The 72089-nt window shown below is 42.4% G+C and overlaps 4 protein-coding genes and 1 long non-coding RNA gene across 7 annotated transcripts in view; 3 read left to right on the forward strand and 2 right to left on the reverse strand.

The window, feature by feature from the left end:
- The window catches only part of LOC134197055 (52 kDa repressor of the inhibitor of the protein kinase-like), a 1721-nt gene extending 188 nt beyond the window's left edge, over positions 1 to 1533 (reverse strand). The window contains exons 1-2 of the mRNA XM_062666297.1: positions 1026 to 1533; positions 1 to 984 (exon numbers count right to left, since the gene is read on the reverse strand). The exon at positions 1 to 984 is cut by the window's left edge and continues 188 nt beyond it. Of these exons, the coding sequence (XP_062522281.1) occupies positions 1 to 984; positions 1026 to 1533 (1492 nt within the window). The remainder of the gene's footprint in view (positions 985 to 1025) is intronic.
- A 22456-nt stretch (positions 1534 to 23989) lies between these two features.
- On the reverse strand, positions 23990 to 24672 carry LOC134197787 (uncharacterized). Its single transcript, XR_009972695.1, has 3 exons — positions 24544 to 24672; positions 24102 to 24476; positions 23990 to 24022 (listed from the first exon to the last, which is right to left on the reverse strand). It is a non-coding gene; the product is annotated as an uncharacterized LOC134197787 (long non-coding RNA).
- Positions 24673 to 35608: 10936 nt separating this feature from the next.
- Positions 35609 to 41105, forward strand: LOC134197215 (uncharacterized). 3 transcript variants are annotated; one of them, XM_062666495.1, is made up of 4 exons: positions 35609 to 35708; positions 35763 to 35863; positions 36232 to 37019; positions 40732 to 41105. In XM_062666495.1, the coding sequence occupies exons 2-4, from the start codon at positions 35773 to 35775 to the stop codon at positions 40774 to 40776; spliced, it is 924 nt and encodes a 307-aa protein (XP_062522479.1). In that variant the 5' UTR covers positions 35609 to 35708; positions 35763 to 35772; the 3' UTR covers positions 40777 to 41105. The 3 variants fall into 3 exon arrangements, with proteins under 3 accessions (XP_062522479.1, XP_062522480.1, XP_062522481.1); XM_062666496.1 differs by having other exon boundaries at positions 35617 to 35708; positions 35779 to 35863; XM_062666497.1 differs by lacking the exon at positions 35763 to 35863 and having other exon boundaries at positions 35623 to 35708.
- Positions 41106 to 50186: 9081 nt separating this feature from the next.
- On the forward strand, positions 50187 to 55329 carry LOC134197419 (uncharacterized). Its single transcript, XM_062666739.1, has 3 exons — positions 50187 to 53946; positions 54011 to 54286; positions 54800 to 55329. Exons 1-3 carry the CDS (start codon positions 51522 to 51524, stop codon positions 55204 to 55206), a joined length of 3108 nt encoding a protein of 1035 aa, XP_062522723.1. The 5' UTR covers positions 50187 to 51521; the 3' UTR covers positions 55207 to 55329.
- A 10818-nt stretch (positions 55330 to 66147) lies between these two features.
- On the forward strand, positions 66148 to 66852 carry LOC134197821 (uncharacterized). Its single transcript, XM_062667169.1, has one exon. The coding sequence runs from the start codon at positions 66199 to 66201 to the stop codon at positions 66622 to 66624; it is 426 nt and encodes a 141-aa protein (XP_062523153.1). The 5' UTR covers positions 66148 to 66198; the 3' UTR covers positions 66625 to 66852.
- Positions 66853 to 72089: the final 5237 nt, after the last annotated feature.

Below are 72089 nucleotides of genomic sequence, written 5' to 3' on the forward strand. Positions count from 1 at the left end.
TTAGTGCAGAGTTCGCTCTTTCAACTGTGGCTGTGGTGACGGGTATTATCAACAACAGGCGAAGAATGCAGACAATGTTGGGATATGCCACTTCATTCACAGAATCCAGCGTCTCTGTAACACCGGTTGGTAAGGTAGCAGCACCTGCATACTCCCACTTCCTCTTCCATCGGCGTATCTCGGCCTCGAAAGTTGAGTCATCAGGCAAATCTGGAGCATAAGCCTTCAGGATAGCTGCCTGGTGGTGAGGAGTGAGGCTCTGGCAGTGTTTTGGCAGGAGCAGCAGTCCTTGCACTGATGCATGGCTCATGTCAGTGAACCAACTGCCAAGTTCACTGATCATGCTGTCAATGAATGGAATGAAGACAGCTCTTCGCCAGTAGCTCTCTGGAGTTGATGCAGGATGATTGCTGCGTAGTGTCTGTCGTGCAGCTAAGCGAGGAACTTGTGGATGGTCTTGGTCTAAGACACGGGATGTAACTGCTGATGCAGAGGCGAAAATTGAAGAGAATTCTCTCTCACTGTTACTTCTGATCTCTTCTAACAGACCTAGAACTTGGTTGATTTCACCATATGCCTCCAGCACATCCAATTGCGATCCTTGCAGTAGAACACTCAGACACTTTGTGTAACCGAACAGATATGTGCAGCAGTGCAGAGCTACGATGAATGAATCTGACGTTATCGAGCGGAGGAGGCCATTTGCCTCAGTGACAGACTTCGCATCGTACTTAGAGGCAGCAGTTGGAGTGGCAATGATCTGGCCTGAAATAACTTGGAGGCAGTGGACTAAGGCAAAGTACATATCTCTGAAGTCTTTTAAGGCAGTATGCCGTTCTACCCAGCGAGTTTCACACAGTAGCTTTAGCTTCTGAGCTCTGATTGGCTTTTCACCGGCAGATGTCCGCTTGGTGTTTTCTTGTTCAACACTCTGCTCTATGTACGTTGCCGTTTTGGGGAGTACTTGAAGAAGAGCCCAACAGCCTTCAAGTCGGAAAGCATGCAGTGAACTTCAGACACATTACAAGACTTTGTCAACGCCAAGTTCAGTTTGTGACTGCAGCAGTGATAGTACTGTGCCCGGGGTACATGGTCTCGAAAATTCTTCTGGCAATCGTTAAGGTGGCCAGACATAGCACCAGCACCATCATAGGCCTGGGATCGACAACATGCTTCATCAAGACCAAGCTTCTTCAAGGCATTCCGTATCTCAGCACAGATGCTACTACCTGTCCCAGAGCTGCAAGCAATGAACTTAATCAACTTCTCTTCTGCCTTGTTGTCCTTCATGTATCTAAGAGACACTGCCAACTGCTCCCACCCACTTACATCTCTTACTTCATCTGCCAGCACAGCAAAAAAGGGACTACTTTTTACATTATCCACTATTTGCTGAATTATGTCATCTGCCATCAATTTCATGAGGTCATTCTGGGTAGTTTTCGACATGTAGGTGGCATTACGAGAACAACGCTCAAGGTGCTCCTTCAGGACAATATCGCCAGAATCGATAGCAAACTTCACAAACGCCATGAAGTTACCTTGAGGTGAATGATCATATGTAAGGTCATCACGGTGACCGCGCAGCGCTACACCTTCACGTGCAGCTAGTTCTAAACACCTCAGAACAGACAACAGTATACAACGATTGGCAGATACCCTTTCTGTAGCTGCTTGAGACTGCATCAGGTCTATTCTCTCAGCAGGGTGCTTGTCAGTACTAAGAAATGCCAGCAACTTGGCAGCAGCATTTCTGTGTTACTGGGTAGATTCATGCTCAGCAGCATCAGCAATAAGATTCTTCCAATCCCTGTGAAGACGGACAACAAAATTATCACCACGGCATGACCGCCGCCTTGCAGGAAGTCTCCGGGGACAAGCCTCACGACTACCGCGCAACCAGAGGACGAGGGCAGCGAGGCAAAAAAGGGAACGGGCTAGCCAGCGGACTTCGTAGGACTGTAGAGTGCTGGAAATGTGGGGTTGGTCAGTACCAATTGCATTGCCCTTCTTTTGAGGCTGTAGCAGATAGCAAACGTAGCAAATGGAATACATCACGACCACAGTATTCAGGTGTCCATGTTGACTGTGATAGACAACCGTCTACATTCCGACGACTCACGGAACTAGTGCCGCGAGGACTAACCTGGGGCGCGTGTCTCATTTACTTAGATGATATTATCATATTCTCTAGCGCCTTTGAGCAGCATCTCGTTCGACTCCAACTGGTTTTAGACCGTCTCAGACAAGCTGGCTTGAAGCTCTCTCCCATTAAATGCCATTTTGCGAAAACGCAAGTTAATTAACTTGGACATCAGGTTTCGAAGCGTAGTATTTCGACTGATCCGGCAAAAGTTCTCAAGTGGCCAACACCCAAGACCGTTAGAGGTTCAGACGTTTCTCGCAATGGCCAGTTATTACCGACGTTTTATCGACAATTTCGCTCATGTTGCTAGTCTACTCAACAAACTAACACGAAAAGAGGTGACTTTTTAGTGGACGCCAGAAGCAGGAACGGCATTTGCCCAGTTGAAACATCTTCTTTGTCAAGCTCCAGTTCTCGCCTATCCCAACTTTGCATTACCTTTTCGGCTGAAAACGGACGTTAGCGGTTTCGCAGTTCGTGCCATTTTATCTAAAGTCCAAAACGGAGCTAAACGCCCTCTTGCTTACGCTCGCCGTCAAGTAAATTCTGCAGAAACCAGCTATCCAGCCATTGAAAAAGAAGCCCTGGCAATCGTTTAGGGCATTGCTTATTTCCAGCCGTACCTCTATGGACGTTCATTTCTAGTTATCATGGACCATCAGTCATTGACGTTTCTGCGATCTCTCAAAGAACCAAAAGGACGTCTTGCCCAATGGGTGAATACATTGAGCCAATACGACTTCAAAGGCCACTACAAAAGCGGGGTGAAGCACACGAAGGCTGATGCCTAGTTACGACGGCCCCATTCTTGTGAGGATACGAAGCAGCCTGCAAGTCTTTGTCACCCTGATATTGTTGTATGACAAAACATCAGCATTTGCTCCTAGTTATACGAACGCGGAGTTAGCCAACCTCTAGCGCCTAGATCCGGTACTGCGACGGGTAATCGACAAGTTAGTGACCAGTAACGCCTGCCCACCTCCAAGCGGACTATGACGTTTCGGTGCCCTGCGACGACATCGACAAATATGGAGCCAACTAGTGATACAGCACGGCGTACTTTGCAGACTTTGTAGCCCGGGCCCGCTACAACTAAATTACTTCCAACGTCTGTCGTTCACGACGTGTTACAACAACTTTATGACGATTCCTTTGGTGGTCAATTGGGTATAAACAAAACAGCAGGTCGGATGACAGAAAGGTTTTATTGGCACAATTACTCGAAAGACGTTGTTGAATATACAAAAACTTGTGACAAATGACAACACTACGCATGCCCGACACCCTCTATTACATCATGCTCTACACTTATTACACTTGTATGAAAGAATGACTGTTACTTTTCGATCTCATCAGTCTCTGTCTCCTTCTAGTGAACACATGATCCGCTAGGTACACTCTACGAGACAATGCGCATGCGAACGTACGACGTCTTATTAATTACGAGGGGCTGTGCAAGAGACTACTCTCTGTTCGCGTTCACTGTGAATCTGGAACTATGTAATGAAGCACCTGTGCTGGTTTAGAAACACTTAACTAATTGCCTGTGACCTATGACATCAATAGCTTGTTTACTGTGACTCCGGATTTACTGTTACTGACACAGAGGTGTTTTACTGTGACTTAATTACAATACCTGCAAAACACGAGGAAAAAGAAGAAAATTTCTAGAAAAAAGACGGGATGCAGGAAAAAAGACATCATGGAGAGCTCTAATATCACAAATGAGATAGATGACGACTACGAAGTGACGGAAGTTGATAGTGATGTCGCATTGACCAGCCAAGCCCAGACGAACACGACCAAGCGTTGCTGAACGCATGAAGCTTTGCACTAGAGTAATTAATAGTAATGAAGTAATTGACATGACATCTGCTTACGTGACCACTTATCTGTAAATCATTTCGTAACCATAACGTTCTAATAGACTAATGGCCTTTGATATGCAAAAACCTTATCCTCCTGGGTGTGTCTTAGTTTCATGCTATGTTTAGCATCTACAAGAAATCCGGGCTCTTGCGCTTTCGAATGATGCCACGATCGTCGGTTACCGACGAAGGACACAGGAGTTATAACGATTTTTTTTAAATACACAGTGAACGCAAACAGAGAGTAATTATACTGCTGTGAGAAAGAGAACAAAATGAGTTGAAGTTTGTACGTTGAATTCATGCTGACACAAGAATTGACTTCACTGTACAGTATACTGTAATGCATACGACTGCATTCACTACACATGATGATCAAGCACCTAGGCTGTGTTGACACTAGTGTTCAGAACTGGGTTTGCTACTGCGCAGCATAACCATGCAACTACAGTAATCAGGTCAGTTTACGACAGGAATGTGGGTTAGAGCAGGGCTAACCTAGCCCTTCCGAAATGTAGCGTTAGCGCTGGGTTTAGCTGGGGTTAGCGTTTGTCAAAACATTCCAGTTTATTCATATTGCGTATCACAGCAATGAATCAAAGAAGATTGCTCTACTTTGTGTTGGTCTGGCAGTTATTTCTTGAGCAAATTGAATCCACAGCACGACTTGCGGAATTCTGTAGTGAAAGACGTTGTCGCATCCGTAGATGCAGGCAACTGTTGCTGTTCTATCACACGCATGTGGTCCCTACATCTAGAGAAGGCACTCGAAGACGGGAAGTGGTCGGCAGACGTTTCAATTCTTGCGCGGGAATTGAGTAGCGTAGCTTGAGCAAATGATACAATCAGTTGCAGTCTGCTAGAGTTCAAACACCCTAATTAGAGGCAACTGGACAAGCTCAACATGTGAGAACACACCTTGCGCATAATAGCACATCAGGGTGTTATGATTAATTAGCGAAAACCCGGGTTTGCTAACCCAAGTGTGAACACGGCCCTAGATGCAGTCTATGAATAGTCAAGAGTCTAGCTGACTTAACTATCCTAGCCATTTTCATTACTTTTAGTCCTGCACTAAAGTCTTCCTTACCTACTGCTTCTCAAATACGGCTCTCCTTTTCTTTTGTGAAGGTTCCAGATTGCTGAGATCTTGAAGCGCGGAGGCAGAAAATGGTGACCTCAATTTCGCTCTTCTAGAACACAGACCAAGTTCTTGAATAGATCTGGGTGTACGTTTCTTGAAGCAATCAGGCTAAAAATGGCTACCACAGACTCCTGTCCACTCAGTAGGACGCGTCGCACTCAGTTGTAGTCGCCTGGACGATACGAACGTCTCTGCAATTGTCCTACCTAGTTGCGATTATCACTCTTTTCATATCTTGGGGATCTTCGGAAATCGAAACACTATTGCGTATAACATGCGCGAATTGGGCATCCTGCAGCCACGCAACACCGAACCATTCTTTCGCCACAGATTCCTTTGTTTGCAATACACCCCAGCGTAGAGTCTCCCTCTGGACATCACACTACACCACCGCCGTTATAACGCTTTACCGGAAGTTGAAGAACCAGAAGCAACTTTGACCTGCTATATCTCAGCAAAGACTTAACTTAATTTTTAATTTTTGTGTTGCAGTTTCCCTTTAGTTTGGAACAGCTAGAAGGCATCTGATACTTGAGACAAAGACATCAAAACAGTTAATGAACAGCAAGAACACAAAGAAATCATCAACAGCAAGCCTACCAAGGAAGTCAAAGCACGAAGTGGCAGACTATAGCAAAGACACCTAGATAACTATCTGATTATGACACTACTATTCCTTTTTATATGCATGAAAAGTGGATAAAAGCTTATTAAATAGTCTAAAGACAAACACGTTGCAGCTAAGGGTAGTGTTGTGTAGGACAAATGTTTTGGGTTTTTTTAGAAAGGAAGGATGTGTAGGAATGTAGTAGATATTAATATATAATGTACCACACAACGTGCGTCCGGCAAGTTCACTTTCCAGGTCACTACAAAGTCAGTAGCTAGTGATGACTTTATTGCGCTAGCCTGGATCCGTATATTGACGGATGTGTTGACTTTCCAAGATGTAGCTTCGTTTAATAATAAGTTATTTAGTATGCTAAGTTACGTCGTGCAGTCACTTCGTGCACGCTACATTTTCACACGAGTTCTTAAACATCCGATTATTATACACTATCAAATTAATATTTGTTTTCCAGCTTAATAATGATTTAATCAATGACAAAGATTATGTTATGCTGTCTTGCCCTATTTATCCAATTTATAAATTCTATCAAGCTGCTTACTTCTATCAAGTTGATCATATTATAACATAATCATATACAAACAGTAGATCTATAAAGGGGTTAAAGCAATATGCTTTAATTAAAAACGTTCAAATGCAAACATTACTATTAAACTGTCAAAAGCTTTACAAGTTCATCTGCAACATGGTTTTGGTTAACTTCAGAGTGCCGAAGAAGTGTACAGAATGTACTAAAATATTTCGGATCCATTTGCAAAAGAACATTGATAAGGCATTCCACTTTCTTTTCACGAGTCATGGAATCTTTGGAAAGACGGTCAAAGTCTTGTCTATCTATTATACGGTACTGGTACAAAAGAGCAAGAAGAGGATAGTTGAAACTCATCATTTTGCATTGCTGAAAAAGGCTTCTTTCCAAAATACACCGAACGTGGATATCGTTGACTTCATCCTCATTTACGGATAAAACAGGATATTCCCTAGACGCAGTTCGAAATTCCTATAAAAGCAACACAGATAAAAGGTTTTTACAGTTTTAGTCTTACTGGGTGACTTATTATTTTACAATTAAATTAAATTATGCATAAATAGAAACTAATAATTAGTACACATATGTCAAAAATATTTAAACTGATAAAATTTTTATAAATTGGAATGTGAAGTATGCGATATAATTCACACGTTTGCTGGTTTCCCATATATGCATGTATGATTGTTGAAATTCTTTGAGAAGCCTGGAGAACAACGGTCCCTTATCATTGCTAAGAAAATTAAACTTAGAGTGCCGAACTCGACGGAAGTGGTCGAATGGGAGCAGAAAAACAAAAAGTCTATGAAGAATGTCGAGGATTACGCCACACGCCACAACGCTAAACAGTTGTCACAGCTAACTCCTGCATGAAACGAAGGTCTAGATAGTAGATACGGAGCAGTTTGGGATAGCCGACTCAGCGGCAAGGCCACGCTCATAGGTCATGGCATGAAGACCATTCGAAAGCCTATACTTACATATTTTTTGGTTACAAGAGCCACTAGGCCCCAGGTTAGCAGTCACTAGACACTTGCTACTATGTACCTCATGAACCAACAGTCACTATGTTACTATACACTTGCTACAAAGTACCTCTAGCTATAACCATCAGTCACTATGCACTTGCTGTACTCGTTTTGACAGAAACGACAATTCATAGAGAGAGGCAATTGCATGTGAGTTCCTTGCCTAAGGGAATTACGTCTGTGCCCATCTTGTACTTAAGTTAAACTTTTGATTCAAAGGTCCCGGATGTTTCTATTCTCCAAACGCATTCTCCAACCAATTGAGAAACAGACGCCACACTACATACATACATACATACATACATGATACACCCTGACAACCCCACACAAACAAACACACACACACACACACACACACACACACACACACACACGTCGGGACCGCAGGAGCTTCAACTTAGAGATCATGCCGTCACAGAGTCTCTAAACATTAAAACTCGTGGAGGAACCAACCTCAGACAAATGTGATGATAGCACCGTGCCAACTTCCGATGATGACAGTAGCCAAGAAAAGACAACGTTACAGCAACTGCGGAGCCAGCTAGACCACACACCTTCTGGCGCCTCAGAACATTATAGCAGCAGCTCTCAAAAAGTTTTTGAAAATCCTCTCATTAGCCATTCGCCAACAAAATCTAATATTTGATTTATTGTGAAGGAGATGTAGGATTAGTATCTAGGCTTAGCTGGTTTACGAGTCACGTGTTGTGGTGTGTTACCCGTATGTACTAGTATACGTGCAGAGTAAAGTTCAACTTTTGTCTGTTTTAACTTAGTCTCAGGCATTGCCTACTACTACAGTAGCCACAATCAGATATGTCTACTATGCCAGTGGCGGATTTACATGGGGGCATTTTGGGTGTGACGTCTAGATCCTATATTGGGATACAGAACTCAATCAAACTATTATCTATTCTCACTCTAGAATGTTATCTGTCTAAGTCCCGTATACTAATTATACTACAATCTCTTTTTGTCCTACGAAGCAACTAACTCCCGTGCTCTTTCATGCTCTATTCATCTACGACAAGTCACACTCTTTGAAATGTGTGGGACGTCGAGTGTGGCGCTGCGGTCGTGGGTCACGAAGCTTTTTCGTTGTTTGTGGATGCTCCGTTTGAACATGATCCCTCTTCTGATTTCCTCTAGTGAGCGACACATGTCTTCTCACAGTTATCAAGATCGCAAAACGACGACTACCTAGACCAGGCCTATATACCGTTTTACGTAATCTAAACTACTAGGAAGTTTGCATGTTTACTTCCATAACAGCTAGGGTTTCAACAAACACTTATTGTGTAGCTAGGACTCGGCGTTTCAGTAGATGGTCTGAAAACTCCGTTGGACGTGTTTCTCACGATCACGAGGCGCCTACGGATACCATACAACTAGTTTGTTGATGCACTTTGGGCGGGCGCGGCAGAAATTCCGAACATGAGGCGCTTGTACCTGTATAATCCTTGTGTGTAACAAAATTCGTAATTGGTCTCTAGTTTTCCTCCAATTCTACTTGGTGATATCCTTTCTCAGATCAAGACAACTGAATTAATTGCTGCTGCTTATTTCAACGAGTACCTTATCTAACGTTGGTATCGGATGTCTTTCTCGTATGATAGCTTCATTTGCTCTGCGCATGTCTACACAGATTCGGATTTGGTCGTTTATGTGTAGCTTTAATTGATAGCCTTTTAATCTGCCTAATCCTTCAAACAATCTGTACTCGGTTAGTACCCTCTTTTGATCCATAGCGTCGTATCTATCAACCCAGCCTAACTTGAGCAGTCGTAACTCTAGGAATGTCTTACGTCCTAGTAACGTTGGCCCAAAACATTTGACAATGATGAAGTGAGTCGACGTCTTCATGTCATCTGACTCAACTACTGTCAGAAATCCTCCTGCAATGGTCAATGGTTTACCCGCACCGCATGCGTAAAAAGTTCGTTTTACCTCACATGGTTTGTATTCCATCCCTCTTGCTTTCGTTTTCACGACTTAGTTCCAGGACATGATGTTACTGTATGTTCCACTGTCGATGACAACGTTTTCAGGGATACTTCCAATGGTGACTTGTGCAGGTGAATGTTCTTTGTCAACTATGAATACATACTCGGGCTCTGAATGCGGATCAGAACTTCTTCTGGCTCTCTGTCATCTGCTTTTGTGGAGTTGTCTGCTAATCAGACCTTGCCTATCTTCGGCCTCTTACCCTTTGACCTGCACATAAGTGCATAATGTCCTTGCGTTTCACACCGTTTTCAATCTGCTTTCTTTGCAGAACCTTTGATGTCTAACTGTACATCTCCTTTGAATCCACATATACTGCACTGGCTTGACTGTTTAGTCGGCAATTGTCCTTTGACTCTTTGAAAAGTTTTTTGTTTGTCTCTCGTTTCAACTTTCAGTGCTAATGACATCGCACCCTACCCCGTGGAACGTTCACCACTGCAATTCTTAATCCTGCAGACTCTACTGAGCACGTCAGAACAGGGGCTAGATCAAATTGCTGCCTTGCTCTAACATCTTAGATTGAACTTTGGACTTTCGCATTTCGAGATCACTTGATCTGTATAATACTGCCATCTGTATCCCAAAAATCGCATTTGGCTGCTTGATGTCTAAGGCGTCTGGAAAATGTATCGATTGGCTTATCTGGTATATGCCGAAATCGATATCGCTCGTAAAACTTGTTGATGAGTGGTTTATATAAGAACCGTCCAACGTTCTGACAGCCGATCAAACGAACTTCCCAGGCCTTTCAACGTTTCATAGCTGTCTTGAACGTGGAGAAAAGCACAGTGTAGTAAGAGTGCCTTCTTTCTCGCGTCATTAGTAGTATATAGACTGCTGGTTCTGGACCATCTTTGTAAGGCTTCTAGAAAGCCAATACTTCTTGCACGTCCCACTTCTACAAGAATTCTAAGAAGCTAATACTGCTTGCACAAATGGGCCCTCTTTTCCCCATATATTTAATTAGTCCACTCCCACCCGTAAGTCTAAAATATGTGTATATCTTGTCTATCTAGTATCTTTCCTCGTCGAGGGCGCGCACATCCACTTGGCTCCCGAGACGTGCAAGGTCGTGTTGAACACCCGATTAGACAAATTTTATTTATAGTATGTAGCACAGCGATGATACCTTTACGAATTCTTGTCACTGTTCAAGCGGTTCATTATCGTGATGAATCTCTTGCCGCTCTTCCTATACTTTTTCAACGACGGTTAGAAGTTTCTGGGTTTGAAATGCATCCCAATGGAAGAGCTCGTATCGTGAATCAACGTGTCCTCCATCCCAGTGCGATGATGATTAGAGCTGCTGATTGGGGTCGTAGTGTTACATTGCATTTGGCGAGGAAACTCAATGCCACCAACATTTATGAAGCTATGTGTTCGGCAGCCGAGAATGGTCATCTCGTGATCATGCGTCAATGCCGGAAATAGGGCGCCACTGAATACGAACAAGCCATGTGTTATGCTGCCAGGGGCGGTTACTTTAAAATAGTGTGCCAGTGCCAGGAATGGGGTTCCACCGACATTAGCGAGGTCATGTACATAGCGGCCATGAACGGTCACATCAAAATCGTGCGCCTGTGGCGCAAATGGGGTGCCACCGAATACGACGAGGCCATGTGTGGAGCGGCCCTGGGTGGTCACCTCGAAATCGGACGCCAGTGCCGAGAATAAAGTGCCAGCAAATACAACGAGGCCATGCATTGTGCGGCCAGGGGCGATCACCTCGAGATCATGCGCCAGTGCCGAGAATGCGATGCCATCTAATACAATTGGGTCTTGCTCTAAGTGGCGTGAGAGGTCACCTCGACATTGTGCGGCAGTGTCGGGAATGGAGTGCTATCAACATCAATGGGCCGTGCGCGCTGCGGCCTGGTGCGGTTACCTCGAGATCATGCGCCAGTGTCTAGAATGGGGTTCCACCGAAATTGACGAGGCCATGGCTATGGCTCTAATAGAGAATCACGATAAAATCGTGCAGTTGTGCCTCGAATAGGTCGACCTCCATTCCGATTCCAAATCCGATTCCGATTAAGCAACAGACTCGCTGCCACATACATCATCCCACAATACACAGTGGCCGTAATCATCAAGGCTTTATAGACAGGTTATTTTTTTAACATGTTTCGGTTCGTCGGCCTTCTCGTGAAAACTGAGCACAAATCAAGGTTCGTCGTACGACTCATCTTTGGTGACATCCTCGTCCAAGTATTTTGATGGTTTGTCTACGTCCACATTTTTTATGGGAAAGCTTAGCGCACGCAACCTCGAGTCGAAGGCTTCATCACCATTAATCTTTTCTTTGCGCAGATGCAAAAGGTATACTAGCTCTTTCATCCTCAGGGTCCGCAATGCATAGTCGAGTGCCGTCCCACAAATATGCACATGGTCTTATAGTTGTAAGGAATATGTGGGGTCTTATTGGGTAGATTGAAAACGCGCAATGCAATATCGAGCGCCGCTGCACTGATATGACTTTAGTCGTACAAGTGTAAGAGAAACTCAATTGCCTCCATGGTTATACACGGTTACATAAAAATATTGCGAATCATTAGAGAAATAAAAACCTATAGATATAGAATGTTGTGTACGTGTAAAGCGGATGATTGGTACGGCATCGACACTTGCCGGGAACATTGAAAGGTTATCCGATGTCCTCATGTATGACAATTATCCACTACGACGACGAGTGTTGGTATTGCACCCTCCACCCTCCTCCAAAACTGGAATGGACCGCTCCCATACCTAAAAATGTGAGTGTACTGCGAAATTTAAAAAGGTGTGGGTAGGAGAATACGAATGCGTGGATGTAACAGCATCCACGACGTAGAACACTCGAAAGCGGGATCAAATGCACACTAGCTCCAAGCTCTAAATAGAACATCAAAAACCTCCGTAAAACAATTTGAACGCTTTGATCTCAACGAGGGTGACAAGAGGACGGTCGTGATGAGAATTCGTCAGATAGAGACAATATGCTATAGATTCCACCAAAGGAAACTCATCAAATTTGTCTTTATTGTATCCAAGATATTTACGCGAATGGGTCTTCCAGAGCAAGCCCAACAATGTACCCTCACCGCCAAAAAAGACTCTCATCAAATACGGGCAACTATGGAACATTATCGAAGATCTTGTCAAGGGGTGGTAAGGTCGTCTAAAGAGACTTAACTGTTGAATGCATCGGGATATCCTTTCCATTTGACCAACGACCGGTGACCCTTTTCTTGTATCTCCTCGATGCGAAACACATCTTATAACGCTTTCTTGTTATGCTGGCTCGTAGAAGGAGCCCTCACTAATCTCTCAATTCCAGTCTTTGCTCTTGTAGGTCACTGGGTTAGTGTTAGGCATTTTGACGACGTCGGACACTTCTCGGTCCAATTGGATGCATATCCTTTTCAAAGATAGTCTTACTTTTAGTATTTGAACACGATCACCAACTTTGAATTTAAAGCGTTTTACGGATACGTATTTTCCATACAGATAATTCCAAATGAAGGATTTGTTTTTTTCTGGCTTTGGTGGGCGTCATCTCTATAGATCTGTGATGGGAGGTATTGTATTGCTTCAACAGGGTATCCAAAACATCGATATATCTATAGGTGTTGTTGGCTGAGAAGTACCATTCCACATCCTAGTTTTTAGGGTTTGATTAAATCTTTCTACCACCACCGCTTTGCCTTCGTTGTAGGTCGAAGACCCGTCAATATCGTTTTCCTTAACCAGAGATGCATGATCGCATTGTAAGAACTACCAACCACGATCTACCCAAAAGTTCTTAGGGCTCTTGTTGATAGTATCAAAAGCTTCTACCATGGGTTTTACCCGTTTTATCGTGTGGAATCGACCACGCGTACTTGCTAAGCACGTCGATGACGTTGAGAAGATACTTGACCCTGCAGTTGTATTTTAAGAAAGACTGCATATCAACCAAATCTGCAGACTACGTATCATCCACACCACCCACGATGACATTTCTAGTCGGAAATCAACGTTTGATGGGTTTATGGAGTTCTTCGACGAGTTGGTCTGTCCACACTCCTTTTTTACCTCTACCGGCAGTGCTTGGCAACCTCAAGCCTGCGCCAGCAGTGGAAGGCAACCATAACCCAGCGCCGCCCGGTGGTCTGGCACCTCCTCCAAATGCTTTACCCATAGCAGATAGGAAAGGACCCGCTAAATTGGTTATAAGAGGAGCCGATCCGCTAGACCACCGAGAAATGCTCCCGCAAGCGGACCAAAATCACCCTGCTTCGTGCGACGACGACGCTTACGCTACGTTATTGTGGTCTTTGACACGAGGATTGTTAGCTTTGGCGTATCGTCGAGAGACATCGATATACCACCTCGCATTCCTCTCTCGACGAATAGATGCATGTCGTAGTCGATGAAGACTTCGAGCTCTACTCCTGAGTGCTTCAACAACGCATCCCACAAAAGCCTTGGGCTTGTATAGCAGTGAGCTGGATCGAGTCGGTAGGTTTATATATTCTAAATTTCTCAAAAACGTCGGCCAATAGTAGTTCATCCGTACGCAAATACAAATCGTGATAGACACCCATGGTCTTACATCCAAAGGTCGACCATATATATATATATATATATATATATATATATATATACCTTTTGCGCGTGGTCGCAATCTTCATCGGTTATACCTTCATCGTTCAATTTGCTGTCGAAGGTATCTCAAGAAAGCAGTTTGGGTTCTTGGAACCGTGCCCAATCGTCATGTGTTCGTACGAATAGACGCCTTTTCTCAAGAGTAGGTTGCGTGTTTCGTCGTCGGGCACGTATTCTTTAGTTATGTGCAGAGTAGTGGGATCTTGTACTTTGACCAATCTGCCGAGTAAGGCCAACAGGAACTGAACACTATCGATGAAGCGTAGCTGTCCGAGACAGAATGAGATATTTCTCCCTGTTGTCGAGAATGCAGCTGACGCTGCTTTGCACTTTAGAGATGGCTTGCATCAATATATAACTGTCATATTCGCGAAGATTGTGGAAGACCACGGAGACGGTTGTAGACTGCGCCTTGGTATCGCCCTGTGATGTGACAGTGGTCTTGGACACAATCGCGATACGTAATTTCTTTTGAGGAGCGATTTCTTTCGTGAAGAACTGAACTTTTCTCATCTCTCTTTTTTCTTTCTACTTTCCTCTTCCTCTTGTTCTTTCTCGCCCCTCTTTCCCCTTGCGTTTTTCCAGGGATCCTATAATGCTGGATTTGAATTCTCCAAACTATGCTCTATTCGAACTCGTTGAGGGATTTTTTGATTGTTTGGAAGTGACATCTCTTGTATGAGGCTCCTACGTACTCACCTGTGTTTGGATCGTACCCGTCAATGGCATCTCGGATTCGGAAGAGGGGCACGACTAGAGGTTTATCACAGATGTGACAGTCTCTTGCAGTCTTATGATCTATCCAATCTTGTGTCGTTTAATATCTTGATAGGTTTGATATCCTTAATGGTATCTTTGGTTTTGACTTCTTGTCTTTGCAGACACCCTACTTCAAAACGTCATAAGTACAGTCGCAGTTCTGTCTAGCTATAGTCTCCAAATTATTCCCCAGAATTCACAGAATATCGAGAAGCTTCTATTAATTAATTAGGCGTGAAATTTGAACAACAATGCGTAAATTCGAAAACGTGAGACAGACCTGAAATGCGTGAGACTCACGCTCAGGCAATGGGTGAGACTTGGCAGTGCTGCCCCTAAACTGGTTTATAACCAGACCTGTCCGAATGTCGAGTCATGCGACGAGTGTGTGGCGTCATACAGTTGATGACATCATACTAACTTTTAGTTGCTTGCGCCCCCTTCAGCCAAACTCTGGACCTGCCATTGAATGTAGTTCGAATGAATGTAATTCGAAGTAAGCAAAGCTAGCTTTTGTCTAAATTCTTAATTTTCCGTAATCTAAGACTGCAGAAATAACCAGTTATACCGTATACAGAAGTGTAGATGAGGAGTACACAGTCACAACTGAAGACATTTGCTATTATTAAAACACTCCAAAAATCGATCAGATAAATGTTTAGACCCATCTAGAATAAGCCCCTAAAACGAAATTGATGACAAACGAAGGTCAAGAGATAATGTATAATCAGTAAGACAATGTCTGTAAAAGGCTATACATTATTTAGTAGTAAGCTTGAAAATACTGCAAAATTTGAACCTAAAGGGCCACTGCAGAGCAAAAATCGAAAATTATTTTAAAGCTAAAATAAAAGATCTACGTATGTGTAGTCTTGAAAGAATATAAAATTACAGTTTTAGCACGCGTTTTGAGAGAATGAGAGCAGTCCAAAGCTACTTCTGCAATACTATTTCCGGAATGGGGCGGTGTTAGCACACAGACGTAGTGGAGGCAGAGTACCGCTATCATACCTACTAATTAGTATGACGATTTGGTCAGAAACAGCACGTTGGAGCGACCTTGCTACGCGTAGGGATTGGGGAAGCGATTCAGAAAATTTGTCGCCGTCGGATTCTTCGTTGAGCAAAATGCTGGAGCACGCGGGAGAGAAATCTATCAGTCCGTCGACATTGTCATCTGAACGCAGCAGAAGACGTTGGATCTGTGGAACCACATATGTTTAAACCACTCGCTGACAGTGCATCTACTCATGAATTGCCATCATCTGCTGATGTTGACAAACGCAGTGAACGGCTCTCTGACATGTCGTTATGAGTCCTAGTGTGCAGAAGCGGAAGTTGCGGACAGCTGTACAAGAAGTGTCTCCGCTTTGTGAGATTGCTGTTACTAATTATGAGTACTGTGCAAGTGTGTGTGTGTGTGTGTGTGTGTGTGTGTGTGTGTGTGTGTGAGTGTGTGAACTTGGTTTCGAAGGCTGCTGTTTTCTGTTCATCGCGAAATGAACACGAAACAGATTGGGATACCAACCCAATTGACCCACGTCGTGCCATTAGCAGGGCCTTAACTCAGTATCCGGGGATTACCAACGGGGAGGTTGCTCGAGCTAGAGCAGTAGAATCTGAAGAGAAAGCAAACATATTACAACAACTAGGTTGTTGTGGGAGCGTAGTTAAAGAGCTCAGGCTACTTAAGAAATAGGCATCCAAGCCTTCATCATCAAACAGCCTAGCAAAAATAGATCCATTCTCTCAAGTGACATCGACAAGCTTCAACGTTGGTCAGAACACTTTGCAGAAGTGTCTAATTGTTGCTCATCAAGCTGCCAGTTGGATACTGATGCACTAACCGACATCATTGCAGCCACACCATCTTACAGAAAACTATTCCCAGATTATGAAAACTTGTCCCAGCCCATATCTGAAGACGAGATTCAGGTAGCTAACGCACAGCTCAGAGATGGTAAGGCTCCAGGAGATGACGGCATATCTGCTGAGTTGCTGAAGTTGGGAGGAGGCGAAACCATCTGCTGGCTCACTTCACTGTTCAACTTCATCTGGAGCAGCGAGAGTATCCCTCAGATTGGTTGAACCACCTCACTGGCTCTCTTCACAAGAAGGGAAGTCGTTCTGAATGCGACAACTATAGAGGCATTGCCCTCTTGAGCATCCCCAGCAAGATTTTTACTCGTGTTATATTGAAAAGGATCAAACCCAGAGCGGAGGCCCTCTTGCGTGAGAACCAGTGTGGTTTCCGCAAGGGCAGAAGATGCACCGACCAACTCTTTTCTCTCAGGGTGTTGATGGAAAAAGCCAGGGAGTTCCATCGTCCTTTATACATCTGTTTTTAGACCTCCGTAAGGCCTACGATTCAATCAATAGAACAGCTCTCTGATCTGTTCTTCAGTATTGTTACCACTTGCCATCTAAGCTGCTCAAAATGGTTGAAGCATTGCACAGTAACACTTCTGCCGCTGTAAGAAGCTATGGTAAAATCTCAGATCATTTCTCTGTATCTAGTGGTGTCAAACAGGGCTGTGTACTTGCTCCAACCTTATTCAACCTCTACTTTGACTCTGTGATTCAACTTGTCATTACTGATCACCAACCAGATGTAGATGTGTGCTTGTCATATCTTCTGGATGCTGACCTGGTAGGAAACAGGAAGAAGCTTACATCAGAGGTGTCAGCGTGAGACCTTGAATATGTTGATGATATGGCATTGATATCTGATTCGTATGAAACTCTATACTCCTTGCTGAAATCTCTGGATTCGTCTTGCCATCACATGGGGCTTACCATCAATTACAAGAAGACCAAGCTTCTAGCTGCCCTACCTGGAGCTGATTCTCCATCTCCCATTTCTTTGAATCCTGATTGTGATCCAATTGAGGTGGTACCATCCTTTCAGTACCTTGGAAGTTATTATTCTAATAATTGCTCCATGGATGTTGAGATATCAACAAGGATAACCAAAGCTCCTCAGTCATACGGGTCACTTAACCGCATCCTTTGGCACCAGAGGAAGATCAAGTCTATCTAGTACAAGCTGAACATCTTTGTCTCTGTAGTTCTTTCCACCCTTTTATATGGTTTGAAAACAGCAGTACTTCTGCAGCCGCAGATACATCGCTTACAGAGGTTTGTGATGAGAATCCTCCGCTCAATCCTTGGAGTCTCCCTATGGGACGGCAAGAGAGACACCTCCATCACAAAGATAGCCAACCTACCAAGAATCTCCATCAAGCTGACACAGAAGTCTTCGGTTATTGGGTCACATCTTGATCATGGATGAGTGTCGTCTACCAAGAAAGCTTCTGGTGTGTGCATCACCCCAAGGTAGACGTTGAGTTGGAGGTCAGAGAATGAGATGGAACGATTTGGTACTGAGAGATTTAAAGAATTGCAATCTTGATGGTGTTTGGAGGATACTAGAAGAAGATAGGAATGAGTGGAGGAATCAGATCTGGGCTGCCACACAGGAAGTAAAATTCAAAAAGGAAGAACAAGAGAAATACCGCAAGGATGAGCAGAAACGTCGCCGCGAAGCAAGGCAAACGACATCAGAGTTTGCTTTACACTGCAGCTTTGATGGTTGTGGATTTGCTGCTTCTAAATCATGCCGGCCTTGTAAACCACCAGAGACAGAAACATGGTCAGTCCCTGACTAGTAATGTCAGTACTGTCACCAAACATTCCGCCAACAAGGCTTCCACAACCACGAGCGTTTCTGCTGTCAGAGAACATCCACTCCTCCGATATAGCCTATGGTGACCTTGGTCTGCATCGTTTCTCATTGAAATGAACGCAGCGTGAAGTGTGTGTGTGTGTGTGTGTGTGTGTATGTGTGTGTGTGTGTGTATGTGTGTGTGTGTGTGTGTGTGTGTGTGTGTGTGTGTGTGTGTGTGTGTGTGTGTGTGTGTGTGTTGCAACGAAATCGCAGAAGTTCTCTCCAGAATGAGAGAATACAAAGTCAGTTTGAGGTGCATCGTAGATCACCCTGCTTTCATTACAACTGTCTTGACGTATCTGTACAGTACTGTACTGCAAACAGTGTACTATAAGCATCGCCAAGAACATGGAACTAGAGCGCTACCGCCCTCTGCATATGAGTAATACGTAACCCCATCATCATAATGAGTGGTGCAGTGTTCTTTCTGAAGACACCACAGTTTGTGAATATTCACGCCTCTCGCCTTCGACAGAAACAAGAGCTTCTTTCAACAACTGAAAGTGAAAAGATTACTTATTTGTTCGTTTTGATGATCAACAGGTAACTGCGCTTACTCTAGCTTTCTCTCTCTTCTCGAAACCGAGCCTTTTCTTCATCCGGGGCGGTTGCGGTGTGCAGATTCAACCTGCGGTACAAAAATGGTTGGGCCTGGGTACGTAACTACTACATCAGACTATAGGCGTATCTCTTGCTGCTGAGTCCAAAGCTTTGAAACAACTCAGGCTCTTTTTCAAAACAGTAATCTTCAAAGTGACAGCTGTAAACTCCATTGCGCTCTTCCCAGCCGTCTCCTAGTACGTAGTTGTTTATGGAACTTGCTTTTCCCACCTTTTACGAAGCTGTGGATTTTGGGAACCGAAATACACTAAATTCAGACTGACTAAAGTTGTTGCAGCCTGCTGCAACACAACGCTGCACCATACGCAAGTATCACAACAATGGATAGGGTGCCTTCAAAGCGCTAACCTGTCCCATTCCGGAAATGGAAAACGGAAGTAGCTTTCAACTGCTCTCATTCTCTCAATACATTCGCAAAAACCCAATTGTGTTTTTCTAAAGTTGTAGTATCGAGACTCGGTATTTGCACTCTACACTCTAACTCAACAAAGCCGCTAAAACCACTGGTCTCTTCTACTGCGCAGGCGTCCCAAGACACCTCTTCCCAAAACAACCCTAAATTATTACACCCCTTCCCCTAAATTTCCTAAGTTCCCACATTACTACCCTACAGATCCAGTCTTTCTGGAGGTCTCGAAATCCGTGCGGATCGCAGGAGGACAGGCGGAACGTCGGCAGCTCTCATTTCCAATTGCTGATCAGCCTCGGTCTCCGCTCGTTCTGTTTGCTGATGTTCGGTGACACACGGAGCGTTCGTTGCTGTTGAAAATCTTGTGCTCTCTTCTCCTTGCTGTTGATCTACCCCAATGTTGGGACTGTCTTCCATCATGGCTTGTCTCTCTGGACTTTTAGTCTTGGTCGTTCTCTGTCGAACGTGATCCATGTGTCGCTTGCCTAACCGTCCGTCCTCTAACCTCACTCTGAAAGATAAGGGTCCCGTCTGACTCTCAACCACGCCTGCTAACCAATCCTGGCCCCTGCCAAAGTTACGCACAAACACTGTTTGCCCCGTCTCCAGATTCCGGTACTGCAAGATTTGTCATGATCCTTCCTTTGTTGCTCTTGTGCTTCCTTACTCTTTCTTGACAGGTCCAGATGTAGTAAGTCCAGGCAGCTCCTTGATCTCCGTCCCATCAGAAGCACAGCTGGCGTCTTCCCTGTTGTCGCGTGTGGTGTAATTCTGTACCGAAAAAGAAATTCATCCAGCTTCGTTTCCAGTGTTCCCTGTTCGTTTTTCATTCGCTTCATGGCTGCCTTGAATGATTGAACCGCCCTCTCAGCCAGCCCATTAGAGTACGGGTGGTAGGGTGCAGTTGTAATATGCATAATTCTCTTGCTTTCATGAAGTTTCCAAATTCTTGACTAAGGCCGAGCCATTATCACTTACCATGATTTCAGGTAGTCCGTGGGTCGCAAAATTTACTGTAACACCCGAATGGTAGGTCCAGTTGCGGGGGAACTCAGTCGTTTTACTTCCAACTATTTAGAGTACGCATCTGACAGTATAACGAACCAACGCCCCAAGAATGGCCCAGCAAAGTCGATATGTAATCTTCACCACGCACGTTCTGGCTGTGCCCAAGGGTGAAGAGGCGCTTTTGGTGGTGATCGCTGATGCTCTTGGCATGTCCCGAAAGATTTTGCTATCTTCTCTATATCAGCATCCAATCCCGGCCACCAAGTGTAGCTTCTTGCTAGGATTTTCATTCTAGATACCCCCGGGTGAGCCACATGTAATCCTCCAACACCCTCGGCCACGCCTTCTGAGGTATAATGACTCGCGACACCCACAGTACACAACCACCCAAGATACTTAGCTCGTGCCGGCGATTCCAGTAATGTCGAAGCTCGGAGTCTCGGCCGTCCACTCAACACACGATGCCTGACAGTTGCCAGTTGTCCATCTCTGTCTGTAAACTGCCGAAGTTGTACAGTTGTTAGAAAGTCTGGCAGGGGTCATTTCCAAGATGTGCAGTGATAGCACCGATTCACTAGGATCCTCTGTCAATTCCGGTTTAACAGACAAAGGTAACCGACTGAGTGCATCAGCGTTGGCATTTGTCGTCCCTGGTCGATAACGTAGTTTATACTGATAGCCAGACAACATTATTACGCTGCATTCGACCTGATGACATCAACGGCACGCCCTCATTCTCTCCTAACAACGAGGCCAACGGCTTGTGATCGGTAAGGATTGTAAATGCTCTTCAATTCAAGTATTGCTGGAACTTCTTCACATCAAACAGCAATGCGAGTGCATCGTGGTCTATCTGCGCATATCTCCTTTCTGCATCAGCCAAGCGCCTAGATGCGAAAGCGATTGGTCACTCGGTACCGTCGCTTAGCCTGTGTGAAAGCACTGCTCCTACCCGTACGGTGAGGCATCACAGGCTCCGATGAATTCCTTCCTTGGGTCAAAATGTATCATCACTTGACTGGACTGGAGAGCCTCCTTGGCTTGTCTAAACGCTTTCTTATGCTCATCTTTCCACTGCCAACGTACGTTCTGGAGCAAAAGCTGATACAGTGGAGCCAGCCTTAAAGCCAGCTTCGGTAAAAACCGGCCATAGTAATTAATCATACCCAAGAAGTAATGTAATTTCGTAACATTTTTGAGTTCAGGTGCAGCTTGAATAGCCATCACTTCCTTCTTGTCTGGTGCTAGCCCCTGACTTTTGATAGTATGGCCTAAGTAACTGATTTCTATCTGCAAAAACCTGCATTTAGCCAGCTTTAGTCGCAATCCCGAGTTGGCTAGGTGTTGTAATACCATTTCTAGGTTCTGCCAGTATTCCTTCAGACAACGTCCTGTCACTAGAATATCGTCTAAATAGACCACTGTCATGGGAATATCCTGAAGGAGAGTGTCCATTACCCTTTGAAAAATGGCTGGACTCGAGGCCACCCCAAAAGGTAGGCGTTTGTACTTGAACAACTCCAAGTGAGTATTTATGACTACGTACTTCTGCGACGTCTCATCCAGCGCCACCTGCTGATAAGCTTTGCTCAGATCTAACTTGGTGAACAACTGACCTCCAGCTAAAGAGGCAAATATATCATTGATCTTTGGCAATGGGTATTTCTCTCAAGGAGCAGCCTGGTTAATCGTCAACCTAAAGTCACCGCATATCCTGATTGAACCATCCCTTTTTAGAACCGGTATTACTGGAGCAGCCCAATCGAACGGCTTCTATAATTTCGTCTCGTTCCAACCGTCTCAACTCTTGTTCGACTAGCTCTTTGTACGCATATGGTACAGGTCTAGGCTTGAAAAACCGAGGTGCGGTATCTGGTCTCACTGCTATCGATGCTGTTGCTCCCTCCAGTAGTCCCATTTTCTCCTTGAATACTTGCTGGTATTTGGTGATGAGCTCCTTATGTTGAATCCTTCCTTCCTTGTGTGATGTTCTGCCAGTGATATGGAGATGGAATATCTCTTCCAATTTCAGTTTTAGGTTCTGCGTCCAGTTTCTACCAAAACATTTCGACCCTTGCCTTGACAATAATCAATGGCATGGAAGCCACTTGCTGTCCATATCTCACTTTCACATCTGTTTCACCAACCAAAGTTAATGATTCCCCTAAATATGTCCGTAATTGTACTTGTGGCCTACGCAAACCGGGGCCTTCCGTTTAGTCCATAATGCCTTGAAAGTGGCTTCATTCACCAGAGTTACCGCTGTCCCAGTGTCTATCTCCATCTCCACCTTCTGCTGATTAATCACAACTTCTACCTTGAGTGGCTTCACTTCATTGCCACGCCCCACTACGTGTACAGCCTTCATTGCCATCTCTAACATTTCTTCTGATCCCTGGAAATCCTCTTCTTGGCTTATTTGGTAGGCTGCCTTTGAATCTCCTTGTTGATTTGACTGACTTCGGCAAGCTCTCGCAATATGGCCCCGCTTCTTGCACTTCCTACACTCTGCTGTCTGGAAACGACATGGCTTGGGAAGATTCCAACACAAACAACGAGAACACTTACTTCTTTCTGGTGTATGGTCCATCCTACTTGATGCTGATGTACTGCCACTGGTGCTTGAGTTGCTGTTGATGTAAGACCACCTTGTTGCATTTCTAGAGGATTTTCGCAGCTGTTTCCATCGCTCGGGCAATCCGTAGTGCGTCCTCAAATGTCAAGTTGACTTCTTGCAAGAGTCTCCGCTGAATATTTTCTTCATTTATCTCGCACACCAGTCTGTCTCTTAGCATGTCTGAGAAAGTATTCCCAAAGCACAGTCTCTCGATAATCGACGCAATTCCGTCACGAAATCCGCCACAGACTCATCTTCTTTTCGGTTCAAACTGTTAAATCTAAACTGTTGTAGAATAACAGAAGGCTTTGGTCTCACATGATCTTGGACTCTCTTGAGGATGTGGTCATATTCGACTGCATCCAGTGTTTGCCCGGGGAGAAGGTTGCGGATGAGTTTGTACGTTTGAGCGCCACATACGCTCAACAACACTGCCTTCCGTTGGTCTTTGTCAGTCACCTTGTTCGCCGTGAAGTAAAACCCTAGTCGTTCGACGTAGTGTTCCCATTCATCTTGAGTTCCATCAAAGGGCCCCACTTTCCCGATCATCGATGTCATGTTTCTTCTTTGCCTCGTCGCCATTATGTAGTATCGAGACTCGTGTATTTGCAATCTACACTGTCTAACTCAACAAAGTCCGCCAAAACCAACTAGTCTCTTCTACTGCGCAGGCGCCCCAAGACGCCTCCCCCAAACAACCCTAAACTATTACAAAAGTAAACAAGTAAATCTTTTAATTTAGCTCAAAAACTAATTTTTGATTTTGCAATGCAGTAGCCCTTTAAGATAATATGAGAAAACTTATAACTTAGTTACATAATCAAATAGTAAAATAAACGATTGCATTAGTATAGAATTCCTGCATATTCTAACCTGAGATTGGCTTTCGCAAGTATCCTCCATTCCTGCAATACATACATACATATATATATATATATATATATTTGGTATTTACAAATGCAAGACAAATTTTTGAAAGGAGACCTTGTGGGCACAGCTCTCCTTCTGAAGAACACATTTTTAGTCTTTCGACAACATGTCCTTGTCCCATAATTGAAAAGATTTTGCAAAGGTCGGCCAACTTCTCTGGCGGTTTGGTGGGAAGCACCGTAACGAGTAAATGATGTACTTTCTCTTCGATAGAATTAGAGCCGAGAAAGAATTCATGGTCTGTTTTATCGATCAACTTTTGCTGAAACAAGTGGCCGACAAACTCGTGACTAAAGCGAAGCCTTTTATACAAGAAATAGTAGCAGTTTTTGATGACCGGCCACGGCTCTTCGTCTTTTTCGTTTAGGCTATAATATCTTAAGGTCATATCAGATTCTCGTTCCTGGACAAAGGCAGCTTTCTCAGTACCTGAAAGATGAATATAACAAAATAAGGTATTAAGAAATTAAGAAATCATTTCGTAAGTTGTTTGCACCCAAATCATCCACTTCTGAATTAAAATCTGCACTGACACCCTCTGCTATAGCAATTGTTTCACTCTTCTTTTCTGCACCTACACAATCGAAAACAAATTGTTTACTACTATCGCAAATCTACACGCCAGAGAAAGTTTGTCTGAGCCAAATAGAAATTTAAAAAGCGCTATAAGGTTGAGCCTTTCTGGTGGACTAGTATAGGATATTGATACCAGACTATCAGTTCAACTACACAAAATATTTTTACCCAAAATTTTTTATGTTTGCACCCTTGCAAATCTGCTTCAGCGTAGTCCACACATGTTTGGACGGAAATGCAGCGGAGAGTATAATTATGCACACTCCTAGTACTAACAGAAATCCAGTCAAATCCAGTCACGGATAAATCTGGGAAAAATCCCACGTGCTCATCTCGTGGACGGATCAACTATAAAAGCAGTGCATGCACCTCGTAGATAGCGTCATTCTGTAGCTAATGATAGAAGTGTGCGCTCAAAGCAAGTTTGTGTGATATTCTTTGTCACAAATTGCGCTCTATTAAGCAGATAATATAATAAGCAAGTTTGTAATATCGATCTCTATTGATCAAAAGAGTGCAGAGAAATTGCCCCCTGTTAGAGAAATAAATTCTAGAGTATATAGAACGCAATAGAAGCATCAATCAAGCGATTCAGTAATCTTCTTGCTGGGGAGGCAGTTTATGACTCCTGATCATGAGCTGTATACAATACTAGAAGTGTCACTGTTTTTGAATTCCCTATGGTGCAATGATACGAGGATCAAGTTGGTTTACCAACTCCATGTGCTACTTCACGTGTGAAGCTCATCTCAGATCAACTAGTGGTTGTAACCACTCCACCTGTGAAGCCCACTCCAGCTGCACCTGTGAAACCCAACTTCAGGTGTGAAGCCCACTCCATCTCCTCGTGTACATGGAACCCACCCCATCTCCGGTGGCACGCCGAGTGAAGCCTACTAAATCTCCACATGTAAAACCCACCCCACCTGCACTACATTGGATGCAAATACCTCACGCTGTAGGTAATTTCCTCCGAGGTGGCAGATGGACGTGCCAGAGGATCAACACGACCCTCAATCACTTCTGGCAAACACAAGTTTACAAAATCACTCGTCAAGAAGATCCAATCTCTGAATGGTGTAAAATTCAAACTGCTTCCGCCAGTTATACTTTATAAACGGACTCCTGATGGTGTGGACCAATGCAAGGAACCCACATTCAGAAGCAGAAAGAAGGCTCTTCTTGCAGCTGAGGAGATCTCAGAAGCGTTAGACACAGGGTCCCAACGTATCCTAGAATCACTGGAAAATATTACCAACGAAAGAACCGCGAATGGACGCTGGTTGGCATAACAAAATTTAAAAGCTACACTGCACGTTACCAACCAATCTACAGCAACTCCTGTCTCCTACTTCCAAAAACGTTTAAAACAATTAAGAAGACTGTTGTTAACGTCAAAAACAAAACGAACAGCTGTTTACAATGAGCTCTGTGCTCAGCACTCTTTCCAGCCAATCACAACCCTCAGCGACCCAGGAAATGCACAACAGACGATGGACTGTGTAGGGATGGCGTTCAAAAACAACTCCCATTAAACATATCAATCTCTGGAGAAGCAAAATCCCAGGCTTGCCGTGAACGTCTTCGGATGAGACAAAGTGTGTATTCATTCAGGCTATCTAAATTGGAGACAGCCCCAAATTCAACCTTCTTTTTATTGGTAAAGGGCTGAAACAAGACTACACCTGGATCAAGAATTTCAGTTGTCTACTTTATAACCAGAGCAAGGACAAGACTCGCAGATTCTTCTGTGAACTGTGTCTACACGCATATATACAACAAGAACTGCTCGAACAATACAAGTCCGACTGTTGAGCCATCCGAGTAGAAATGCCTTATATGAACAAAAACAAACTCACCTTTCAGAACAACCAAAACAAACTCAAAGTCCCTTACGTCATCTATGTCGACTTTGATTCTCTCATTAACAAGATCGAAAGACCCACATGTGATCGCCACAAAGTAACACCCAGAAGACGTCTCATCGCCAAGACTGCGTTTTCTCCTATATATCGTCGTACGGTGCAACGAACATACTCAACAGCCAGTCTTCTATCGAGGAATCAATGCGAATCAACACTTTCTACAGCGTTTACAACAAGAAGAAGCCAAGATCAACGATATCATCTCAAAACCAAAACCCTTCAGATGACATTGTCAGACTGTCTAAAACACCAAAGGGCAACAAATTGTCACATCTGTGATAAACCCTTGCTTTTGGACATTTATTGAGACGGCATTTCCGCTGTGGAGGGTTCTAAACGTCCCACTAACAATGAAAACTGAATTATTACAAAACTCTGTTCAGAAATTAAATAATAAATTTGCCATAACACAACTAAGAGGCAAAATTAGTAGAGTCCTAAAAATTACAGCCATGTTGTGAGTAATAATAATGTCAGTCTAAAAGACAACACAAATTTGAGTGCTTTTCTCCTCTTTTACATCTTAATTAACAAGCATCACCAGAGTTTAATTTGCAAGCGTATGACTGCGTAGAATGGGAGACAGAAGATCGAACGAGTCGTTTATTCAACGTGGTGATATCTAAGTTACAATTAGTTGGTCAACAGACTGCATGGTACCTGGCGGAGCAGGGTGGGCCAGGTGGGCCATGGCACTTGTAATACATACGGGGTTTGTAAAGGAGATCCGGGAAATTAATAGATCCGTTCAGATCGTCTTGACTACATATTGTGTGGCATACTACATGGTGTCCCACAGTCGGGAGTATCTGATTCGAACCGACCCTGAAGACATGGCAGACAGAATTAGACTACCGTCATTATTTCATCACAAGACGCAGCATTAGCAAGACCACTTCCGATTTTACTTGAAAGTGACAAACAAGCACAAAGAGCTAGAATCAACGCAAGTCGCAGTACTGCTCACAGCAATGGGCAGGGAGGCAATATCAATTTTCAAGACATTCACAGGGCGAACGATGAAGTCAAAAAAAGACAAGCTAGACGTGGTTCTCGACACCTTCACAACACACTTCAAACCTGAAACAAACGAGATCTATAAACGTTTTATTTTTCTTCAGCGGAAACAGAAGGCAGGTGAGTCCTTCTATACTTTTACACTGACTTACTGCGCATGGTAGAAACGTGTGCCTACCACAACGCAGAGAAGCCCAAGATAGTACGCGATCAAATCGCAATGAACATAGTATCGGACACAGTTAGAGAGAAATTGCTTCGAGAATCAGGTCTCACGTTAGAAATGGCTGTGGATATGCACCGTTCTATGGAAGCGACAACACAATATCTCACCTGCATGGCGGCGTCGAGTACCACAACAAAGGAATGCGATTCGGAAGCTGCATCGAGTGCACGCGATAAAAGAATACAAAGCACTCTGACAGACATTGTGCTATTATTGCACGACAAGGCACGAGCCAAGGGACTGTCCAGCATGGGGCAAGAGATGCAGTTACTGCAACAAGCTGAATCATGCAGCGGAGGCCTGCAAGAAGGCTGAAAAGAGAAACGCGGGATTAAAACGCGCAGCAAGAAGGAGCCCGTCAACACAGTGACGCCTAGCGGAACCAGCACTAGTGAGAAGAAGAAAATAGCCAACGACCACTTTGCTTACATGATTAGTAGACGTTCTGATAAAGTAAACAACAGGGTGTGGCATATCATCTTGGACATACATGGTAGAGGACTAAAAGCCAAAGTTGACACAGGTGCCATATGCAACATCCTTCCTCCGGAAATGCACACTCCTAGTACTAACACAAATCCAGTCAAATTTAGATAAAACCAGTTACGGTAAATCTGGGGGAAATCCCACATGTTCTTCAAGTGAATGGATCAACTATAAAAGCAGTTCACCGAGTAGATAGCGTCATTCTGTCTTTGATGATATAAGTGTGCCCTCTATCACGTTTGTGTGATAGTTTCTGTCAGGACCGCCAAAAAATTGTGCTCTATTATTAATTAAGCCAGCACGATTATGAACTTGATATAATTCTTGGACGATTACGGTAGAAGCACGGCGACCAACATGTTGGGATATCGTGATACGGTATTACCAGCACGGGAACTGCTGACTCCAAGCAGCTCTGCTAAGGCAGGCACCGTGGGTGATGGTGCTAATGTAACTGGAGCTAATTTTTAAGCTCTAGACTTTGCCAATAAACTCAGAAAGAGCACGTACAACTCGGGATTTTGCAGACGATAGTTGATGACAACGGGCGACGAAACGGTCACCATGTTATAACCTTTGAGTTTCCTGTTGGGATCCCATTGTGATATCAACACGGTAATGTTGAGAGTGAAAAAACACGTACGTCATAGAAAGAAATCCACCCAATATTTACATTCATAGAGATAACGCAGCCGCTGCAAGTAAATTCATTTTCGAACATCTAGCTGTATTGATGCCTAAGGTTCGACCGTCACTGTCCGTGCAGACGCAGAATTGGAAGCTTTTCTCGTATCGGGTGAGCGACGTACCCTCTACTTTGAGCAGATGAGAGTCTATAGAAATTATTTCGTAGCCGCCGATACGAGTCCTACGCGGATAGTCACCAGCGTTGCCAGCAAACAACTCCCTCGACATGTATTCGTTGCCTTTACAACATCGTTCAAAATGGGGATCAGAAACAGAACAATCAAATCTTCGACACTGCTAACCTAATAGGGCTGAATGTACGAGTCAATAGCAGACAATACCCGGATAAGGAGATCGAAACAAACTTTTGCCGATAGATCTAGAATTTCTCGAGAGCGTATATGTTATTCCAAGAAGCAATCAGTTTAGATTCCGACACAGATTCGGAGAGTCAGTTGTCTGCACAAGACTTTGCAAGCCTCTACCCGATCATACACGTCGATGTATCCCAGCACGGAGACAAGACTTAGTTGAAGATGGGTACGTCCGACATCGATTATCACCTTTACTGTGTGGTATTTAGTGATCGGTACATGACGTTGGAAGCGAAGAGTGGACAGATGAATGCAATATTTTATTGTAACCTTATATAGAGAGACATGAGTTACATTAAGTACGCGGATTCACTCTGAGGGATAGTCAGAAGGAAGCGCCACGAAATGCTGATCAAAAACAGACGGGCTACACAACCCTACGATTATCTCACTCTCAGCTTTTGGGAAGCGATTATCTCGCTCTCACCAAGACGCAATACAACAAGATTACGAAGGCAAAGACCGATGGTCGGAACATCGAGTTGAAACTCTCCAAGACGCAGATTGCCCATACCATCAAACACGCTCTCAAGGTACTCAGCACCCTAAGTCTTGCCGCAGCATCGGGTGGAATCCAAAACACCATTGTTGGCAGTGGAAAGAAAGCCAGGCGTGGTGGTAGAATCGTCGTACGAAGACTGGTGGGTTAGTCCATTGATGACTGGAAATGATGTAAACTATCCCCAAGCAATGTTAGCGCTTGCGCTTCCTTGAGGTTGCCTGGTACATGGTACGGCCAGCAATGAATCATCTGGTGTTAAAAAGAAGACGAGAAAGAGATCTATCCTGGAAGCCATTGAACAATATACACATCAATAACCTGTTGAAAAATTGTGATATCGCCAACTATAGAGGAATCCCTAGACAGTATATATATATATATATATATATATATATATATATATATATATATATCAAAGATACCATACTAGCGAATCCCCAAAACGACGAATTTGTCTCGTTATCAATCTGGAAGATTACTTTGATGGTAATGGTACCCATTGGGTGGCCATCTATAATGGAAGACGAGATGTAGAATATTTTGATAGTTTTGGTATGCGACCTCAAAAGTGTGCAAGTGCAGGGAGCCACAGTGAGCTTCTCGCCAGTATCACTAGGTGTAATTTCATTGTAGTACATGTATGTAAGACTCATCCTGATGATCTACCAGTGTATTCTCACAACTGTCCGATTTGACCATAAAAGTAAATTGTAGGGCGTTGGATATCATCGGAGCCCATAAAATGGTCAAAGGACTGTGTACAGAAACAAGCGCGGAAATGTTGATCAAACTTTTCTGCCAGTTTGAGGCCGGTTACTATTAAGTGTCTAAGGGGCCGGCAAGATTTGCTGAGGTCCGCGTAGTTGGCCCTGTCAAATTATGCCTGCTAAAAATTTCTGGCCCCTTACTGTTTGTCTGTTAACTTTAGGCGACCCCTTATATGTGCCGATTATATTTCGTATCGTGCAGCTGTATCGCCGACCTTATATACCAAGGCCCCCCGACCATCAGTCTATGGTCACTATTTATAAATGGTTCATCGTGAAAACGAGCTACAAGTAGAAGAAAACGAGGAACTCCAATAGACGACAGTTCAAAACACTTGCCCCGCAGACGTCCTAGGTACACAAGGCTACAGCTGCCACCAGAGTCGTATACATAATTTGAGAGTTGGCCCCCAACCTGAATGACACTCCTACGCCACTACGACGATTTTACTTGTTTATCGCGTAGAGGAATCAAGCACGCGTATACAATTTGCCAACTTCGGGGTTCCGGGAGAAGTCATCTCCGACAATGGGCCACAGTTCACATGCGCAGACTTCCGACGTCAAGCTGATACATTAGGTTTTAGGCATGTTACATCAAGCCCAGGGTACCCATCAAGCCATGGTCAAGCTGAGCGAAGCATACAAACGGCAAAGAAAACAATGAGAAATATGTTTGCCGACGGCCGCTCTCTCCCTGACGTACTGAGAGCACTCAGAATCACCTCAATTGGAGACGGGCTACCATCAACAGCAGAGCTGCTGCAAAGCAGACAATTACGCACCCAAATTTCTGTCAACAGAAAGACACTAGATCCTCATGTATGGCAACAAGAAGAAGTCAGAGACAAGCCGGCAAAGCAACAGTGGTACATGCTTTTCACGAAAGATCCAGGACAGCAGTACTCACTGATTTCAGGAGAAAACTTTCGCATTCAAAAAGGGGGACTTGGGTGCCAGCGCAAGTAGTTGCACATCACAACACACCTAGGTCATACCTGGTTCGTGTTATGGGAGGACGCATATATAATACGCCGCAATCAGTCGCAAATCAATAGGACAGCAGAGATGCGGAGAATATCAGAACCTGCGACCACAAACAAGACGACTGAACACAAAAGCACACCAGAAACAGAAAACGAAAGCGAACAGACACTCAACCAGACAGCTAAGGATGCTCTAGACAACACAGAGTCAATAACACTACAGGAGGCGCCTAGAGACGTACTACGAACAAGAGGTCACCGCTTAATCTAGAAAAGTCTCCAGAAGACCTGCTTACATAGCTGAAAACTATGTACCATGACGAACTACGTGGGAGGCTAATTATTCCTAGTGTAGTGGTTTGACTACTTCTAGCGTTCTGTTCTGTTGGCTTCATTGCGGTGTATCGTTGTTATTTTAGTGAGTAAACTTTCCTGGAGTGCGGCAAATGGTTTACACACTCAAATGATACTGTTTAGACCTATATACAGGTATATATGTTATATACGGGGTTTGTAGAGGAGATCCGAAGAATGAATAGATCAGTTCAGATCGTCTTGACTACACATTGCGTGGTATACACGTATATGTATATATATATATATATATATATATATATATATATATATATATATATATATATATATACACCGGATTTCTGGTGGCCACGCTGCAAAACTTTCGACTTTGTGATTTGCGAGCGCGGAAAGGGGATAGACAGGAGAAGTCGTCAAGCGGTGGGGCGTTGCAGCTCTTGCTGCTTGCCCTCAACACGTCATGCTAGTCTGTGGGTCTTCCTTTCTGGTGTAAACATTTCTTCTTTACGTACATGGTGTTGTATTCTCTTTGAGGATTCGTCTTTGTGTAACGTCGAGAATCTGTCATACAGCTAGCTACGTTTCTGCTGCGCTATCTATTCTTGTTGTGCTTTACCTTCACGTCGTATTTATCCAGGTCTTGCCTTGTTACAGCAAATGGCAAGACGGCAAATAGATAAGGAGATGCTGCTAAACGGTAATGCCCCCAGCCAGATGGCTGGGTTCCTGTGCACCAAGCAGGAGCTATGGGCCGTGCTAAGCGATCTCCTGGAGCCTGGCCAGGTGCTCGCAGGAGCACCGACTGCGACGCCAACTGTGGTGTGGGCACCCAAAGTCCCACCCGGACCCTAGTGGCTGATGGACTTTGTCGCAGTTGGAGGCCTTTGCCACCCCAGTCGGAGGCCTTTGCCACCCCAGTCAAAGACAAGGTACTCATTTATACTTCTGAGTCGAAAGAGGCAATTTTGTGAGAGTTTGTTGCCCAAGGAAATTATACCATAGCTCGCCATCACTGTGACTTGAACTTGCAACCCTGCAAGGTCCCGGATGTCTCCATTTTTAAACAAGTTCTCCATGTGTCTTCAGTTATGGTGACAGTCGTCGAAACAGTCTTCATCATTAGCATACTTGATACGGCGGTGGTTTTGCTGGTTGCCACTTCGTCATGTGTTTGCCCTTCGCATTACACCGGTTCACTTTGGTTGTCATGGATTTGTCGTTTCTCACACCTTCTAATCCTTCATCTGTTGAGTGTTTTATTAGCCCAATTATATTCCTCTGTTATTATTGAATTGGCGAGTGGTTGTCAAACTTTCTGAGCAGTCTGCACTATCAACCTCTAGTTCAGCGTTAGCTTTGTCAGTTTTGATAGCTATCGTACAATTCCATGTTTGTACTCTGCATCATTCTTTTTTATCCTCTGTGCTTCTGTGAATTTTCATGGTCTCCTGACCAGTCTGCAATATCAACCTCTGGTTCCCCGGTGGCTCTGGCGGCTCTGATATCTACCGCCTGCTGTTCAATGTCTGTCCTTTGCAACATTGCTTGTTATCATTTATAGTTAAGTGAAATTTCATGGTTTCCTGAGTATTCAACCTTTGGTTGGGCGGAGGTGGCTCTGTCAGCTCTGATATCTCCCTGCTGCTTTTCAATGTCTGCACTTTCATCATTTCTTTTCTTCGTCTGCAGCTCTGTCAGGGCCGGATCCAGATGGGGTTCAGGGGGTTTAAGTCCCCTCTTTTCCAACAGGCGTGGTTCAATAATTTCATATAATTTTATTAGAAAAGAGAAAATTAGTAATGCTATAAATAACTGCTACCAGCTCAACCCTCTCTTTCAAAAATTCCTGGATCCGGGCCTGAGTTCTGTGTATTGTCAAGGCTTCTTGAGCAGTCTACATTTCAACGTTCGGTTTGGTGGTGGTTCTGGCAACCTTGATAATTGATGTGTATTCTTTGGTGCCTGTCCGCTATCATGTCATATCTATTACCTTATTGCTAAGTACTGCGCATGACTTTGAATTTGACATTAAAGGTTTGGTTTTGTGTGTTTGCATCTTCTCAGGGAATTCTTTATATTATATTTACAGTATACCCTAAAACCCAACATACCTCCCAAGTCAAGTAGGCAAATCCCAACTAGGAACATCTAAAACTTTAATTGCATACGTGCATGTAACAGAAAGCGCTCTGTGTGTGTATAGCGCTTGAGCAATATCACAGTTATTGCCCAAGCACCGTTTATTGCACTGCGAGTGCGATAAACGGTGAGAGGGCAAGAAATATGATATTGCTCAGGAACAGGAGTGATAACCGACTTAGTTACCGCCCCTAGTAATGGTTTAGCGACAGTTTCATGTCAGAGATGGCTTACTTTTGTAAGCTGCACTTGACTATTACGACTTGTTAGCTTGTTTGTGCAGTTTGTGGTTTGGGTAAAATAGGGCGTACATGTTTGCATAGGATGGCCTGCATGTTTGCATAGCACGTACGTTTGGACGACAAAATTTCAGAGTACGTACTATAGCTATTGTCGCAAGATTTTGTAAACGCGATCTTTATGCTATATTAAAGTGATATTTACCCGACAAATAATGACGTCTACTGATGGTCGGCCTAGCCTTTTTTAGGCGCTAGCCAAATTAGCCAAATTAGTTTCAAATCCTAGTTAACTACAAATACTTTTCTGCAAAACACGTAGCAAACAAGAGCGTCGCTGGACTGGGGAGACTAGCTGCTAGAGTGTAACTTTCAATATGGAACCACATGCACCTGATACTACCTACTGTCTGTTCCCCATAAGCGTGAAGTAGAGGTCACACCAGGTGTGCTCATTAGAGCTCTAAGAGCTGCTCCAGTTGGACCATGTTATACCAATTATCTTAAATGGTTCCAGTTGTTGATCCGTTGGTCTTACAAGATAATTGGATAATAAGCATTGCTCCACCCGTTTGTATTTGATATGCACAAGTATTATCCTTCCATTTCGTTTGCAGGAAAGGCTTAGATAATTTGATAAACAGACATGCCAGACCTAGCGGTTTCTCTAACGATACCGAGATCATCGTGAAAGTCCACTAAACAGCAGACATATTGATGATTTTCAAAGTTCACATTTATGGGGAACAGACAGTAGTGGGGAAGCCGGGTCTAGCTGCCTCCCCATCTAGGCAAGTCCATGCCTAGCGACGGCGCTGCTGTAGCAATCTGATGATATAACAAACGCTCAACAAGTTGTGCCATCTCACTTGAATAGATTATTGCACTGCCCGTTTCATTCCCGCTTTCATCTTTTGTCTCTGCACGCGACCGTTTTTCTGTCCAGTCCATTTGTACGCCTGTACTGCAAGACGGCAGATCGAGTAAATTTACGATATTCTAGCTACACAGAGCTAAGCAAATAGCAACTTTTGCACCAAATATGCAAAAATATTAATTGAATCAGACACACTGTCTCCAAAGAAAGCTGGCAAGAAATCAAGTTTCAGAATTAGCATATTACGTCTTGCTTTTTCGAGTTATAAGGCAAAGCCTTTGTACATATACGTGCAAAAGAAGCTGTAAATTTTACGAGAGATAAACGATCAGTGAATGCAAAGTAGTGTACGTGAAACAATTTTGTGTTAACTAATTAGCTAAATAAACTCCCTATTTTTACGCTGGTGATTAGTCTACATAAAAATGTATGCATATACTTAATTAGTCGTACCAAGGGTGTTGTGTGGCGTATACCTCGTTACGAGTGCTCTTCCAAAACGGATCGTCTGAAACGTACTAAATTCTTCTCACTTTGTTGTTGAGGTGATTTGCAACGTTTCTGAGCAAGTTAGAGAGTTCACGAATGCATGTCTCTAGTTATTTATACATGCAGATAATGGAAGCGCTTTCGCAACGCGTGAGAGACGACAGTCCAGACAGCAAAATGAATGGGGAATCATCGACGTATTACGACGCAAGTGAGACTCGTCGACGTCTCTAGAAGAAACTGTCACTACAACGTCGAGAACTCGCTAGCATGCCTACGGCGAGTTCGATTGGGCTCTTCCAGCCTCTTCCAGAAGAGGCTCCGTGTGCACGCCCTCTTCCAACTTCTACAGTTCTGCCGCTATAGTAGAAAGAGCCAACTCTACCGACTCTGCTGCTGGAGCTGATAGAGGTTGGAAGAGGGGCGTGTCTTCCAGACTCTTCTGGAAGAGGCCGGAACAGCCCATTCGAACGCGCCCCCGTATACATGGCATGCATGCGTGCACGAAATTATAGTTGAAGAATAAGTCCCGCGTGTTTCTTGTGCATGGTGTTTCTGTAATTACGATCTTTTTGTCAGGTGAATCGACGAACGTTGCGATGACAACTGAGTCTGCCATATGTGAGCATGCGTCAACATTACCCAGTTGTGATGACGAACCTTGGGGAGCTATACGAAGGAACTTCGTCTATGTATCTCAACGTCTTCGTTTCAGTTCCAAGTTCCTCAGCTGTCTCTATGAACGAAGTCTCATAACCAGAGATGACTTCCACGTTCTTGGCAGCGAGTCCGTAACTCACGAGGCCAAGGTGTCACTCCTCCTCATTGACCTCCTTCCCAGGAAACCATCTGAAATGTTTCTTACATTATGCGATATATTTCGTGTTGTCGGTCAATCACATGTTGCCCAGAGGCTGGAAATGAATCCTGTAAAAGTGCGAAGTGACTCTCGCCTGTCTCACAAAACCCGTACTGCAGAGTTACGAGAATTACAAAGACAGATAGACGAGCTGCATGGTAGCATCGCTAGAGTGGAAACTGAAAAAAGGGTAGCTGTGAAACGTGCGCATATGATGGTCATACAGGAGAGAACTAGGGCAGACAATGCAAAGGCTAGAGCAGATGCTGCCAACAGAAAAGCTGAAGTTGCAGAAAGTTTAGCACTTGCTGCAAGGAGGCAGAGAGTTGCTGCAGAAGCTGAAGTCCAAGTGGCCAAGAGTGACGCGCAGAAGGCATGGAGGCAGTGTGTTGCTGCAGAAGCTAGAGCGCAACAGGCCGAGATTGCTGCGCAGAAGAAATGGACAAGAAGCAGCGGAATTATGTGGACTAATTTGGCGTTAAAAATAGCAGCAAAACGCGGCGAGCTGGTAAGAACAATTTTATGACTTTTTGCAACGTTCGTATATTGGTTCTTTTAATTAGTTAGTACAGCATGCAATGCATGGTGCTTTCAAACGTTATAGGGTTGGAACTAGAGGAAAAGATTTGAATCAGTCACAGGCTTCAAACTTGAATTCTGTCTTTTCTTTTATTAATTAATGGATAAAAAAACTGATTAGTTATGGGCAATGAAGATGGCATGTGATCTGCTGCAACTCAGCAGTTTATGTTTATAGATTTTTTATACCATCAGCTTTTTGATATCCAATTTGAGGGTAATAGCTCTGAAATTGTTGCCATAAAGTATTGGCATTTGTAACTCTTGTTCTCTAGGCAGCAGCAAGAATGGTGGATTCAGAATTTTGTAGAGGTTTTTCGCTTTTGTAGCAAAGAAATTAATTGATAGTAACTAATTGATAGCAATTAAAGTTAAGTACGTACAGCAAAAGTCAACTGAAAACATGAAGAAACATCGAGTTTGGATGCCTAGGCAGTGTCCTCGCTCATGTGCAACTGAGGACTCGTTACCTATAAACTCATGGAATTGTACTGTAGAGTTTTCCTTGTGCTATGCATCTATTTTTGCTAAGCGTGTGTACTGAAGTTAATGTAATTATAATTAATGTCTGGGTTGTGGAGTGGCATGGTCATTGTTTTATAGTAAAATAATTGACTGTACGCCTTACATGATAATACAAATGTGAAATTTTGCAGTGGCCAATCAATTTGAAATTTCTATTTCAAGGTTGCAATAACAGTCTGCTGTAACTTGTGACTTTAATTGACTGTAATTAGTTCTAGCTCAAAGTGAAATATTATGATCAATTAAACATATTGTGTGTGTGTGTGTGTGTGTGTGTGTGTGTGTGAGTGTGTGTGTGCGTGCGTGTGTGTGTGTGTGTGTGTGTGTGTGTGTGTGTGTGTGTGTGTGTGTGTGTGTGTGTGTGTGACTCTAGGAAGCTGAGGAAATGGAAACGATGGAAAAAGATAAGAGGAAGGAATAAATGAGAGGAAGCAAGTATCAGATCAGACCGACCTACATTGTACTTGATCAACCTGGTTGCACTTTTACAGCTCGAAACAAGGCAGATCCTTTCAATCACCAACGACAGAAACATGTAGCAGCTCAAGATATCCTCTTTTGTTGTCACTGCCACCAAACTTGAAACAACAAGGTTATAGAAATCATACGAAGTTCTGCAATGAAAATCTGAACAGAGTACAGAGGTTACGTTTTGGAGGCAATAAAGTCCTAGGAAGTGATGGCAGAGGATGGATGGATGGATGGATGGATGGATGGATGGATTTTCTATACATATATTTTCAACATATGGCTGCTCTATTACAGGCTAGTTGTCTAACAGTCAACATCGAATACAATCCAATAATTTGTACCAATAATGCAATCTACTAGTTCTAAAAGAGTTCTTAGACAGTGAGGCGAGCCTCACTGACGATGCTGTCAACACAGTCAAGATGTACTGGATGACGCTTCGATGACCTCGTCCCTCTAACACAAAGAATTGCAGATCGTAGTAAAGAAAAACTCAATCTGCATCGTATTGGTGCCATTGTTTGACTGTAGGAAGTGTCCTGTGTGTCTGAGATCAGGCTGGCTAGTTTGTAGAAAGTGTGTGCTTCTCTTCCCATGCTTCCAGTTGACGACAACACCAATGGAGTGAAGCTACTTCCTTCGACCTCTCTGACTCTCTCACCATAGGTTCTCTGCTTCTAGTTCATGGTTCCGGAAGATTTGGAGTAAGGTCATCTCCTAGTAACTTTGCGCGTTGGGGTAAAACACCATAATATTGAAAAATGCGCATTCACCACGACGCCATACACCTCTTGCCGAAAAATCCATGGGAGGGTAGCAGCCGAAGCTGCTCACGTCAACTCTAACCTCCTCTTGTCTTTGTCTTCACTTGTCTTTGTCTTCACTGCACTCACAAGAATAGAAAGGCAACTCATCCAACATCCAGAATCTGTCTGTCTGTCTGTCTGTCTGTCTGTCTGTCTGTCTGTCTGTCTGTCTTTCTGTCTGTCTGTCTGTCTGTCTGTCTGTCAAATACATATATTTTTCAAATCCAAAGAAATTTCCATCAAGAGCTTAAAAGCTAATCTCCAAGTAAAGTTCCTCTTAATCAACAACAAACTGTCTGTCTGTCTGTCTGTCAAATATTTATTTTTTATGCAAGACGTTATGCTAAAAATCAATAAATTTTAAGGACACCTAAATATTATATAAAAATTTATACAAATTATAACATGTTTATTTGTAGGCGACTGGACGGTATGTGTTTGTGTGTTAATGAGAGGAACAATTACATCCCTAGTTTTTGATTGGTGGGTGTGTTGGTGGGTGGGAGATTGGTTGGACGGGTTCGAGAATGAGATGGCAGACCAGTTGATCAGATGTGTTGCTTAGTGTGTGGCTGAGTTTGTTTGTTTGTTTGTGTATTATAATATGTTGTGTTTATGTGTGTGTGTGTGGTTGTGGGAAGAGTGATCAGGAGCATTTTATGGGTGGTTACATGAGCCAGTGTGTGAGTTGTCGGGTTGTCACTATATCATGAGTCAGGTGCTGGGCTGTGGATGATTTGATGGGTTTGTGGGTAGGTCATACAGAAGGTCAATCAATGGGTCAGTGAGTTGATTACTGCATCATTAGGTGTGTTGGTGGGTAAGTCAAGGTGTGTTTTTGGTATGACTTTGCAAATAGATCAAGATCTACTTGGAGAGAGCATTGCTATATATGCCTGCATTCCTTCAGTCTAGTCAACTGTTATATGGCAATGTTGATTTACAAACTGTTGTCTGTCGTGACTGGCTCAGATGTTCAGACTCATTAGGGATCTCAAGAGACACAAATGCATGGCTGAAAGACAGAAACCTGCACTTCTGTAAACTGGAGTCATTGAATGCCAGACCTGTAAGAGATATTTTAGAATCAATGGAGGCTATTCAGTACACAAATGAATGGGAAACCTTTTTGTCACTTTGTCTTTGTCCCTACTGAAGGGGTAGTGTGTCTGTTTAGACGAAAGCAATACAGGAGGAGGAGGAGGGTTTGTGTGTGTTGTGCTGTAGCTCAATTGGTTAGAGAGTCATTCTATGGAATGAGTATATCTATTCGTGACTTTGCAGGGTTGCAAGTTCAAGTTACAGTAATGACAAGCTTTGGCATGGACACTTACACACAATTGCCTCTCTGGACTCAGAATTATAAATGAGTACCTGGTCATTGACTTAGTGTGGGTAAGACCACTGACTTGGCAGTAACATCATGCAGAGGGATATTCAGCCTTGATATCCAGCCCCATCGCTGTGCCATAGTGACTCTGGCCAAGCTCCCTTGGAATTGTCAGCACTAGCCCTAAATTTCCATCTAGCGCTCGGAGGCCCTGTCTCTAGAGACAAGGGAGCTATCTTCATAGCTGGCCTTAAGGTTGACTTTGATGTGAACAGCGTAACATTTGTCAGGGTGTGTGTGTGTGTGTGTGTGTGTGTGTGTGTGTGTGTGTGTGTGTGTGTGTGTGTGTGTGTGTGTGCACGTGCATGTGTGTTCTTGAGTGTGTGTGTGTGTGTGTGTGTGTGTGTGTGTGTGTGTGTGTGTGTGCACGTGCATGTGTGTTCTTGAGTGTGTGTGTGTGTGTGTGTGTGTGCGCGTTTGTAATTTAATTAATTTTATTGTATGTTTAGGTCAAAACCCAACCACCGTCGTCATTGCCTGCCAACTGTAAGTAAAAAGAGAAACATTTATTAGTACAGCTACTGAGTAGTTGTGTTTGTAACTTACTAACACTAAACATATCACAGGCTTGTAGGCTGCTTTATGAACGGGAGGGTTCAACTCGTGCCAGCCTAGTGTTGCAGCCCGCTCTTACAGACACACTCCGTAGAAGGAAGCCAATGTGTGTCACTAACGTGCGTTAGTTCATTCAGCTTGACGTAGCTTGCATTTAGACTTGAGCCAGTCTCTCCCCGCCTTCGTCATTCCCTGGATTGTAAATCCTCGCAATCCGGGAATGACGAAGGCGGGGAAAGACTGGCTCCCAATCCGGGAATGACGAAGACGGGGAGAGACTGGCTCGAGTCTAGCTCGCTTTAGCTCACGTTTGCAACGGACAGAAGCCAAGCTGCTCGGGTTTTTTCTCTATGGCTTTACAACTGTCATATTGAGAATGCGTAGGACATATACAAGACGTCGTAGGTCTATCGCCAGGTGACTGTTCCGCACATGCAGCAACAGAGTTCAATCGCTAAACGTCTTGCTCATCTTGGTCGCTCCGTCTTGCTCCACGCTATTTGTGGCATTTTTGCGCAGAAGTATGACGTCAAAAATGGTTTCGGCCACGCGAGAGTACCAAATGAGCATGCGCGGCCCATTTTCTAGCACGCTATGCATTTACACGATGTATTTGACCCGAGCCAGCCCGCGCTGGCACGTGCTGGCGCACGCTGGCACGGCTAGAAACAGCGAGTCAAGCTGGCACGGCTCGGCCCGCTTTACAAGACGATTACAAACCAAGCTGATCCTTAGCCTTGGCCTTCCAGACCCGTGTAGTGCCGATTCAAAATCGTCTTCCACGAATCGGCACTACACGGGTCTGGGAGGCTGAGGCTAGCTGACCCGAGTCAGCATACCTAATCGATATGTAACTATATGTATAGACATGTGTAATTTCTTAGGAGCTCTGTATATTTTCCTTTTGTCATTGTATATTTACCCTGTTATAAACAGGGTGTCTGGTGGATTCGCCACTATTGCGGAAGACTCCCCTGTCTAAATATAAACCAGTTCAGTTTGGTTCAGTTCAGTTCAGTTCAGCATGGGCTGGCCTGCTTACAAGTAAGTGCTCATGTAAACGGGGTAGTAGGCTCACAAGCCAAGCCAATGTATTTGTTTAGCCCCAGAACATTGGCGTGATAGACTGCAGTCCTTATCAACATATCAACTTCTCTATTGGTAGTTACACATAAGGAACAATTACACAAAATATAGTAGAAGCTGTTTGTGCAGCTCAGGCAGCATTAATCGCTATCACACATTTACTTATAAGAAATTTTTCCACGCAGCACAAATACATGCCCATCTACACGCACGGTCATCTACACTTTGTTTATCATGTTACTCAGTGTGTACCTCGCTTTTGTCACATGCTGCTGACCCATTTATTGGAGTTCCCATGAAGTCTTTCATCTAATGGCTTCACATTTCCTCTGTCCAACAGTCTGCATTGACTTGCACCAACTGTCCTACCATCTACTTAACATTCAACTACTTCATCGCATGGAGGGAGCTCTAGTCATGCAGCAATGAAAAGCACAAGAGAATGTGATACAAGGCTATATAGAATATTACATGTATATGGAAGCTCATCTAGACATGTCAGTGCAATCTTACAGAAAACTATTTGGAGTAAAACAGGAAGCTGGCCGGATCACAGTCTCCGTGCAGTCACTGCAGCCGCTGTACTGCTACACTGAGTCACTTTGCTACATTTTTCAATTTTATTCAGCTGTTCATGTGTGTGTGTGTGTGTGTGTGTGTGTGTGTGTGTGTGTGTGTGTGTGTGTGTGTGTGTGTGTGTGTGTGTGTGTGTGTGTGTGTGTGTGTGTGTGTGTGTGTATTAAAGTTACCAAATTCTACAAAAACTGCATGAGCACAAAGAACTGCAAGTTGACTTGAAATGAAATGGGTCTTGACTTGATCATCCTTAAATGTGGCATTGAGTTGAACCCACTCAATCTTCTAGTCTACAAGCCTGCATCTGATAGTATAGCATTTAAAGCCATTTTTGAACTTACAAACGTATGCTAATGTGGGAGAGTAAAGGTATTATATGCTATATGGAATGATGGTAGCAGAACTTAGTTTTACATGCACACTATAGCAGATGGTATTGCAAGGTTGGCACACCCCCGTGCTGACAGAAGAATTCTGGTACTTAATTTCTTTGTACTAACACTTTTGGAACCTTTAAAACATTTTGGATTTGACCTTGTAATCATCAGTCTTTCAACAGCCGTGCTCAGGTCTCCAATCTTTCACTGCTCCTATTGATACTACGTAGACGATTTTATTTAGAGGAATGAACTAGTCAAGGATTACAACAATACAGCACTGTTGTTTCTGTGACAGTAGACACAAGTTGTCAAGACAGGCAAACGTGGCTGCATAGCAGGTCTTTTTGCTCCAGGAGACTGCAACTGGCTTTGAGTACTTCTTGTTACTTGTACGTAATATTGATTTGGTTATGTCAGTATGGATTCTTATTTGTCAAATAGTAAACAATTAGAATAGAAAATTCAGTGTCTTGTTTGCCACAGCCCAGACTTTGCCGTTGCCATCAAATGGTGTGGCTGTACAAAACAGTGAAATCAGGATTTCACTTTCACTTTAGTTCATCAAGGCATGTCTGGCTGGAGTGGAGAATATTAACCAGTTAAACAGCAACTACAGAAAACAACCAGTCAGTTTAAGAGATTTCTTATGTGACTACAATGCTGACAACCTCAATTGAGAAGATAGTGCAGTAGCAGCTTCCAGTGGAATAGAATACAGAAAGCAAGAAGATTGTTTGGGAGACTGATCTTGTTAGTGAGATATCAAACAGGAAATCAGGTCTGCAGAGTCTCTAGGATGCATTGCTATACATTGAGAGAGACTTCAGGATTTCTAAAGATGTTGTTTTATCAGTTCACGATATGACCAAATGAGATCTTATGTAATGTATTTAATTAAGTAATAACTGAAAGTAATAATGGTTTAAGTGTTTGGATGAGCATTGATGTTATTTCCCTGGGCACGGAACTTGCACACAATTGCGTATCTCATTGTTTATTCAGGAGTTGAGTACGTACAATGTGCAATGCAATGGTACATTGTCATTGACTGGGGTTGACAATATCACTGATTCTGGCCATCCCATTGCAACATCCATGTTAATGAGATCAGGACTTTAGATAACTTTAAAGTACGCTTTAGATAACGACCATAGCATTATACACACATATTCTATTAGTAACAATAACTAGCTTTGTTATATGTAGTACAATTTATTGAAATCACCAGGTTTCTTCAGTGGTAGTAGTAGTAGTAGTACTTAAACGATCGAGTCAACGATCAACTCCAATTGATGGCTCCATATGCATATCAAGAGTGATGTCAAGGAAGCCTTGTGTCACAGCAACAGTCACGAAACGAGGAGCAGTTGAATCGTTCAGACAGCTCGGTTATGCCTCAGTGGAAATGAAACGCAAGAAAGTCATACGCTGAAGCTCTCCGTAGTAATCATTCGTCAACCCGCTCATCATCGTCGAATTTATCGTAGTCTCCGTATAATACACTTAAGGCCAATGAGTGTAGTGACGTCACTGTGCAGGAAAATGCAACTACTCAGCAATTTAATTAATATGCTACCAAATGAAGTGTCACATTCAGAGTCATTTATCACACAAGCTTATTGCAATTCAACATCCAGCAATGTTGGTAACCATCTTCCTCCCTACAAACAGATTGACAGTGTTGACTTTTGTTGGGGATCTCGATCTGGGCTTGATTTCAAGCAAATGGTAGATAGAGCATACTCTGAGGTGGTACACTGGAAATGAAATCTTTTCAAGCTGCCTCATGGTGCTTTGAGAAGGCAAATTGTATCTGAAATGGCCAGTCTGTTTCAAGGATGTGCTGACGCTTCAAATATAGAAAGTATTGCCATCACATCCCTATGATTATGCCTCACTTATTGCTACAAAAATCTGTTGGGAGATTGAGTGCTCATAAGAAATTACAGTGCCTTTCACGTCGCTTGTCTGCATGGAAGAACGATGACATTGACAGTCTGCTAACTGAAGGTAGAGCTATTCAGCAATGATTGTGTTTCAAGGGAGCACCTAGACATTCATCAGAGAGTGCACTGTCATGACAATTTGTTTAATGCATGAACAACCATAATTAATGTAAAGGCTGCACAACGAATTTTGTCTGGTGAGATCAACTGTGGCTTGCTATCACTAGATGAATCCATCAGTGACGGTGACGTATCTCACAAATCAGTTAGAGACATATTGAAAGAGAAACACTCTGACCCAGGCCCTTAGTATGATAAAGCCATTCTAGACCTGAAATTTCAACCTTGTGAAGTCCATTCCATTCTGTTTGATGAGATAGATGGTTTACTAATACGAGAAAGGGTTCTGAAATGCAGTGGAGCACTAGGAGCATCAGGACTTGATGCTTCTGATTGAAGGAGACTATGTACCTTGTTTCAGAACAAATTGTTTCATTTATGTAACTCTTTAGCTTGATTGGCTCGCAAAATCTCTACTGAATTTATTGACCCTAGTGGGATTGCTCTCTTGGTTGCTTGTTGATTAATTGCCCTTGACAAAAATCCTGCAGTCAGTCCAATAGGTGTCTGTGAAACTATAAGAAGAATCATTAGCAAGGCCATACTTAGTGTCGTGAAGAATGATCTCTTGACAGTTGCTGGAGTACTACAACTTTGTGCAGGTCAAGATGCTAGTTGTGAGGCTGTTGTTCATTCCATGCATGCCATATTTGATCATCCCAAAACGGAAGCTGTTCTTCTTGTTAATGCAATGGATGCATTTAACAACCTCAACCGTCACGTGGCATTTAGAAATATATCCATGAATTGTCCTGCAATTTTCTCAACGCTTACCAACACATACAGACTGCCTGCCAAATTGTTCATTTGAGGAGAAGTTTTGCTATCCATGGAAGGTACAACACAAGGGGATCCTCTAACGATGACCATGTGTACTTTAACTGCCATGCAGGCCTCTTCTCACAAAGTACAAACAAGGGATGCAAAGCAAGTTTTTGGTATGCTGATGATACAGTTGCAGGAGGTCAACTTAAATCATTGAGGCAATGGTGGAACAAACTTACTGACTTTGGCTCCATATTTGGATACTTTCCAAACACGAATAAATCATGGCTTGTAGTGAAACATGGATTCTTGGACACAGCAAAACATCTTTTTGATAACAGAAACATCAACATCACAAGAGAAGGCAGAAAGTACCTTGGAGCAGCATTGAGAAACAAGAATTTTGCAAAGGATTTCTCAAACAAAATGTTATAGAATGGAATCAGAGATTGAAACATTGGCTAAGATCACACAATCTCAACCGAAAGCTGCGCACGCTGCTTTGACACATGGCGTTATCAGAAGATGGGTTTATGCCATGAGTACCAATGAATATACAACTGAACCTCTGCTTTCTCTAGAAATGCAGACCCAAAAAGAATTGATTTCTGCTATCACTGGAAGACATCCTGCAGGAGAAGTGGAAGAATTAAGGCTTTTAGAACTACCACCCCAACACGAGGACTTGAAACACTCAATCCTGTCAACATGAAGTCTGAATATATGCATTTCAAAAACAGTTTCTACATGACTTGTCAACTTGATCATCTAGCAACAGGTAGAATTGGGCAACGTCCCTCATGGTAGTTCAAGCTGGCTGACAACACTTCCCTGAGAACAACAAGGATTTTGTTTGCACGTACCAATCGGCATTTAGAGACACCCTGTATGCTTGAGATGTGGTTTGCGACCAATGAATCTACCTGATGATTGTCCTTATGGAGCTCCCTTCACAGTTGATCATTATCTGTCGTGGTCTACTGGAGGGTATTCAACAATTCAACATAATGAAGTTCTGGATATATTCCATTACATGTTAACTGATGTGTGCTATGATGTTCAACGAGAACGGTTACTACAGCCTCTCAACTGTGAGAAATTTACAAGAAAGATTTGTACAACAGATGATGAGGCTCCGTTGGACATTGTTGTGAACAGATTCAGTGGTGGACGATTCAAACGTACCTATTATGACGTGAGGATTTTTAATTCAATCACAACCTCTTACAGCAGGAACAAAATTGCATCTTGTTACAGAAATCAGGAACAAGGCAAGAAACGGAAATATGAGGAATGGGTTGTGGCAGTTGAACTAGCTTCTTTCATGCCAATCATACTGTCATGCACAGGTGGATGTAGAAAGATCACTACAGCATTCCTGAAGAGATTAGCTTCCTTACTATCTCACAATAAAACACACCACACAGCCAAACACTCAACTGGATTCTCTGCCACCTTAACTTTGCCTTTCTACAAGCATGCATCTTGTCTCTCAGAGGATCTAGAGTGAAGTTCGGAGGCTCAACAAATGGCAACATTCTACTTGCAGTTAAGAGCAGAAGGACGCTTTAGATAACTGCCTTAGTATTATACACACATATTCTATTAGTAACAACAACTAGCTTCATTGTTATATAAGCTCACCATCTATATAATGACACAGGAATTTAAATAACGACAGAAGGCCACCATTACCTAGACGCAGCCCTAGGAGGAAAAAAAGTTTGCGACAACTTCCTTGAGAGCAAAGTAGAATTGTGGAAACAAGCAATAGAACTGTTGTCACTGATAGGTGAAACACAACCACAAGCTGCATTTGCAGCCTTTACTCATTGGGTTATTGGACGATGGACATACATATCCAGATGCAATGACCATTAGTCTCAATTCATCAATCCTTTGAATAACACAATTGATTCTAAATTCATCACCACACATTCTAAACGCTCGTTTTACTAAACTAAACAAGTAATCTAATGAGAAGCCTCGTTGCTCTTCCTACACGCTTGTGTGGTCTCGGTATAATCGAACCAGCATTTCTTGACGAAGAATACAAAAAACTCACTGAGAGTTACACAACCTTTGATCAATCACATAGTACAGAAAAATCATGAGTTGGTAGATGTATGTGAACAGCAACAGTCAATCAAGTATTCAGTTAAACGTCTAAAAGAGCATGAGACAAAACTGGATGCAGAAATACTAACAATTAGACATAAGAGCTGCGAGACGTTTTAGCTGGCATGATGTCAGATGTCTGCTGTGATGTTCATACTGAACCCACTTTTCAGCCTCTAAATGGAGAGGTACTGCCAAAGGAAACAATCACTAGGAATGACGAATTACGCCTGGACATTTCTGCTTATAGTTTCTATCAAAGTAGTTTCCAAAAAACCTACTTTGACGTGCGTGTTTTCAATCCCACTGCAGAGTCAATACTGTGACATCTAGTATCACATCATTTTATTGAAAACAAGAACAGGATAAAAGTGGAAATATGAAGATCGATTACAGCGAGTGGAAATGGCTTCCTTTACACCTCTTATCTTTGCATATAATTGTGGAGCAAGCAAATTGACAACTACCTGCTTTAAGAAATTAGCATCTCTCCTTTCAGAAAAACGGACATTCCATTCTGTCTAGCAATTGTCTGGATAAGGTGCAGAGTAGTGTTTGCCAGGCTGTAGGTCTATCAGAAAAGCGTTGTATTCATTTGGTAGCTTACTTTCTGTGTGCGCAGAGAGTCAGCTTTACAAGTAGTCTAGATGTATGTTTTGATTAAACTTTTAATCAACGGATGACTGTTTTTGTGTTGGTGGGTACAGTATTATTGTTATTAATGTATAATATGTTATAGAGTATTTAGCTTGTTGCAATGTATCATAGTATGATCCATTCAAGTACACCATTTCAGTAGTAGCAGTAGGAAATGCCCAGTTCTTCCCAAGCACATTGCCATGCCTTGGCGAACCTTTCAGATCAGACTGAGCCTGTCCATGACATACTCTTTTGAGCCATAGATGGTTCAATTATTCGGAAGATAGCAATTTGTTCTTCTGGATCAGTTGGTCCATCAGGAATGGAGGCTGCTATGTTGAAGCGTCTCTGCAACAGTTTTAGGGGCTCTTCCAATCTTTTGTTTGATGCTCTTGCTTCATTTGCAAAGCGTTTATCGTCTGAATGTGTACATTCAAAGGGAGTTGCTGCCTTCTTTGCTTGTCGTTTAATATCACTGAACAAGAATCCAGGCGTCCAACCCATTGGTGTCTGTAAAATCATAATATTCGCAGAACTATTGGAAAGGCCATCTTATCAGTAGTAGGAGGTGATATTCAGTCAGTAACAGGAGCAATACAACTTTGTGCTGGACAACTAGGAGGTTGTGAAGCAGCCATACATGCAATGCAGAAAATCTACGATGATGAGGATGCTGATATCATTCTTTAGTTGATGCTACAAACGCTTTCAACAGCCTAAACAGCAGCCTTACATAACATCTCTAGTTCCTGCCTTGCAATGCTTGTCAATTGCTACTGCCAACCATCTTTGCTCTTTATTGGAGGTGAAACAATTTTATTTCAAGAAGGAACTACTCAGGGAGATCCCTTCGCAATGGCCATGTATGCTCTGGCCACTGTGCCACTCATAAAAATACAAACAGATGGCAGTCGACAAGTCTAGTATGCTGATGATGCTGCAGTTGAAAGAAATATAAACTCTACCTTTGAATGGTAGAAGCAATTATAGAAATTTGGGTAGGAATTTGTTCCTTTCCTAATGCCAAGAAGTTCTTGTTGCTTGTTAAACCTCATTTTGAAGACCAGGCTTGTGATATTTTTGGAACACAAACATCAACATCACAACCCCTGGTCGATGTTACCTCGGAGCTCTACTGGGATCCGTCAAAGCTTCCAACAAACAAAAGTCAACTATTGGATTGACCACATTGAAAAGCTTGTGTTAATCGCCAAGTCTCAGCCACAGGTTGCCTACTCTGCGCTAATCCATGGACTTCAAGGTAAATGGACTTATGCTCTCAGGTCAAGCCAATTCACCTCTGAGACATTAGAACCATTGGAAGCAAGCATCAGAAACACACTCATTTGGGCTCTCACCGTTTGCAGCAGTTCAAGAGGTGATATCAGACACCTGATGGCCTTTTCTGCCCGACTTGGCGGACTTGCAATACCAAACCCTACATCAGTGGTGACAGAGTTTTCATAATTTAAAGATATAACTGAATTTGGTTAAATTGGAATTCAAAGGTATCCAAATATCTTGTGGATAAAAATTGTATTCCTAATAGCAACAGCCATGTAGCAACAGCAGTAGACAAAGAGACCAAACATCAAACAAGACAACATTTATTTCATTCATCATAATCCTGTCACTGGTGTGCCACAACACTAATAGGTGTTTTGATACTGTTGGGTTGAGTTAATTATGAAGTAAGGATTGAAATCGATTGTATGCAAACCCTTTATATTGAATTTTAGGATAAAAATTCAAAGAATTCAATGCAATAGGAATTCAACGATATCTGCACCGCTTGTTGAGCACATTCTTCGGCAGCAGTTCGACCTATTTGATGTCAGTCACCAAGAAAATTCGATAAAGACGAACAATCAAAGATTGAAACTACATGCAACCAAAACAAAAGCTGACATACTGCTGAATGATTTACCTTCAAATCAGAAAAGATCCGATGAACTTGCTCAAGAAAATGTGCATCCAGTTTGTTGACTGTACTTCCTTTAGTCGAACAGGGGTTCTTCCTCAATAAATCTGCTTTTCAAGATGCAATTCATCTCAGGAATAGATGGCGTCTTCAACGTCTGAGTGAGCGCTGTTCTTGTGCTGCTTCCTTTACTGTTGATCTTTCTGTGAATTGCCATAAAGGTGGATTTATCTCAATGCGACACAATGAAGTTCAAGACTTCTTTGGACAATTATTGGATGAAATCAGGTATGATGTCTTGAGCTCACTGTACAGCCTTTGACCTGAGAAACTATGTCTGGTTGCTCCTCTATCAAAGAAGACGAGGCATGATTAGACATAGTAGCCTTTGGAGTAGGAGGTGGATGGTTTGAAAAAACTTTCTTTGATGTTCTTTTATTCAACCCAAACTCTCTAACATACCAGTCATTGTCACTAGAATCATGCTAACGACGACATGAGCAAGAGAAGTGACGCAAGGATGAACAACGAGTCACAAGAATAGAACATGCCTCCTTTACTCCATTTGTTTTATGTTGTACTGGAGGAAGAAGTAAAACCATAAATGTCTACTTTCTTGAAGAGACTTACTTCGTTGCTGGTTGGCAAAAGAGACACATCTTATGGGTCTTCTATTCACTGCATCAGATGTCTATTTGGCTTCTCACTTATCAGAGCAGCAGTTACCTGTCTTAGACGATGTTGTGCAAGACAATTCAGCAACAGCATCAAGGGTAGCATTGCAGTAGCTATTGCTGAGGGCTGCTTGTCGGTCTCTTAAGTAGCAGTAGTAAATACGCAATGTCTTTCAGTAGTAAGAATTTGATTGCTGCTTTAATTGTTAGCTGTACATTGCTGTCAACATATACTTAACTTAGTGCTGTATTTTTCAAATACACCATGTCTTCCAGTATGTGTGTGTGTGTGTGTGTGTGTGTGTGTGTGTGTGTGTGTGTGTTTGTGTGTGTGTGTGTGTGTGTGTGTGTGTGTTTGTGTGTGTGTGTGTGTGTGTGTGTTTTTGGGTGTGTGCATGTCTAGAATATACAGTTGAAGTTTATTATTGTAAGCGTGTGTTCTACTATCGTACCATTCGAATGACTGTTTTCTTATTTAATTTCAATAATCTGGTCATCAAACGAAATGATATTGTTGTAGCTTCAACTCCTTCTGTTGTTGACCGTTTGGGTCCTGAAGGAAAAGCTGATTTTGATCAAGAATGCAAAAAAGGCAAAGTGCCAGGCAACACGGTGTTCATTGACTGTATGGGGGAGGAAGATGCGGGCAAGTCATGCCTGGAAGCTTCAATGACAGACAAACCATTTGTTGAAGTTCGGGAGAGCACGGAGGGAGTGAAGGTGAAGATGATGATCTCACAAGCAATTGGACATGGCACCGACTGGAAGGAATTGAAAAGTGAAGAGGAGAGACAAGCGCATCTCAGCAAGCTGTTTGCAAGAGAATTTGTTGTTTATGACAAGGAACAACAGTCCAGCACAGCAAAACGAGACGAGCAAGAGCAGAGCCCACAAGCAAGTTCTACAGAATCTGATTTGAAGGCAAACGTGAATGCAAAAGCAAGCGGTTTGAAGTCAACGTATGCTGAAGCTAGGAGTCATCCAGTAGGATACAAGGATTTCAAACTTGCTAAAGAAATTGATCGAAATGTACATGTGGCCATTAATCTCATAGAGAAGAATAAGGAGGAGATGCGCAATGTTCAAGAAATGATCAATGTGACGATGATGGACAGAGAAGATCAAGATCTATTCCTCTCCACACATGCTGCACTTATGGCTGATAATGAGTATCAATGTACAGCTTGTTTTGTGGTTATCGATGGTTCCAAGCCACTAGATGAGAAGGTGACCACATCCAAGTTTCGTCTTGCAGATGGAACTTTTATTGAGAAACCACGAGATGTTGCTACCACAAGAGCCGATGTCATACGCCACTGCTTCTCTGCCCTCTCTGCTGCCTTTCCTGCTGGCAGAAGACGCAATAAATTTTTTGGCAAGGGGCGTGTCAAAAGGGCACCAGCAACATTCATGTTTGCTTCTAGAAAAGATAAAGCAAAAACTAAAAGTTTTATGGCAAGACAGGAGCAAATTGTGCAAGAAATCATCGCTGAAGAGAATTTTGGTGATCACATTGTGCCCTTTAGTGATGATCAGGTGCTGTTCCATGTTGACAACACAAAGTCAGGAACAGGCAATCCCGATCCAACGATCGTCCTCGTCAAGAAAATGATCGTTGAAATGGCTCGTGAATACTGGGATGAAGAAGAGAAGATTGCATTACCATGGGCCATGCTAGATAAGGGTCTGGGTCTGTTGAGAACGAGAAAGCACAAAGTTCTTGATCTACAGGACGTCTGCCAATTAGCTGCAAGTGTGTGTGATATCTCATTAGATGAGGAATGCAGACAAGCACTGCGATATCTTCGCAGCCATGGAAGCATTGCATTCTATCACAGTGTTGTCGGGCTCAATAAGAAGGTGCTTCCCTACATTCAGTTGGTTGCTGATGTGTTCGCCATTTTTGTCACAGTCGTGGATCAAGCAAGAAGTCTTCCTGAGACGTGGAATGATGTCAAGAAGCTTCACCAAGAAGGGATTATGTCATGGAATCTTGCCAAGTTTCTGATGAAGAAGGCAGGAGTAGAAGAAGCAAACTATGCTGTCATCCTTATTCTTCTGCAGCTGTTTAATATCATTTCAGGAGCATACTTGGCCTCTCGTTCAATTGCTCCAGATGTCAACGTCCAACAAGGTCAGAACTTTTTGGTCCCATCTATGGTCACCAAAGAAATTATCAAGACCCCCGTTGCCTACCAATCAGCATTGTGCTCTTGTACATCTTCTCCATCTTTGTTCTTTATTCCCAGAGGTTTCAATGCTTTTCTCAAGCCTCTATTTTACCGTCTTGTGACCCGCATGGTCAGCAAGCACACAAAAAGCCCACAGCTTAGCAGAAACCAGGTGATACTTCATCTTCACAAGGATGTGGATCTGGAGTTGGTCTACACTGTGAAGGCTGTCATTGCTACCGTCTACTGTCCATCGATTCGCAGAAAACTACCTGCATATGAAGAGCTTTGTCCATTGTGTGATGTTGTGCGAGTGACTCTAATAGAACAACTGACACATGCGAAGGCACGAGGAATGGATGGCTTTCAGTTTGAGTTCTGTTTTCATGGTGCTGCTGCTGAAGCTCCAGACGAATATGATCCAAACCGACTGGCTTCATTGGATGAATATCCATTGTGTGATGTTGTGCGAGTGACTCTAATAGAACAACTGACACATGCGAAGGCACGAGGAATGGATGGCTTTCAGTTTGAGTTCTGTTTTCATGGTGCTGCTGCTGAAGCTCCAGACGAATATGATCCAAACCGACTGGCTTCATTGGATGAATATCCACAAGATGATATTCTGCTGGACAAAGAGCATGAAAACATTGATCCTCCTGCTAAACTTGATTTGTGGTTTTATGACACGTCTACTAGTCATACTGTTGAAGGTATATCACATACAGCAGTATAATCAATTTACTATTGTCTTATTATTGTATTTGTCTTTTACAGTTGCTGCTGACAGTGTTTATAATCCAGATGTGATTCTGTCTGCTGTATTACAGCAGGGTCATGATCGTTGGCTCTCTATTGGTTTGAAGTTGGCATTTACAATGAGCAAAGTCAACGAGAATACAAATGTTTTCTCTCTTGGTGCTGACAAGTTGAAGGCTTTGTTTGAAGCAAGAGCACAAGAAGTAGGACGAGATGAAGCAGCCAAACAACTTCTAGCAGCATGTCATTGTATTCCCCAGCCAATCATTATGGCAGTAAAGGATCAACTGGCAGGTGAGCACCTAAGTTGTAATAATTAGCTTTTTATGAAGTGAGTTTGTAGTGTTTGTATTGTATATACTGTGCTACAGTGTAGTATTGTAATGAAATTGAATAAAACTTTGATCAAACTGAATACTGTATTCCCTTGACAATTATTTTTAGGTACTTTTTGTCAGGAAATTAATGGAAAGAGAGAGTTATCCAAGAGAGGGAATTATTATAAAGGGAAAGTATTTTTAGACATATTGATAGTATGATCTTCACAAAGTATCTAGTAAGTATCTGAGGTGAATATCCTGTATATTGCAATAAAAGAATGAAGAAGACATCTTTCACACATTATTCATGATTATAGTTTCCTGTTATATTCACTGAATATGTTAGTAATATTTTCTTGAACTGGTGAGGTTACATCTTGTTTGCAAATTCAAATAGAAATAATTTAAGATATCAACACAGTTTCATATAGTTGATATAGTTTCATTGATTAGAAATTTGTTTACTAATTGCCATTGATTTCTTTAGTTTCAGGTGTTTCAGTAGCACGTCATCCAAAATCTGTTTCTGCAGAAATGCAAAAGAGGGCTGACTGCAAATTGAGTGAAAGACGTCTGGTTGATGTAGCTCGTGAGATTTCTGGTTATTGGAAGGAATTTGCAGCACTTCTTGCTCCAAACATGTTTACCTCATTAACAGTCAGTGTAATAGAACAGCAATACAGATTTTCATTGTTTGGGCAAGCTCATCGAATGCTGGGTGATTGGACCGATGATCTAGACAGAGGAGCTACATGTCGTTTAATTATTAAAACATTCGTGAGAATGGACAAGAATTCTCAAGCAAACTCCTTATTTGGTGCAGACTTGGTAGATTATGTAAACGGTCATGCAGTAGACAACGTGTGCCTGCCAAGACATCAAAGTGTTTTTTGATTTGAAGCTTGTCGCTACAGAAGTTTATACAGTATAGTTACCGCATGCACGTCTTGAATAAAGATATCAAACTTGTAATTGAGCTGTGATGACATTATAACTCAAATGTGATCATGACACAACGTCAAGACAGACAGAGTTACCTATATATAGATAGTGATTCACGTGAATATCCAACTTACTAGAGCAGTAGAGTAAACACAACTAAACTTCTGTAAGTCACCAGGAGTGAGTTTGATTGGCCTTCTATTTCCTGCTCTAGTAGCCATGACTAGGATGTTGTCAACTTGTGATTTGTACAACACATTGGATGGTCTTAAAATTTAGAGACAGTCAGCATTATGATTGTCTATGCCTTCCACATGCCCTTCCCATTTCCATCCTATTAAGTTAAAAGTTGAAAACTAGATTCTGCATAAGTTGCAAGCTAGGGCTGCAGCATGCATGCGTGAGTGAAAAACTTACATGCAACCTGTAGATCGAAGCAATAAGAAATATTTGGTTCATTATTAGTTGTTCCAACAGAGCGAACCCACAAGACAAGAAGTGTCATGCCGCGCGAGGGAAATGTCTGGTGAGGTTCCTTTGATCTTGTGAATTATTTTTTTGCGCTCGGTTGGGGCACATCCCGGATGTCAAATCCGGACTTGCACGTGCATGGTGGATAATTCACGTGCACGCATGCGTGAATCATGATTAAGTGTGTTGCTAGGCTAACAGGTTGTATTACTTGCGCTTTCTCTGCGAGCAGTTATGTTAGTGGGCGAGCCGCAGTCGTTATAGAAAAGAGAGCCCTAATCCTTGGAATGGTGGTTGCTACACGCCGTGTTCTTTGCAGAAATCGACTTTCTCGAGTAACTGTTTGCTCCAGAAAAGATTTTACGTGATGCAGTGATCATCATACAAAACGGCAAAGGTTTGTACACTTTGTAAATTAATTAATATTAATTAATGAATTAGAATAAAGTATGGATTAAAATTAAAGCACATAAATTTAGTTATTTATGTTAGTATTTTATTTTAAAACTGAATCTTAAATGTGATTTCAACTGGTATTAAATTAACTAATTGTTTAGAATTTAATTTATATAGTTTGATGTTTAATTTTAATTTAAATATTTTTACAGACCAAACAAGATAAACGAGGCTACACAATTCTTTTGATTGGATAGGGATTTTGTACATGTCACAATGGTTCTGAAATTAGGAACATGCTGTACGTACCAGTATTATGAACATTAACCAAAACCAATTGTTGATGTCTATAATACAAATGTGCTGTAAATTTGACAATAATTGTACTGTGGTAACATCTGCCATTGTTATACTGTTACAGTACACACTCATATCACTGTTATAACGTAACAAGCACTGTTGAAAGTTGTTCAAAATTGAAATGCATATGAACACTCTTTCTTGCCAAATCTTTAACTTAATTAAATGTTTGCATGAAACAGGGGTGTCCAACTGTAATTTCTATTTTGCCAAACGATCCGTTGTTTGTGCCAATACAAGTACCTGCATGTTTTAATATTCACGTGACCATTCAAGCTTTCTAATTTCAAGTTGTTAAAGAAATGACGACTAATGTCTCTGTTACCAATATCTTAGTCACGTAAGCTTGTTGCCAGATAGTTGGCTCTGTCACCAAATTTGGTGACAAGGCGACAATTGGAAACCCCTGATGATCGAAATTTCCAGTAGTATTGACAATGTGGTTCTGAACTCTTCTAGTCGGCATATGCAGGGCAATGGAGCACAGTGTGAAATATTCAAACAGTAATTAGTGCCATTTAATTAACACTGTCTCTTCTTACAGTTCTAGCCCAAATGGTGTAAGAATAACAAATTGCTGATCTACAAGCAGTTTGTAAAAGATTGGTCAGATTGTTCTTATTAGATGGTGAAACATTAGACGATGAAACGAGCTCCAGAGACAGAAAGGAGTCTCATGACATAACTCCTCTTGATGCAATTTCAAGTGTGCTAAAGCCTACATCATAATTATGGTAAGCTGTTTATCAAGTCTTCCATACATACTCTATACACATATACGTTCGTATATACATACATACATGCATTGTAGGCAATTCACGTGCACAAATCGCGTGAACATCTGTGTGAGCGACAGAGTTTCGCACCTGACAGTCAGCGTCTAGCTGTTGTAGTACCGGTATCACTTCAAAACTGCCTCATCTTTTAGATTTGTTCTGCAAAGGGAGGTAGGCATCAACAGGTACAGCTTTGAATTGCTTCTGTTCATGAATTCAGTGTTCTCGCCAGTACCGTCTGTACTGTCATTTTGACAGTTGGAACAAGGAAGGGACTTTGGGAGGGAAAACAGCAATTTTTGACGGTTGGGGAAAATGGACAGCCTACCACACGTAGTGTGGGATGTCTCCATTCAAGATCCATTGTGGATTTTAATTAAAGCCATTTACCTCTATTGGTCTTGATTGTCCCGACATTCCTAGAGAACAACCTCATGACATCTATCTTTGGGCGTGGTCTCTTTGTTGTTGCAGCAGGTGTTCTACTAATTACTGTTTATGTTTAGTAGGTAAGCTTACGTTTGCAGATCTCTTTAGAGCATAACCACTCAACTGGATGTATCATTTTGCTAAATCATTATGGTTATAAAAACATAGTAATCCTCTCTCACAAAGCGCTTGCAGCTACAAATTCTCAAAGCTTTTTGTATGGATTTTACACATGCTTACACTAGACTACTAGGAATGTAGTGTATTAGCTAGCTATGGTCAAAAGGAGAATAAATGGTCAGAAGGCATAGTAGTATCCCTATACTATTCATTAAATACTATTCATTTCTTAAGTTTGACGTCACAGTAGCCAACGTATATGCACAACTTACTCTTGTAAAGCTCAGCTCAAAATCCCAGTTTTAAGTTATTTATACAGTGTTCTAGCCAGGAAACTTTGCCAACCGTCAATATGACGTCATCAAATATAATGACGTTAGATAATGACATCATTAAATGTTTAATGCTGACATATTTGGTAATAACATCGTATTGTTACCTTACCTTCCCTAATTGTACTACGTAGAGTCTTATGCATGTATATTAGTTACTGCATGATTGGTAGACTATTCAATATAATAGCCACTCTGGACTTGCCGAATAAACCTCATTGAAGAACATAACCTTGTTAAACATAACACAGATATATATATATATATATATATATATATATATATATATATATATATATATATATATAATTAACTTAAAACTGGGGTTGTGAGCTGAGCTTTACAAGAGTAAGTTGTGCATATATGTTGGCTACTGTGACGTCAAACTTAAGAAATGAATAGTATTTAATGAATAGTATAGGGATACTACTGTGCCTTCTGACCATTTATTCTCCTTTTGACCATAGCTAGCTAATACACTACATTTCTAGTAGTCTAGTGTAATCATGTGTAAAATCCATACAAAAAGCTTTGAGAATTTGTAGCTGCAAGCGCGTTGTGAGAGAGGATCACTATGTTTTTATAACCATAATGATTTAGCGAATTGATACATCCAGTTGAGTGGTTATGCTCTAAAGAGATCTGCAAACATAAGCTTACCTACTAAACATAAACAGTAATTAGTAGAACACCTGCTGCAACAACAGTCTGCAACACCTGCTGCAACAACAAAGAGACCACGCCCAAAGATATTAGATGTCATGAGGTTGTTCTCTAGGAATGTCGGGACAATCAAGACCAATAGAGGTAAATGGCTTTAATTAAAATCCAGAATGGATCTTGAAGGAAGACATCCCACACTACGTGTGGTAGGCTGTTCATTTTTTCCCAACCGTCAAAAATAGCTGTTTTTCCCTCCCCAAACGTCCCTTCCTTGTTCCAACCGTCAAAATGACAGTACAGACGGTACTGACGAGAAGACTGTTATATATGTATATATACATATACATATCTGTGTTATGTTTAACAAGGTTATTTTCTTCAATGATGCTTATTTGGCAAGTCCAGAGTGGCTATTATATTGAATAGTCTACCAATCATGCAGTAACTAATATACATGCATAAGACTCTACGTAGTACAACTAGGGAAAGGTAAGATAACAATACGATGTTATTACCAAATATGTCAGCATTAAACATTTGATGACGTCATTATCTGACGTCATTATATTTGATGACTTCATATTAATGGTTGGCAAAATTTCCTGGCTAGAACACTGCTCTACCTCTTCAGTCATATTTTAGGCAAGCCATAATATAAGTATACCTACCACAGGCGTGTACTTATGAGGGGTTTGGGGTGGGTGGGGTACAAACGAACTAAACTGTTGGAGGTCCGCTTGTACAGTACCTCTGCATGTACAAGACCAATTAGACTCAAGGACGTACCCAGAGGTGCTTATGCCTGGAGGCAGAAACTTGTAGTCTAGATGTATTCAGTGTACACTTGTACGATATATATTATAATTTACAGTTGTGCTCAAAGTAAGTGAATCACCTATGCATTTGTAGACATCACTGCTTTTCGTAAATTATAAGCAAATGCTTAGCAAAATTTGACATGTACAGAAGCGCAGCTGTTTACTGATAGCTTTGAGCACTTTCCTCCAACTAAACTTAGAAGAATCAGCATTGCCAAAAGCCAGTCTTTGCAAAATTATGTGAACCCCGACAACAGATTTGATTAACTTTACAAAGTGAAATAGACGTAATATTGTCCATCCTTTTCAACATTTTGAATATACTGCAAACCCATAATTTGAATTACACTAGAACGATACAAATCAAAGCAATTTTGACAAAGTAAACAATGGTTTTCTACTTTGTTTCCTCCCTCTGCTAATGTCCAGATCAAAAGAACTGTCGCAACGAGTCCGAAAGCAAGTCGTAGAGGCTCACATGACTGGAAAAGGTTACAAAAAGATCTACAAAATGTACAGAATTCATTTGTCAACAGTTAAGCAAATTGTCTACAAGTGGTGTTTGCTCAAACCGACAGTAACCTTGCATCGCAGTGGGTGAGATCCTAACATTTCTCCAAGGAACAGACGAGACCTCCTACTTGAAGTCACAAAGAATATCCATATTTCGTCAAATAAGCTGCAGGAATCATTGCAAGCTGCCGGTGTCAATGGTCATTACACAACCATTCGAAAAACATTGAACAAAGTGGAGCTTTACGGATGGGTGGTACGAAGAAAATCCCTGTTGAAGAAATGTCATCGCCAAATGCGTTTGGAATATGCAACAACTAATCTTGATGATCCTTTAAGTTTCTGGGAGAAAATTTTGTAGACTGATGAGATGAAAATCGAACTATTTGGTCACATTCACAAACGCCATGTCTGGCGTAAACCAAACACAGCCTTCCGAGACAAACATATGTGCTTCCCACCATAAAACATTGCGGAGGCAGAATCATGGTTTAGGAATGTTTTGTTCCTTCAGAAACTGGCAAACTCACTATTGTTGACAGGAGAATGAGTTCGGCCAGGACATTCTTGACAAAAACGATTTCCTGTCAGTCCAAATCTTGGCCTTGGTTGTAATTGGACAGGATAATGATCTAAAACATACAAGTAAGTCTACGCAAGATTGGATAGGGAAAAGGGGTTTAGTGTTTTGGAGTGGCCAAGTGAGAGTCCTGACCCTAATCCCATCAAAATGCTGTGGGATGATCTGAAAAAGCTGTTCATTCTCCTTATCCCAAGAATCTAATGGAACTGCATGAAGACCTCTTGTGTAGAGGAATGGGAAAAAATTCCCACAGAACAATGCCAAAGCCTGATTGCTTTCTACAGATACAGAATACTTGACATTATCACAGTAAAAGAAGGACTTACTAAATACTAGATGGAGAGTTCACATATCTCTGAATGGATGAAAATCAGCATTTTTGGTTTCAACTCAAAATTAGTTTCATTACATTTTCTTGTGTCTTATTAGACAGATTTCTGGATATCTTTAGATAATGTTTGAGTTACAGAGTAATTAAATGTTTAGATTTGCAAATACTAATATTTTGTGTACATACATAAGTGGTTTACTTTTCTTATGAGCACAACTGTATAGACACTCTATGTTTCATAACTAGAGCTTTAATTAGCTGTACACATGTCTTGTTGTATTAAACAACAGTTACATAACTTGTATACTCAACCACCTAGATTTTCCTATTCATCACTGTGATTGAATATTCGAAGTTATTTGCAATAGACTGTCGGGCAGCAGCAATTTCCAAAGTTTTCGTTTGGCAATGTAATCTCTACTGCCCTGGGGCATTGCACCCAGTGCCCATGTGCCCCCAATGCCCCCAATGCCTATCCTAGATATGCAATATTAGCACCAGCTGTATACATAAGCTGTAGATGCTGAAATGCTGGCCTGGGTCGTACATTTGAGATGCAAATTTAGACTGTAAGACTTAATTATTTGGCGCGTAATGTAAAGAGTATATATACCGTAGTAGATCCATGCCCCGTCCTTCGTACGGGCCAGATATTGTAGCGTTCTCACAGAGCGCATGCAGTCTGAGCTAGACGTCCTGTGCAATGTATGTTCCGAGGTCCCGGATGTGCTGAATGAATTTGAATCTTGCTCTTCGGCAAGTTCGCGCTTTTTCCAATGGAAATCAACAAACTCCCCACGTAGCGCTTGGTACAGAAAACGCATAGGTTGAACTTGGTGCAAATGCAATCGGAATTTGAATAGAAACGCAAGCGCTAGAAGATTAAGTTCCATCGGCAAGAAATATTCAATTGCTCGAAGCTTTACAAAGGACAAAGACACATACAGTCTACACAGGACAGGTGTGGTCGTGTGTTCGAATAAACTGGAATGTGTAGCGTTTGCGTCATCGACAAATTTTACGCAGGGGTCGAACCCTCGAGAGGAAACCGATGCATACATTTATAATTCTTTATGCAATCCTTCCCCTTTGCATGCCGATTTCGGTTGCCAACGGACAAAAGACGTGGCGGCATATTGCGAACACACACTCAGACAATTTGAGCCATAAGTCTACTAGCTAAGATGAAACATTGGCAAGAATTTATATTGGCGGTTTGCTAGGAAATTGATGGACAAAGTATACTGGTGGATCTTATTTTGGCGGTCAGACATCATTGTTTGATAACTGTATGTCTTACCATAACTAGTCATGGAGGAGTGTGTGCTTGACAGCTGGGTTCGTGGCTTACATTTCCCTAACTTACTGGTCTCCAACTACTGCCTAGTGATTAATTAATTAAGAACTGTTGTGTCAGTGCCAAGAACGGGACATGACAGTCCAGCTTCAGCCATAGCCTCACGACCTCATTCATAGGCACAACAGACGGCTAGCAGGGATTACCTGCCATCTTGTGGCCTCATCCGCGTGACGTATGATAACACGCCATTATGATGCCTGATCCTTGTGGGTGATGACTTCTACATATCCAGGCGGATTTTATATTGGCGGTCACTAAATAATCCGCAAATCCACCAAAACAATTCCCCGCTAATATTTCATCTTATAGGGTATCACATATATACTATGCATATTACAAATGTCTTCCAGTAGACCTGGTAACTAATAAATAGATTCACTAGAATACAGCAAGGTCCATTAAGAACAAAGTAAAAGCTGGTGAGATTTCAAGAGCAGCCAATTTGTTGACATCATCTGGACTGGCCTCAGACACAAGAGATACGTTGGAGCAACTCGAGAAATTGCATCCCCCTTGTCATCATCCAATTGACCTTGGTTCGCTGAATTATTGCAACAGTATTGAGCTATTGAGCCTCTACAAATATCTCAGTCATCATTTGTCAAGATATTAAATGGTTGCCCAAACGGTTCCAGTGTAGGATTTGATGGTTGGCGGTTCGAACATTGCTGCTTTTGCAATCATCCTACTCCGCTAATGTCCTTCATCAGCTGTGCAACTTATGTCTCTCTGGTGGTCTTCCTGAATCAATAGTCAAAATCATTGCAGGTGCCAGATTGATTGCTTTGAAGAAAGGCGAGAGAGGCGTTCGTCCCATTGCTGTAGGAAATTGTTTGCGTCGCCTGATTGCAAAATTAGCCATACAATCTATGAAATTAGAAATTGCTGCTTACTTGGCTCCACATCAGTATGGAGTATATGTATCGGGTGGTGCAGAACTGATGTCCCATCTAGTTCAGATGTGCCTTCAACAAAACCCACAACATGTGGCTGTCAAGTTGGACGCCAAAAACGCTTTCAACACAGTGAGTTGTGCAGTCTTCCTTAAAGAATTACGTCAAAATTTCCCACAGTTGGTCCCATTTGTCTCTCAATGTTACCGGTACTCAGTACCATTGACAACAATGCTTGATGGGAAGCCGTACACCATTGCTTCAAAAGAAGACATTCAACAAGGAGACCCCTTGGCCCCTTTCTATTCAGTCTTGCTATTCATCCAATGTTGGTCCAAGTAAGACGTGAGTTCCAATCAGTTTTGACACCTTCTTGTCTTGACGACATTACTATCCTAGGACCAATCAGTGATGTAACCGACACGTACTGGAAACTGAAAGGACATATGTCTAATATTGGCCTAGAATTAAGAGAAGAGAAGTGTGAAATCCATTCACCACTTGGTATCAGCAGATGTCAGCTACCAATACGCGAAATGAAGAATGGATTCGAGCTATTGGGTACTCTAGTTAGATCCGATGCCTTTGTGAAGGATGCCTGTCATGGAAAGGTTGAAAAATTCAGCCCTCTTTTGTCTAAACTGTCTTTACTGCAGGATGCCCAGATGGGAGTTCTCCTGCTAAGGTACTGTGGTGTGCCTAAGATCATGAATCTTCTTTGCACGGTCCCTCCTTGCCTAGTAGATGTCGCTTGTGTACAACACGATGAGAACATTGTTACTACGTTTGAAGAAATTATCGGCGTCAAATGTACAGATACACAAAAGCATCAGGTCCGATTGTCAATAAAGAACGGAGATTTCGGTCTCACATCAGCAAGAGATACAGCTCCTTCTGCATTTTTAGGAGCTTGGGCAAACAGTTTGAGCCATCTACCTGTTCATGACGATTATGTGAGGCCCATGTGTTCCTACGTGATTGATGATTTGCAGTCTTCAAACTATTCGATTTCTACTCATTTGAATTCATCTCTGCATGATCTACGCAACGACAGTCAGTCACTAAAGGAAATAATCCCTTCTATCTCAAGTCTTCCAGATCATCCGAAAAAATTGCAATGTCGACTGCAGTTAGTCAAAAATAAGAGCTCATTTCAACAGTATCTTGAAGTGTGTTTTACAGATAAAGAAAAAGCAAGGTAGATCAGTTTATCAGGTCCCAATGCAGGTAGTTGGTTGGAGGTGATTCCAAGCACGCAGCACCTCACACTGAGCAGTGCACAGTTTCGCACTGCAGCACTTATGCGGCTTGGTGCACCCCTGCCAGCCTTGAGCAACATCCAAAAATGCACCCCCAATTGCGGCAATTCGGTTGATCTGTATGGCTACCATCTCTTGACTTGTAAATGGGGAGGAGGCCCTATACACCGCCATGACCATTTATCGGACAGTTTATAGGACATGTTCAGGTCTTTAGGCTTTCGGTGTAAGAAGGAGCTACAAAATCAATTCCTAGGAAGGGAGCGTTCAGATGTCGCGGTCTATGATTATAATCAAGGCAAAAAGTTACTGTTGGACATGACAGTTACTCATCCCTGGGCACTGCATGACATCGGATCGAGCAAAACGATATCAGGGTATGCTACATCTTCAAAAGAGCGCTCAAAGAATACCAAGTATTTGTCTGCAGCAATAGACCTAGGACACTTGTTCTGACCTTTTGCATTAGAAGTGTTTGGCTGTTGGGGTGCTGAGAGTGTTAACACTCTGAAGGAGGCTGCCAGTCTCACGCCAGCAACACTGGCCATGTCTTACGGTGACTTTGCAAACTATTGGCGTCGTCGATTGGCAGTCTGCCTTCAGAAAGGAAATCAGATATGATACATAACAAGGTTGCAGCAATTATAGGACAGACTCCAATAGATCCTAATTCGATAAACAATATCGAAGCAAGACATTGCAGTATCGATTTTACGTAAATTAGTTTCTTTCTTACGTGTTAGTGTTGATGTAGAGTAGAAGTTGTATTTGTGTCTATATAGCGTATGGTAGTTTGCTTAGCGACTGACTTGATGGTTCTAGGTTATATTCTGTATCTACGTTGAAGATTCATTTCAGATATATGAGAGAGAGAGAGAGAGAGAGAGAGAGAGAGAGAGAGAGAGAGGAGAGAGAGAGAGGAGTCCTTCACAAGTCTAACGTGTTATGCAAGTAGAAGGTGGTGCAGATTTATTGGGCTCACCCATTTATGGATCTGAACAGTATTATGACGCAGTTTTCCAAAAACACGTTAACACGGTAACGAAAGCTCAAAACCATCTCATAGATACTGATAATCCTCAGATTGAATGTCATCTTCTGCGCAGTTGTTTATCTCTTCCTAAGATCGACCAGCTTCTTCGTACTGTTCTCCCAGGAAAAGCAACACAGAAACGCTATCTTTTTTATCAATGCTTGCGACATTCACTAGAAATTTTGTCTCACTCGTCACTTTCGGATGAAGCGTGGTGTCAAGCATCCCTGCCAATCACTCATGGAGGTCTAGGATTACGTGAAGCACAAAGTGTCTCTCCTTTTGCATTTATTGGTAGTTGTAATTCTATTCGAGATCTAGTCAAACGCCTCCTTTCTACTTCTGCTACTAAAGAATCTTCGGTACTTCTTTGGATTGCGAGGCGAGTTCCAAAGCAGCCTTTCTTCAGGAATTTGGGAGTCTTACATCAGACACTAATATTGACTCGGTATCTCAACGTTCATTGCAAAAGCAAGTGGATATACGGAAGTTTGATTCATTGAAACAGTCTTCAACTATTCGTGACCAAGCTAGACTAAACACAATATCTGAACCACGTACAGGGGCATGGCTCACAGCCATTCCCAACCCAAATCTCGGGCTTGTTATGTCCAGGCACGAGTTCACTGTTGCTCTACGACTTCGGCTGGGTATTCCTCTTTTTCCGTCTCATCCAAACGCTGTACGCTGCCCACGTGGTCAATTGATTGACAAGTTTGGTGATCATCTCCTCGGCTGTCGTAAGAACTCGTTGAGATCAAAACGTCACGATGCTTTGAGGGACACCATCTATATTGCGCTGTTGATAGATGACAAAGGGACTTTACTAGAACAGACATTTTCGTCACAGAATAGCAATCGCCCTGGTGATGCTTACCATCCCAACTTTTTGTTTGGACGTCCTGCCTGTTTTGACCTTACCATCCGTAACACAGTCCAATTGAAATTTGTTGCGAACAGTGCAAATTCTACCGGTTCAGCTGCAGCAGCAGGGGAACTTGAAAAAGATCAAGTACGAAGAAGCAGTCGCTGACAGTGGTGCCTTGTTCTTCCCACTAGCAGTGGAAACGTATGGTTGTTGGACTCCTGATAGTCTGGATACTATTAAAGCTATTACGTCTAAAGTAGTGACTGCGACTAGTATTCCTTTTACACAAGCGTATTCTAATTTAATGCAACAATTGTCTGTTAATTTGTAGAAATTTAATGCTCGTATGATACAAAATAGATTAATGTTAGATGCTGATGTAATAGCTTGGCATTTGCCGGTTTTGTCTGTTAATAGTTTGTCATAAAATATAATATTATCTCTCTCTCTAAAATATATATATATATATATATATATATATATATATATATGCCAAAGTTTTACAGCATAGTTGCAGCGTATGTTTATTCGACCAATCAATTTGTGAATGTGTTTACTGTCAATCTTCAGCTAGTAGAAATAAGTTGAAATGTGATGGAAGAACAAACTTCTGTAGGTCAGATAGATTTATGAGATGCAAATGTACGTGTGCTCCATGTCCTTTTCATTACTTTATCATTTCAAGTGTGAAATAATTATTGTGTAGAAGAGCAGATTTATGATTAGTCCTATTAGAATTACATATATTTTGTCTGACACTATATTATCGAATTAATTACATGCCTGATCATAACATACTTTAGAAGATTTGATTCATTCATCCATACATTTAGAAGTCAAATTTTTTTGTTTTAGTGAACATTAAATAAATAAATAAATAAATAAGTAAATAAACAAATGAAACTAAATGGCGATGAAGGTAATGACAATAGGATTGATTATAACACAACCAGTGTGAATGCCAACAATTGCAATGATGTAACAGATAATTTCTGTAGACATTAATGTAACCTGTGATTGCAACTCTAAGCAAGTGAACCAGTATCTATTATTGAAAATGATGGACACCTGGAAAGGCATGATATAAACTTGCGTGTGTGTGTGTGTGTGTGTGTGTGTGTGTGTGTGTGTGTGTGTGTGTGTGTGTGTGTGTATGTGTGTGTGTGTGTGTGTGTGTGTGTGTGTGTGTGTGTGTGTGTGTGTGTGTGTGTGTGTGTGGTGTTAATAGCAGCCGCAAACTGTGACTTGATAATCAGGCAGAACCTGGTGGGAATTAATTAAGGTATCCACACCTCAGTTGGCATCACAAGCTGGTGCTCCTGCAAGTACCTAGCCTGGCTCCCGGAGACTGGAGCTCAGCCATAGGGCTGGGTGTGACCTTAATGCAGCGCCTGACATTTACCGTTTATACCAGTTTTTTTACTGTTTTTTACCGTTTTTACCGTGGTGTGTGTGTGTGTGTGTGTGTGTGTGTGTGTGTGTGTGTGTGTGTGTGTGTGTGTGTGTGTGTGTGTGTGTGTGTGTATTATGTGACGTTTGGAACAGTTCATGAAAAGATGCAGAAGAAAGACAATCCAACGTACGTATATATAGTCTCTAGGAAAAGGCAATAGTTGCAAAACGATTTTTCCTAGGTTACAAAGCTCAAAATAGTGCATACACTGACGACTGACTTATAGAAACTACAAAGTTTATCAGACAGAGAATCTCATACTCAATCTTCTACTCTGAGTCATATGGCTCACTCTTCTCATTCCATGGAAAGTCTTCTTTCTTCAGCGATTTAGCTTTCATGAAATCTGGATGAGATGCTGTAATCCATTTGACTCTTAGGCCATCTTTATTGGCATCTGTGATGTGTTTGCTTGCATTCATGTTGTAATGTGCACTCAGTCTAACGTTTATTGAAAATGAACTGCCCAATGCCCTTCCGAGATATTTTGCATCAAAAGCAGCTACCCGTCCCAAAACCTATTTGATAGACTCCTCTCTCGCTTGGAGCATTTCCAATATTACTGAGAGCTACCAGTAGAATTGCTCCAACGCATAATGCCAGTTGAGAGTCGAGCTGGAAAGACAATACATTATTTCAAAAAGACTTGTGAGCAAACACGACTAAAAATTTGAAACTGTTCTAAGTAGTTTAGTTATAGGGGAAGCGAGTTTGTTATTTTATGTCTGAACGTCTATACTCTAGAGGTATCTGACGACGCTGATACACTGTACTTGTAACCAGCTTTTTAGGTCAACACTAAAATTTTAATAAACTGGCTATATTAGTTAGGAATTATCAAAACGTGCATGAGTAAAAATCTTGGACGTGAACATGGGACATAAAGGGATAATTATTAAACTTATTTTATATCTAGCATGCTTCACGCACACACGAAAACACGAGTACGTCATCTAGGTAAATGAGGCACTCCGACCATTGTAAACCTGCTAGTACTACCTTCATCATCCACTGTAAGGTTGATGGCACATTGGCCAATCCAAAAGGCATTTGTTAAAACTGCCACAAACCCTTTTGAGTAACAAATGAAGTCTTCGTTTGTCGTCTTCTGCTACCAAGTCTAACGTATAGAACTACCTCGCACCTGATAATGCATCCAACGTGTCATCTATTCTTGGGAGAGGGTAAGTAAGTATCCTTTACTGTGACAGCATTCAAACGTCGGTAATCAGTACAAAATCTAATACCACCATCACGTTTCTTCACGAGAACTACAAGCGAGGACCATGGACTATTTGAACAACTCACTATTCCTGTGTCTAACATTAGTGTCACCTGTTTGTCAACCTCCTCTTTCAGTGTGTGTGGTATTCTACTTGGTATTTGTTTCACAGGCTGTGCTGTGCTCGTTAGTATTTTATGCTCTAATACCCCTGTCGTACCTATGTCCATACGTCCTGTCGAAAAGACACTACGATACTTGAGCAGTATTCGTTACAACTCATTCCTCTCCTTGTCTCCAAGATGGTCCAAATGGAAGATACTCAAAAATTTCTCGGTGTCATTCATCTCCGTACCCACTATTCCACACACTAGACCTGACTGCCCTACTGTACTCACCTCCTCAATGTCAACCAGTTCTGCTATTAGCGCTCCTGTCTTCACAAAAGTTGTGTCTCGAAGATTCAACAACTGCATTGGCACTTCACCTTGTTCTCCGTCTACTAATGCTCCAGCAATCATTAAACCCGTTTTATCAACAAAACCAGCATTTGGATCAATCACCCTTGCCGCAGTAAGACAGCATGGCTTCCCTTCAGAATCCACAACTTGACCCTTGATCATACGCCTACTGGTACTCGGCATCAGTAAAGCTATGCCTTACCGCAAGGAATCACGAACCAACTGAATGTGTCTTCAGTGGAACTAAACCTCCTGTCCAACGCAACAGTCTCTCCTATAGATCCAAAACTACGGCGTGTTGTGACAAGAAGTCGATCCCCAGGATGGGTCCTGGTATGTCAACATCAGCCACAACAAACTTGTGAGAGGCAGTCCATTCACTCATCCTAATCACTAATGACAAACTCCCTGTCACATGAATGTTAGAACCATCTAAATTTTTGAGTGCAAACCCTTCAGGCAAAGAATCTATTTGCAAGTCCAACTGTGATTGTTCACTGCTAAATGTTTCTAGCCATTTGTGCGAAATCACGAAAACTGACGCCCCAGTGTCTACCAAACAATTGCATGCCTTGCCTCAATAACAACGGACACCAACAACGACGACGGATCACTAAATACCTTCCGAGTCCAACGACATGATGCAATGTCCTTCTTCTCCAGCTCACCAAATGGACTCTTGCTTCCTCTCGAAACCGTCTTCTTCATCAGAGACTTCATTGTACTCTGCTTTTGCTCTGCATCTGTCACTTTGTCACGCCCTAACACCATTCTTCTGCGAGAACACGCCAGTGCCAAATAACCTAACTCACTGCAAACATAACATGGACCAATGCCCTTCGATCTCACGACATCTCGATATATCATTAGGGCAAAACCACTTGTCATGTCCATACTCACTATAACCAAAACATTCCACTTGTTTGGCATTCCGTTGTGTCTGCTTCGCCTCCCCAGAGTGTCCAGTCGATCTGATTTAGCTCGCATTGCTCTCATACTGTGACCCGACACACTCTTCTTCGTCGTCATCCTCACACGCCGTTATCCCAACGATTCGCCTAGCTCGCAATCCTCTGCGTTTCTCCAACAGCATCAACTCCCTAGCTCGCGTAACTGTATATCTTCAAGCGTTTTAGGCGCGAGTATGAACAATTGATCCGCGACAGGCGTTGGCAAACCATCCAGAAAGTAATCGATCAATTGCCTATTACAAAGTTCGTTCGGCAAATTCGGCGCTGCCCGATCGAGCAGCTGCTCTAACGCTCTTAGGAAGACCTCCACATCCTCTCCAGCCTGCATCTTCCAGTCTTCCAGCTGTCGGTGCGCTAATCGACGAGCTTCTTTTGGGACCGGGGCGAAAGACTGCTTGATCCCTTTTACCAGGTTATCCTACGACTCGGCAGTTGCGTGCCTTTCATATACAGCGAATGCCCTTCCTTTCAGCAGCGGAAGCCTTAGAGTTTTTTCGTCTGCATCCCAACGATTCGCCTCCTCGCAGATGTCAAAGCGCTTCACCCAGAGCTCGAAATCACCGTCACCAACAATTCTGGCAGCTGTGGGGTATGAGGGACTTAAACAAGTACGTACGGCTGCACTGGATGCTGCACGTCTTCTCCATTTCTGCGGTGTTCGATTCCTGGTTGCTCAAATTCACTCAGGAAATTCCGCTCCTTGACACCAGATGCAATGCTACTATACTATACGAGTAGACAACACGGGCGAGAATTGCTTGGATACAGAGACATCGACGACAGCCCTTGACGGTCAAGTACCGACTCTCTATATTTATGATTACAAACGTCTATGTATCAAGTGCACGCCCACTAATCTACATGTTACTGTTTACATACCACGCAAGGAACTACTGTCTTTTCCCCATGAGTGTGAACTTTGAAAATCATCAATATCTCCACTGTTTTTGAACTTTCGCGATGATCTCGGTATCGCTAGAAACAGCTAGGTCTGGCATGTCTGTTTGTCAAATTATCTAATCCCTTCCTACATACGATACGGCAGGATAACACTTTTGCATATCAAAGACAAACGGGTAGAGCAATGGTTATTATCCAATTATCTTGTAAGACCAACGGATCAGCAACTGGAACCATTTAAGATAATTGGTGTAACATGGTCCAACTGGAGTAGCTCTTAGTGCTCTAATGAGCACACCTGGTGTGACCTCTACTTCATTACTCACTTTCGAGTTTACACTTTCCGGGGAAGAGACAGTAGGCAAGCTCAACCGCTTCCTTAGCTACTTTTTAAAAACCTTAATCAATTAAGCTCTAGAGATTGTGTGGTTTCTTCTAATCATTAACCTGACTAGAGTCAATACTAGCATGGATCAATCAATAGCAAAAAATATTTAGGTTGTTGTCAACAGCATTCTTGTGCTATTTGACGTTTCTGATATAGGCCAATAGACATTTTTTCCGACCTTGGTACTTTAGGGATCTCATTGCTTCCAACGAGATTTGGGTGCACTTTTGATGTC

This window comes from Corticium candelabrum, chromosome 22 (assembly GCF_963422355.1).
Source record: "Corticium candelabrum chromosome 22, ooCorCand1.1, whole genome shotgun sequence".
In the NCBI taxonomy this organism is placed as follows: Eukaryota; Metazoa; Porifera; class Homoscleromorpha; order Homosclerophorida; family Plakinidae; genus Corticium; species Corticium candelabrum.

What these genes read in the sequence shown, in the direction of transcription:
- LOC134197419 (XM_062666739.1), top strand. Translation starts at nt 51,522, where the DNA reads ATGACTGTTTTCTTATTTAATTTCAATAATCTGGTCATCAAACGAAAT. An exon ending in TACTAGTCATACTGTTGAAG is followed by an intron (nt 53,947 to 54,010) that starts GTATATCACATA and finishes TGTCTTTTACAG; the next exon opens with TTGCTGCTGACAGTGTTTAT. An exon ending in AGTAAAGGATCAACTGGCAG is followed by an intron (nt 54,287 to 54,799) that starts GTGAGCACCTAA and finishes TGATTTCTTTAG; the next exon opens with TTTCAGGTGTTTCAGTAGCA.
- LOC134197821 (XM_062667169.1), top strand. Translation starts at nt 66,199, where the DNA reads ATGTCCAGGCACGAGTTCACTGTTGCTCTACGACTTCGGCTGGGTATT.
- LOC134197215 (XM_062666495.1), top strand. Translation starts at nt 35,773, where the DNA reads ATGCAGATAATGGAAGCGCTTTCGCAACGCGTGAGAGACGACAGTCCA. An exon ending in ATCGACGTATTACGACGCAA is followed by an intron (nt 35,864 to 36,231) that starts GTGAGACTCGTC and finishes TCTTTTTGTCAG; the next exon opens with GTGAATCGACGAACGTTGCG. An exon ending in CAGCAAAACGCGGCGAGCTG is followed by an intron (nt 37,020 to 40,731) that starts GTAAGAACAATT and finishes TTGTATGTTTAG; the next exon opens with GTCAAAACCCAACCACCGTC.